Source organism: Centruroides sculpturatus, unplaced genomic scaffold (assembly GCF_000671375.1).
Source record: "Centruroides sculpturatus isolate CEXI.00-Female unplaced genomic scaffold, Cexi_2.0 scaffold524, whole genome shotgun sequence".
NCBI classification, from domain to species: domain Eukaryota; kingdom Metazoa; phylum Arthropoda; class Arachnida; order Scorpiones; family Buthidae; genus Centruroides; species Centruroides sculpturatus.
The window spans coordinates 1-61,095 of NW_019384773.1; the positions used below are offsets into that span (position 1 = coordinate 1).

Consider the following 61,095-nt stretch of genomic DNA (forward strand, 5'->3'; position numbering starts at 1 on the left):
ACAGTAGAAGAATTGTAACAAAATTATAATTAAAGCTGATTGTATCCTGTTTGGTTATGTACATCATTTCCAGCAAATGAAATTATAAATTTAATAATCTAAGAAAAATACTTACATATTCTTCGCTATTTAATTATTCTTCAGAGATGATGATGAAAACAAATGTACCGAAATTGAATTCTTTGTTCGGAGTAATTTACGAACACGCGATTCCTTATTCTGCAACTAGAGGCGTTCAGTTACTTACTCCGAATGCCAAATATGTTCGCAGTTAGTTCATTTATATAAAGATGAAGCACTAGTTAAAATTATTAATTAATTATTTATTATAGGAATTGATAAATTTTGTCTTATATTTATACTAAATGAAAAAAATAAAACATTATTTATAAAATTATGTACATATTTTACGTGGATAGTTTTTAGAACTTATAGTAAAACATTATATTAAGAATAATTAGATATTTTATTCGTTATATCGTACAATAATTAAACAAATAACATTATACTAGTCACTTGTCTGTTCAATGCAGTACGAATTTGGCGTTAGTCTTGTCCCTTGGCATCGGAATTTTGAAGTAAAGGGAGCGATACTATGTAATGGTTTTATTGAAGGGGCGATTATTCGTTAGAGGTTGAGAAACACTGTTCTATAGGAAGGCTAATTCGATGGATTGACATCGGGAAAACTCCGTATAAATGACATTGCTTAAGAAATTCGAACTTCATTCTCATCTTGCATAATTTAATGATCATTTTCCTATAAGCTTTGGCTGGCTCAGCCATTAAAGGAACAAATAAATATATACTTGCTTATTGGAGACTAAAGTTAATAATANAACATGGAATTCATATAAAACGGAATAATCAACAGTGTTATAGGGGGTCGACTTGTACATGATTCACGTGAATTAAAGACAATGTAAATAGACGATCCCCAATGACTGTAAAGAAATCTGCATTAAGACAAATCACTGTTTCTTATTAAAGCTTTCTTTTGGGGATTAAAATATAAATTATGCTCCCGAAAACATCTTCATACGGTTACACTCTGTACAAGTCGACCCCCCTATAACACTGGTTGTTTTTCCATTTTATACGAATTCCATGATGTACGAGTCACTTAGATTTTACAAATACGTGAGCCGTTCACAGCCCGGCACACGTATTTGTAAAATCTAAGTGACTCGTACAACATGGAATTCATATAAAACGGAATAATCAATAGTGTTATAGGGGGTCGACTGTACACACACGAGATCACAAATAGGTTTATATTAGCGACCACTATTTATTAATAGCGCTGTGATCGGCGAAATTTGATTATTATTTATTTATTTATCGTTTTTTTTTCCTACAATATATTGTCCTATAAAAATGACTTCCTAAATGCTAAGTAATCTGTTTCGACAAGGAAATTGTATAAAATTCGTTTTTTGTTATTATTAAATATAAAATAATTTCCATCGATTACTCCGAAAGTAAAAGTAATATCTTAAAACTGGTGATAATATAATATCGTAATTAAATGCTTGTATAAAAAAATTAATGATTGTTATTACATCTGGTTTATTAATTTGAAATTATTTGACACTTTTGTTATTTTAAATAGTAATTTCTTATTATATGAAATGTATTTTTAGAGTTCGTCACACCTCCGCTTGGGCGACGACATTTTCATTACCGAACATATTATTGGATAGACGATTTAATCTTCTCCGAGATCGACCAATCGGGACGAGTGTTACATTAATTACTTGACCTAGATTACAGCATAGTTTGGTGAAGATGTTTGTCGAGTTGTTATACGTGGTAAGCTAGAATTTTGTAAGTTTCGTGTCGACACGTGACCAGTCATGACTCTTTAAAGTTCTATTTCGATGTCTGAGTTATCAAGTTCGAGTTAAGTATTGAATTTCGGGAATACGAAGCGCCAATATGAATGGCAAAGGTAAAGGTCAAGAGTTGACACGTCAAATGTTGGACGAGATCAAGAATGAAGAAAGTTCGTCGGAATCTGACGATTCTCTATCGTCGAACGAATCAGAAACGTGGTTTAATCAAAGCATTAAGCCATTTGTGATTAAATTAGAGATAGATGCCTTTCTGTTAATTACATTTGTCCTCGCTCTTGGAACCAGATTCTGGAGGTTGGATCAGCCCAGAAGTATAGTTTTCGATGAGTTACATTATGGAAAGTTTGCTTCCATGTACATGAAGAGGACATTTTTCTTTGATTCTCATCCGCCGATGGGCAAGCAACTAGTGGCCTTGGCCGGCTTCGTCGCCGGCTATGAGGGAAACAATCAGTTCGACCGTATAGGTGGAAGTTACGGGCCGGACGTGCCCGTCTGGGCCCTCCGAACGGTACCCGCCGCCTTCGGCACTCTTCTCGTTCCGATGGTCTATTACCTGTGCGTCGAACTGGGTCTCAGTAACAAGACGGCCGTACTGGCGGCCCTAATTTTTATATTTGAAAATGCGATACTTACTCAGTCCAGGTTTATACTCATGGAAAGCATACTCATGTTCTTTTCTGCTTTGGGAATATTTTGTCTACTTAAGTTTCGTAAAGAGACGAAACCGTTTACCGTCGGTTGGTGGACTTGGCTGCTGTTAATGGTCGTTTCTTTAACTTGTGCCACTTGTGTTAAATATGTCGGAATCTTCTCCGGAGCACTAGCGATGGCGGTTTTAATGTGGGATTTTTGGAATTTCTTAGGAAATAAAAAACTCTCTAATTGGGACCTTATCAAACAACTGGTAGCACAAAGTGCAGTCTCCATATTAGTGCCATTAATTTTATATTTACTGACATTTTATTGCCATTTAAGCATTTTAATTAAAGCGGGTCCACACGATAATATAATGACTAGTGCATTTCAGGCAAGTTTGGAGGGTGGTCTCGCATCTATTACGAAAGGACAGCCGTTGGAGATCGTCCACGGTTCCCAGATCACGTTACGTCACACTCACGGTCGTGCCTGTTGGTTACATTCTCATCCGCATGTTTATCCTCTGCGATATCCCGACAAACGTGGAAGTTCTCATCAACAGCAGGTGACTTGCTATAGTTTTAAAGATGTTAATAATTGGTGGATCGTGAAAAGACCCAAGAAAAATGATCTCGTAGTGTCGGAACCTGTTGATAAAATTAAGCACGGTGACGTAATTCAGTTAATACACGGAATGACAAGTAGAGCTTTAAACAGTCATGATGTTGCGGCACCGATGTCTCCCCAACATCAGGAAGTGTCTTGTTATATTGATTATAATATCTCATTCCCTATACAAAATTTGTGGATGGTAGACATTATAAATAGGGAAACAGAAGGTGAAGTTTGGCATACGATTCATTCTCATGTTCGTTTGATTCATGTTAATTCTACTCAGGCATTGAAATTTAGTGGTAAACAGCTGCCGGAATGGGGTTTTAATCAGCACGAAGTTGTGACGGATCGTGATATTAACCAAGACGATACAATATGGAATGTAGAAGAACATAGATATACAAAGAAAGCCGATCAGAAAGAAAGGGAACGTGACATGGGCATGGCAGAATTTGTTCCGTTACAGCCCACACAGCTCACATTTTTAGAAAAATTTTACGAATTGCAATATAAAATGTTTGTAGTCAATCAAGAAAACGTGCAAGATCATTTATACAGTTCGGAACCCATTGATTGGCTGTTTCTAACTCGCGGCATCGCTTATTGGGTTAGCCCTCATAGTAATGCACAGATTCATTTAATAGGAAATGTATTAATATGGTATTCGGCAACTATAGGGTTGTTCATCTACCTTTCACTCCTGACATTTTATCTTCTCAGGAGGCAAAGATTGTGTTACGACATTCCAGAAGAAATTTGGAATAAATTTTGTTTGGTGGGACAGATATGCCTCGGCGGTTATGCACTACACTTTCTTCCTTACTTTTTTACGGAACGAACTCTGTTTCTGCATCATTATTTGCCTTCTTTATTATATAAACTGGTTTTGCTTGCTGCATTGATAGAACATGTTGATTACGTAGTGTGCTTCATTTTTAAATCCTCCTTATTGAAATTAATATTTTACTTTGGGATGCTACTCTGGGGATTTGGTATTTTTCATGTCTTTTGGCAGTTTAGTGTGTTTTGTTACGGCACCGTTCCATTATCGGCAGAAGACATAATAAATTTAAGGTGGAAAGATACTTGGGATTTTATAATACATCGTCCGTAAAAATTATAAATTAGAGGCCAAATATTTAGGATTATTCCACTTCAAAATTTAAAATGGAGGGTAATTAATCATTTATTCATGACGATGATAAAAAATTTGTTTGGATGAAGAAATTTTAGTTTTTTAAGTATTTTTCAGCACATCTTACAGATTTTCTTGTGGATCTTTTCATGCATGTAAATTAAGTTCTGCTTTCACTATAATGGAAAATTTAAGTTTATTTTACACATTAGTGTCTTCTAATAGAGAAAATACACTAAAATCTTAATATGAATTTTAAACTTAATTTTTAACAAAATGTTTAAAATATAATGAAAGTAAGGAAGTTTATCAGAGTAACGGCTGTTATTTTATAAGCATAGACATGATTATAATAAGGTCAATATTATAAAACAAAATATGAAACATTAATCAGATTATTTAACTTATTTTTACAGAGAATTCTTTATGATTTGATATGTTTTACAGAAGCAAAGTTTATTGTAGGAAAATGTAGAGCATTATGCTAATTTTTACATATTTAAAGTTACTACACTTCTCTAAACTTATTAATGGATAAGGGTCAAACTATTTGGTTACTAATGATGATTATGATGAGGTTACAAATGCTATTTTGAAGATGCAGTTATTAGCTCTGTTTGAAGGTAGAGTTAAGGTGCGACTATGCAGATGCGAATTTAGAGCGAGCGAGAGAGAAGTTGCGAGCGATTTAGTTTTCGCAAAGGAAAACCATGCACAAACGAGAAGCAAGAAATAACGCTAGCGAGAGTGAATTTCTGGTTCTCGCACATATCTGACAGGTTTTGATATTTATCGCATCTCACCACATGTTCTCGCTCGCTCGCGTCTGCATAGTCGCACCCTTAGAATTAATATCTTGACAGTCATTTCAATATGAGATCATACTTTATCTGCTAGAAATGTCGGCAAACTGCTTTTCTTATTTTAAAGTTTGATCTCATTTTTGCATCACTTTTCATGCAGCTACTTAATGAGGTTTACAGATTTAATTAATATATAAAAATGGAAATTCGAGATTTTGATAAAATAATCCTCAGGGAATAAATTAGAAAAATGATTTCGCACACAGATAGGTCTGGATATCGTTTTCATTTTCTCTTACATAGATTTCATGAAGTATTAAATTAGTAGTACAGTAGATATGATGATGCTAGGATCTATCCACTATTGATGAAAGCGCTTTTATATTTAGAAGACAAGACAACAATATATCTGAAAGAGAGAAGGCCAAAACTACATCTTTTTGTGTAGTCACTGACAGAAAATTTACATCTGAGATAACAGTGGAAGCTTGTAAAGGGGAGTAGTGTTAAAACTAGGTTCTACTATAATTAATTTTTCATCAACTAAGAATCTTATATTGTCATTTAAGTGTGGAATCTCTAAAAAATTAGCATTTATGTGATATTTTGTTCAAAAAATTAGTTTTAAACTTTGCTTATTCTTCAATACTCTGTTGTACTTCTGAAGGATTGTTGATTTTTCTGTTTAATTTTTAATTATCACAAAAAAGTAATTACACTCATTTTAAAGTACTGTTATACTTGTTTTAAAAGTATTCTTTGTTTATTGTTAATGATCCAATATATTTAAACACGTGCTTGATTTATTTATATATTTGTTCTGGGCGACTACACGACGTGGTCGTTCCATCATTTTTGAATAATTATATCCAGAAAGGATCCACCGACTCGTTCTCTGCCCGGTTGTGGATAAAGTTTATGGCTTGCTGTTAAGTTAGAGGTAGATAAACCTGTCACAACTAGTACACTGGTTGTTAAATATGTAGTTTGCCACAAGTGACATAGTTACAAAACCACGTCTAAGTTTATAATATAAATATTTTATACAGAATTTATGAAATTTAAGTCTGTAAATATTAAACTGTGTAGTTTGTTCGTATTTTCATTCTCATGCGATTTGGGCGGCAGTTTTTTTGTTAAGCATTTAGTGTTTTCTTTTATTGAAAGCTTTTTACTCTTTCAGAACTTAAAAAAATTGGAGCTTTCTTTCATTACATATTATTCAAATTTGTTTTAATACTTTGTTGGAAATGGAATTTACAATGTTTTTTTATTTAATAGTAATTAACTTTTGTATTTATTCATAAGGCATCGAAAGGAAGCGTTTGAAGCATGTCTTTATTGTTATATATGTCAAACTTTTTATGAATAGTGTCATATTGTTTCTACTTAAATGTTTTTCATCTGAATTTTGCACAATTTTCTACTTACCTAATAGTTATATTAATTATTTTTGTATGATTTTAAGCAGTGATAGCTTATAAAATGGATGTTAGAGTAGTTTGTAGCAAGTTACATTTTTAATAGTAATAAACAAACTAGAGAATAATAATATCACAATTCTCGCTTGTAAATTTGCTTGTTAACGTGATGTAACCTTTTTACTCGAGGCTTGTAACTTCTGCGGACATTTTATGACATTTAAAATTTGTAATTCGACCACGGAATTTTCTTAATGAAACAATTTTGATGTGATTTTAACAATTTGTTTACTAGTGTGATGCGATTCCAAAGGAATCTTTTATAAGTAGTATTTATTGTAACTAGTTTTTACAATTGGATGGTTTTGATGTAAATTTTAATAACTAATTTATGTATTTACTGTTCAATTTTCCTGTATATCTGGTGAAAGTATATAATAATATATTATATTTTTATAAATTCTGAGGATTTTCTGTACATTCTTAACCATTTCAACACTGATATNATATATAGTATGGAATGGTAGAAAATTTATGTATAGATACAGAGAGCTGAGACTGAAAAGAAGCCAACTAATAAATAAACTGAATAGAGACGATAATGCAAAATGACAGAAACCATAGTAATGTAGTGAGAGAAAGAATAGATCAATCATTATAATAATAATAATAAAAAATGGAGAAAGCATTATTTGATACTTTGAAGCAAAACTTTATCATGAAAATAATTTATTTTATGTTACTTATTCCATTTTATAAACAGTAAGAATGCAATAGTGTGACTGCCAATATTTCTTTTATATTTTCTATCAGACCTATCAAGGAAGGAGTAAATAAAATTTTTAAGCATATAAGTATGGATAAAATCTAGGTGAGATGACAGGAGAAAACTTGATAGTATCTCTAATATCTGTAAAAGAGATATCTTTAATGATGCTGATGAAATAAGAATATAAATCAGCAATTAGTTTTGATTAAAAAACAAATCTCCTTTTTGTTGTTTTTATATTTTTATAAATTCTGAGGATTTTCTGTACATTCTTAACCATTTCAACACTGATATAAGCTTCCTACTTATGACACATAAATATATTGATGAAAGTGTGACCTAAAAAAGTTAAGCGGAAGTTGTAAGTTGTGTTTCTAAACATAAACATTTCAAGGTTGCCTTGTTAAGTGTGATAAAAACAATGGTTTGAACTGATTCTTATCTAAAGTAACAATTGAAAGTATAAACAGTTTTTTATTTTGAGTAATGGGAGAAAGCTGTTAATAATTGAATAAAGACATGAGAGGAGGATTTAATGTGTATTTTACTTGATTGTATATTGTAATTTGAAACAGGATATCTTATTTCAAACTATACCCTAAAAAGTTATTTGGCATTAGAATGACTTACTGCATAAATTAAGTCACTTTAATTGTAAAATCTGTTGAATTAACTGTTACTAAGTCAATTGTGTGAAATATATCCACAGAACTATTCAATGTCATCACATATCTGAAGTGGCATTTTAAGTTCCTGCTGTACAGAATAGTGTAATTTGTCAACATTGTACTTTGTCTTTTTTGAAGACATTTTACTATAAGTTGATCCTTCTTCTGGAGTGTTACTACGTTATAAGTGCCACACAATGAAGCTAGAGTATATGCTTTCACGTACTAGACTATTAGTACGTGTATGTTCAGTAGTGTTTACTGCACATACACGTGCTAATAGGAGTTAATAATTAGCAGATATTGTGTTTTTTCACCTTTTAGTTTCATAAACCCAAGATATTTAGGCCACATTTTGTCATCATTAGATTATATGTGTGATCTGGCATTTTCTAGCCTTTAATAAAACAAACACAAGTTCGATGACGTTACGCCAGACTGTTCTGTCACGTGTTTAAGAGTAATACTTGGAAATAAATAAGGAAAAGTTGCAGTTTCCTGTCGGCGATTTCTAAGAATTGCAAAAACTGAACTTGACCTTCCTCTCTGTTTTATTTTTATCTATTACGGTAATTACCTACGGGATTTCTCTATTTTTATAACAGTTTCAAATGTTTATGTAAGTGAGAACAAGTAAATTAACACCTTTAACTTTTATTCTTTCTGGAGCCTCATTGGTATTCTTCAATGTGAAATGAAGCAAACGAGATTGGGAGGGAAAGGTTAATCACGAGTACAAAACTATTATTTAAGAGATGTTTTTAATATAAATATTGTTTTTTTGTGTGTGTTATTTCATAATTGTGCTTCTGTAATCATTTTGATAAAGCAAAACACTTTATGGTGCAAAATTTAGGCGAGGAAAACCTCACAAAGTGGAGAAAATTTAGTTAAATGTCATCATTTTATTACTATNTGGAATGCTTAAAATTTACCTAACAAATTAGGGAACGTTTATTAATTGCGTGTATAATTTTTCAGCTATTTTTGACTCCCTATCTCTACTGTATAAAATGACGAACAATACTTTTAGTAATCCTCCCTTAAACTGTAAACCATAATTCATGTATTTTTCAATGAATAGTTGTGTGGTCTATTTAGTATAAATGGTGTACTTTTATATGCTTAATAGGACCATTTCTATCGAAATTTTTGAATTATTTATACTTATAAATGAGGGATGGTTGTAGGTCTGTATAATACATGTTCCAATGTATTATATAATGTCATACGAAGACACGCGATCGTGTCTTCGTATTACATTATACGCGATCGCGTGTTCTTGGTGTTTCGTTCTACAACCCGGCAAATTAACGAAAATAAGAAAAGTATTATAGTATTTCGGTTATCGATTCAATTATTATAAATTACTAACGTACTGCAGAATATTGTACTTTCACCAGCGGAATATAATTTTATACAGTCGTTTAGACTTTATTTATTACTTAATCATGTAAGATAAATAAAATTTATTTTATTGAAAGAAAAATTAAAAGATTGGACTCAGAGTACAATAAAGTATACTACGATAAAGACTAATTATACAATTTACAGAAAAAAATATACAGGCGTAATGTCGTAAATTGATAATAGGAAATTAAGTTGGTTCGCGCAGTGCTCAGACAAGCTAGCCACGCGCTTTCCGAGTTATCTCCACATCCGTAACGCCTAAACGGGCCAGTTTTCCGGAAGGCACCCCCCAGGCAGACCAAGTGTTATGTTGCCATAACTAAACAAACAAAAAACAACATTAGCATTAGCATTATCATTTTGCAACGAAACTAATTATTGCCACTTAAAGCGCTTAATTCATTAATAACAAACAAGTTTCACTAACGCAAACGTCCTTAATGCATTAAAAGCATATACGTTTCCAACACAGGCTTGAAATCTGGCATGACGAGAATTTCCAATATTTTCAAGCACGAAACCACTTGAGCTTCTAAATTAATGTAATATAACATTCGTCGCATTTTTCCTTAATTGAAAAGTAGCGTAAATAAACAAGCATCTATTAATTTTCTGGATACACTTAGTCCGCGTCACACATGACTCACGTTCGATAAAAATTTTCAGTACTGCTCAACCAGCTTCTATCAGATTTTTCTACATTAGTATATAGAAAATTGTTAAGGGCTTAATCGAAGTTTCGCCGAACCAAATTATTTCCAAAAGTGTCATTTTCCAAATATTATTAACAACGCGACAATTTTAAACAGTAAATAAAATATTCCACAGTCGAAATTTCTTCAATAAATCCAACATCTTGTATTTCGTGACTAACAGCCGTGAGATCCAATGGATTTAGATAAAAATGCCAGCTGTCCTGTTTGTCTGATCGACTTTCTTCTTTCAGTGTCGAAAGTCTTTGCTATGAATATAACGGCGGACTGCCATTGCCAAAACAATACGAGAAATACTAAATTTCGTGCGTTGATTGAAAGAGCTTACGCGTGTTATGCGATAATAATAGAAATCTTCTTGTGGTCGTTGACACTTCGACAGTTGCTCGAAATCTTCTTCCAAGACGTCCCGTGTGCTGATTGGGTGAACGTTTTCGGAACTGGTAACGTCATTCTCAGATACATATACACCATTCTATATCTATTTTGTTCTTTGATATTCAGCATGTTTAAAAGACGGAAACTGATATTTCAATACAACAAAAGTAGTTACAAAGAAGAAGTTACTTTATCCAAATATTTCGAACAAATTGCATTAATTTCGTTTATGGCATATTTATTTGCATACTTTCCTGTTGTATTATAGGCGATTTATTATTATTTCCAATTGTGGCGTACCGGAAAGGCGTGAAAGAAGCGTTCTTGTGCAGTACTATTGGGAATATCGCTTTCATATATGTCTTTGCTATCCTCTTCTTAACTTTCTTGCAGTCCCTTTTTCTTGGATTTATAATATATAACAGACTAAAGCGGTTGTCGACGGACACGAAGGATTTAGACCCAAAAAACGGTGGTCTGCACATATTCTTAAACACGATTATAGAAAAGCACACGGAAATAATAGACTTTTTTGATCGAGTAAACGAAATGTATAAATATATCTTCCCCTTAATATATGCAACGGCCTTGTACTTAATTAGTTTCTTCATTTACGTAGTGGCATTTATCGACATAAATTTGTTTCTCACAATCGTTATGTCGGTTTTATGCATAGGTTCAATGTCCGCATTTCTTATCAATTGTTTCTCTTTGTCACATTTAACTTCTCAGGTAAATGCTGTTTTCAGTTGTATAATACTATCTTTGAAATGTTAACTTGTTGCTTTAATATTTAATTATTCTTTATATTTTCTGCCCAATTAATATATTACAGTACCCGTGACTTCGTACCGAAAAATTATACAAATTTAAAATTGACACGAGAGAAAAGGCATTTCCTCGTGTCCTAGTTTTCTTAAAATCTCCATTAAACTCCATAAATCTCCATAAAAAGCTATTTCAGTTGTTTTATGTAGTGTATCTTTTATTCTATAGAACTTCTAATTGCGATCGTAAAGTCCTTTCGCAGTAGTCTACTCCCGTTACGTTATTACTTCGCTCCCGGAAACTCCTTCCGTTTCTCCACTCACTGAGAAAGGATTTTTCCATCCCACTGTATATTAGTTAGATTGTTTTGCAGAATAAACTTATAACTAACAGTTTTTCGATAATATATTTTAAACAATAAAAAGACCCGTTAACTGTTTTTCTCTTTTCAGTTGTACGACGATTTCGTCGAAATCAGAAGATTTTCCTCTCTTCGCTTCAAAATTGAAACCAAACTGAAGGTAGACCTTTGCTAATTTCACTTTTGTTATATTGATAATTACTGTCTTTAAAGCATTTATCTAATTAGATTCTAGACTTTATGAAGCGGTTCGGAAAGACCCCGATTGGCATTTCTGTCGGAGGATTCTTCTTCATCAAGAAAAATTTTGTCATTAGAGTGAGTCCCACTTTGTTATCTTTCACTCTACACGTTTGACTCCTGCAGAAATACTAGAAAGTCCCCTCGAGCATTTATGAAGGTATTTACCCGCAATTATTGAATATTCAGAATAACATTTTATCGTGTGGTTTTAAGCGGGCCATCGAAGTAAAACTGTCTTTAAAATGGTCCTAAAATTTAAATTTTCAATTTTATAATTATTAAACGAGCTTTTCGTATTAACATACAGCGATTCCTTGAAATTTCCAGCAGTTACTAAATTAATAAACACGAACATTTTAGCTTAATTAATGAAGCTTTATTTTTCAGGCTATAAGTGCACTTCATTCCATTTTGTCGACGTTAGCGAAGTTAGGAAAGGAGAAAGCGAACGAATGCAACTCCCACCAAAGACTTAACCGGAACGTATCGGACTCCTTCAATATTTTTGCAATTTTTGATAATTAATTAATTAAGACGATGGTTTAGTTGTTGTCGTCAATAATTTTTCAGTATTATATACCCGTATAATGTGTTAAATGTATTATTCGTCGTGTCTACCGTAACTGAAATATTCACACCAATAACTGTACTTTGCAACAATTAAACATTCGTGGTATAAAATCTTGTATATAAAAGTACACTATAAATGTTACGTATCGTGTAAGAAAAGCTACGAAACTTAATTGAAACTAAATGAATGGATTAGATTCAAAAAGTTGTTACCAGGTTTACACAGAAATAATGAGAATGACTACAGACACTTTAAGTAATTTAAGTGCAACTGTTGCTGTCAGTTGCACTTAAAATACGTACGACCGTAGAAATGAATATATTTCACCTGTGGCCAAGCAGTTCCTTTTTCTAAACGTTAAAATTCCGGTCGTGGGTTCACGCCTCGTTCGAACGAGCTGGTCACGTGGAGTCTTCCGGGTTTTCTCCACGACTGTAACGCCTGAATAGGGGCCAGTTACTGTTAAAATTCCTCTCGGAAGGCGTTATTTTCCGCATAACGACCATCACAAACGCATACAATTAGTATTTCATGACAATTACTTTACACTTTACTAGATAACTAGTGGTAGAAAATGAAGTCACTTCGAGGGACGTCCTCATGCAATTCTCCTCACGCAATACTGGCAAAAAGATTAGAAATAACACAGAATATATCACCAAATTTTCACATTTTTTAAATGAATCTTCATCAAACCATTTCCATTGATTTCAGTGTAAATTTTACAAGGAATTTGGCTTTGAATAAAATAACATTAATACAATTTTATTGCGAAAATTAAAATTATACAAACTTGGTAGCGAAATTATCGATCTTACGTACATGCCATAAATTTACATATCACTAAGTAAATAATGGCTTGCTCCGAAATATATAACTTGTTCTTTTTATAAATCTTCATCCACTTCGACAGTTTTTAATGTTTTTCGTAACTTAAAATTACTTATCGCTACCAGTTTTAGTTAATAATTTATGCTGGTGCTGAAATCTTTATCAATTCGAAGTCTGGAAAACAAAAATTACATGTTAAGGTTAGGTGCACGGAACAAGTGTTGACCAGCCATTTTAAAGTGCGTGTATGTTTTTTATCAATTAAATGCTGGAAAATAATGTCCTCAGTACCTTCCTTCAAAGTACTGAAGATCGCACTGAAAGAATTTCAAATTTGTACGAAAAAAAATGTTTACACGAAGCCACACCGAAGTTCTATGGTAACCGTGGTATCCTGAGCGCCTAATGAAGGAAGTTTAATTAGAACGAAAATTGGAAGGGTTGGAACCGAGTCAGATTCCGAAAGAATGCTGATTCTTGATAGGGGGTCAGTCATGATAGAAATGACCAATTGGAACATAAACAGGATTTTCAACACTAGTTAACGGCAAATACTCCCATAGACTTAGCATTGAAAGTATGAAAGGTAGAGTTTCTCGGAAATATTTATTGCTGAACGGTTTTGAAAACATATTTATTCGTCTAAATACTATCAAACAACTTTTCATTAGTAAATTAGAAGTGAAAAAACGATTAAAACAAGCGATTTTATAACGATTGTTTACATAATTCGAAATGGTAATCTGAGGGGACGTGGAATTTCGCGAGAATTTTTCCGGCAATAATTTTTACAGATGAACAATTTGTTGATTTAATAAACAGACAAAGAAATTAACCAACTACCGTGTAGAAGAAGTTTACTATCGATGTTATCTGCTTATAATCTGCCTTTTTTCCTCTAGTTGCTGTAGAATATCAGGGGGTGTGTTTTTTGAAATAGCCTACTAAAATATTTTTGGCCCGGGGTTTATGACAAAGCATTTAATGGTTGGGAAAGTTAAAATACACATATAAGAAAGCGAATAAGAGCTTAGATTGCAACAGACTTGCTTACAGTTTGTAAAAAACGTTTCTAAAGTTAACTATTTTTTCTAGAAAAGTTTCTAAAACGTAAGACTTTTTTTGTTTTCGTTATAAATATATAAAAACGATATATTTTGAGTAGTTTTGTTGATTAGGACTTCAAAAACCTATTCCCACAAACACCTAACATCAAAATAACAACGAATAAAACTATGATTTTTAAGAAATCGATTTTTGAAACTGGATAACTATAGCTCCCCTCGCGCCCTACATCGCGATAGCGCCTCGGGGCGCTTGACTCAAGGTTAATTAAGCTGTGGCATAGAAATAGAAATTTACTTTAGAATAATTTTTTTTAACGAATAATACAGAATAACATATTTGATTTTTGTGCTTTGTAATTCAATTTAACGTTAAATTTGAAAATAAGTAGACTAGTTTTTATCGCTAGTATTATATTTTTATTGCCACTTTAATAAAAATATCACCAAGTAGCGACTTTGGCGCTATGTAGAGAGAAATCTCTGGTAAAGCAATGTAAAATATGTACAGTACACATGTCAAAGAAAATTTTAGATCCGAATTCTATTCCCATTTTCCTACATACGATAAATAGTAATTTTAATACTAGGCCTACGTGAAGTACACAATTTTATTTAATTCAGTAATAATAAACAGTATTTAGGATGTATTTTTGTATTTTACTTTGTATTTTTTACACCTAAAATTGCATTTTTTATGACCTTTACGTTGTGTCTACACATTTACTAGCTTACAAGATATTCCGAGCCATTAAAAGTAAAATAAAATGCAGATTTACTGACAGCCTACTCTGATATCCTTCCTTGTTTAATTAAATATAGATCTTAAAGTTTCCTAGTTTCTAGTGTTATTATTTTTAATCTTTTTGCCAGTATTGCATAAGGCGAATTGCATGAGGCGTCCCTCCAAGTGATTTCATTTTATTTCACTAGCGATCGGTAAGTTTCTTATTCATTTCGTATCGTATCTGCTAGTTGGGCATGAGCTTCTAAATTCTATTGCCCCGTGGTAAAGTGTGACGTAATCAGGGCCGGCCTTCTCTATAAAGGGGCCCGGGTGCAAGAAACTATTTGAGCCCTACATTTTTTGTAAAATAAAAAAAATTACAAACACGAACATATATCAATGCATGTTTATTTAAAGCGTGATTTTGTTCTTGCTAATACATGAATTACTTCAGGAAAATTATAATGTTTGCAATTTCTTTTTCGATGCTTAATATAGCAAATGCATTATGCGTTCTGCACACATGCTGGATCGAAGATAATTCTTCATTAATTTTAATTTGCTGAAAGAGCGCTCAGCACTTGCTATAGTAACTGGCAACGCAAAGAAAAGTTTTAACACAGTTAATACATTTAGAAATAACTCATTATAATTATTATTTAGTATGTATTGCATATGTCTTGTGCGTTATTTACATCCCTTTCATTCAAAATCAAATCCCGTAGCAAACCAATTTCCTGGATTAGGTTTTCATCTACATCTTTGTTATAAAACTTTACAAAGTTTTTGGAACATTTTTCTAATTCATGTTTTTCTAAGGTTTTCATATCAGTGATTAATTTGAAATCAGAAATAATATTTGGTATACTTTTAAATCTATCTTCTATTTGTACAATAACAGTATCAATTAGAGTGTTAAAAAAATAACATCTAAAATTCCTCTACCGGGTTTTCTAAAGCTTCATCTGCTATTTCGGAATATAACCTTTTCCTTTTTCAGGAAAATGTTCTGAAATATTCAAATTACGTGCTAGCACTTTTACTTCGTCTAAAAATGTGTTAAATTTTGGATTTCAGTTTTAATTTTATTGACTAAATTAAAAGCCGACTCAAGAATAATTGTTTTTGCTTGAAATAATATTGATAGCGTTGATTTTACACAACATTGCAAACCATAAAATAAATGGCATTTCTTGTATTGAATCCAATAGACTTTTAGCGTCGGATACCGCTGTATTATCGTTACTTACATAAATAAATTCTTCTAGGGCATTACAAGTTTGTTCAAACTGTGTATATGTTACTGTGAATGACCGATATCTGGCGAATGTCAACATTCACACAGTCGTTTCGTGTATGTACGAAATATTTGCTAAATATAATCATTTCTCACTTACACCGGCAAATGTCGACATTCGGCACGCACTGATGGTGAATGCTCAATAAAAATATTTTTATTACGTTAATATGTCAAAATAGGAGAAAGCTTAAGTAACGGCACATGTAAATAAACTGTTGAACCTAAAACGAACAGTACGTTCTAAATCATTAAAGAATATAATACAATAATAAACTTACACATAAATTATGTGATTGACGTTGTACAATCTTATTTATTGCAATAACTTAAACTCTTATGGCACTTTGAGTCCCTCGCTTTTACAACTGCATTTATTCGTGGAACACTTCTTTTTGCAATGACAGCGTGTACAGTAGACCCCTATAACACTGTAGGGGTCACTTAGATTTTACAAATACGTGTGTCGGGCTGTGAACGGCTCACGTATTTGTAAAATCTAAGTGACTCGTACAACATGGAATTCATATAACACGGAAATATCTACAGTGTTATAGGAGAGTCTACTGTATAGCCTTACCCTCTACTTTCGATTTAGCTGTAGCTGCTTTACTCAACGATATTTCTTGAGAAGAAATCTCATCTATGAAAAGTAACTTTTCTTTACAAATTACAACCTGATTACGTAATTACGTGATTACGAACTGATCTGTTAATGGTGTCTTTTATTCGGATATCGCCGACGCCTTACCGACGAACCCTCTCATCCTCCGCCACTCGACCTGACTAACCGATCCCCACATCACGGGATCAAAAGAACAAAAACTCCATCCAGTGACAAAGTGGGCGATTTCCACCAAACCGTTGCCAGGAAAAGAGGTACGACCTTGTCCTACCTCCGACTATCCACAAAGGATTTGGCCACAGACTGCCGCCTCTCTGTCGACATCGGCTTTTCGAGTGTCGTTTCGACCTCCACCAAAGCTTATCTGTGCTTGTCGACATACACCGGCGATTGTTCGAATGTTTAATAATATAACCAAATATTCGGTCTTTCACCGACGTATTTTGTATGTGTCGACATTTACTGGAGAATATCGACATTCTCTAATTTCGGTCTTTCACAGTAACATGTACACTGATTTAACCGAATCTATTTTGGTTTCCCAACGAGTGTCACATAATGGTTTAAAAGTAATGTTTAAATGATTTTGTAGAATTTCCCATCTCTTTGTAGATGCAGAAAATAAACAATATAAACGTTGCAATATTCCCAAAAAAATTTTACAATATATATTGCTGGAAGCAGCATCACAAATTAATAAATTAATTAAAAGAGTGTGGTAGACAAGGCACATATATTGCGTGAGGGTTTAGAGCAATTATTCTAGATTGTACAGTACACCTTTATATTTCCATTTCATGTTGCTACCGTTGTCGTATCCCTGCCCTCTACAATTCATAATATCTAAATCAAGCACACTTATGTTTTCAATAGTGTTTGCTAGTCCTTCATCAGTAACATCAGTTGCTTCAATAAACTTTATAAATGACTCATTTATAATTAATCTTTTCTCTTCAAAATTTACATACCTAATAATAATTGAAGTTTGTTCCTTATGGGAAAAATCAGGAGTACAATCCATTTGGATTCCTATAGTATGTGGCTGCTTTTATATCGTCTTTAATTTTGTCAAGGACTTCATCTCCTAACGCAGAAATAATTTGTTCTTGTGATCTATGTGCTAAATGATGCACAATTCTATTTTTTGAATTTTTTTTATTCTGTTTATATGATACATTAGAACAGAGTCGTATTAACTTAAAACTACGAATATATGCAAATATACATATAATTTTATATAGCCGACAGCCATAGTATTATTTTCATTTCTTAACGCGGGATATATGGTATTGAGATTTTTTTTTAAAAGTCGAATTTAGGTGGGCATCCTCGGGAGTTTCCCGAATCAAATAACAAAAAGTAAACATTCGCATCACCGAGGATTAGTTTGAAGATTGTCGAAATTCAGAGATTACAATAATAATGTTTACGATAAAATGTACTGTTCGTCATACTGACAACGATAGGAATATTGTCGAGTTTTCTTGTGCATTCTTGACAATGTTAGGGCCCCCTCAATCGCGGGGCCCCGGTGCACAGCATCCGCCGCACCCCCTTGATGGCCGGCCCTGAACGTAATTGTCATGAAATAGTAGCTGTATGCTGCTAAAATGGTTATACAGAGAATTACGCTTTCCGGGAGGACTTTTAGGAGTGACGGCCCCTATTAAGGCATTACAGACGTGGAGAAAATCCGGAAAATTCCACGTGCCCAGCCCATTCGGACGAGGCGTGAACCCACGACCGGACTTCTAGTGTTTAGAAAAAGGAACTGCTTGGCCACAAGTGAAATATATTCATTTCTACGGTCGTACGTATTTTAAGTGCAACTGACAGCAACAGTTGCACTTAAATTACTTAAAGTGTCTGTAGTCATTCTCATTATTTCTGTGTAAACCTGGTAACAACTTTTTGAATCTAATCCATTCATTTAGTTTCAATTAAGNGAAGTATCCAATGTCATAATGTTGTAAATGCCAAAAAAAATTTTTTCAGGAGAGGTAAAAGAGGTTTTTTTCTAATGAATGAATTCATTTCAATTTTACAATAAAATGGTAAAAAAATCACTAGGTTACAAATTCTCTGGAATATCAAAATGATGTAAATATAAGCTGTAACATTTTAAGTGCCAAAAGTCACGTGACTTGCACTCCGACACTTTAAATATTATATCTTCACATAAATTCATCTTCAAAATACAGCCACTTACAGTGCCGATATCGCCACAATATTCTTTTATGGCAGAAAACATTACATTTATAATTCAATTCTTGAATAAAATGTATTTAGAGAAAAATGGCATTTAGAATATCATGGCATTGCACACTTCAATTAATAAACTCTTTGTTAAAATGAAACTAGATATTCAAAAATTGAAGTTTCTGTACACAAGAACACCAATTTAAAATGTTTAAATTTCAACTATTAAAGCAATGCATTTTACTTACCTGTTCAAGATATTTGTCACAGTTGATGTATTCTCTCTCGTGGGCATCTTGCAGTTTATGAGTTTTAATGTACTGCCAAAGAGCATTAATTATCATGGGTCGAGTCTGTGTATGGATTCCCAAAAGACGAGCTAGTCGAGGATCTAATTTGAACTGCAGTGGCTGAAAATAATCAAATTTTGTGAATAAAAATTACAACTTTTTAATAAATATGAAAAATCTCAAATTTTAAAAACTGTCTTTTATTACCTGATAATCTAACAACAATAAGATGGTACATCGAACATTTTTATCTCCAGGTCTTTTCACTTGAAATCCATCTGTTTCTGTTGTTGTTGGTGTGCGATGCCACTAACAAAAAAGAAATTACACAATCATTTTTTTTTATTCTTTTAAAAAAGATTTTGAAATTTCAAAAATGTATTATTCTGACATTTAACTAAATATTTGCTAAGATTAATGAAAAATCCACTACAAATTAATGAAATACTTAAATTATACAATTTATATAGACATATATGACTTGTTATATTAAAATCATAAAAATACAGTATTGTTGCAATATCTCATTGATGCATTGTAATCTTGACCAGGGGAATATCTGGCAACCTGAAACAATAAAAATTTAGTTTGGTATCGTGATATGTGTGTATGTAGTTGTGTCTTCTTTGTCTTCACTATGTGGTATTGCTGAGATCTGGAAAACATAATATATTAAAGTCAACAGGATATAACTAAGAGGAGGAAAAAAAAAAACAAATCATGAAAAACAAACAGTACTGGCTCAATGCAGGGTTCCCACAGCTTTGGCAAAACTGGATTCAAAGATTTTTCAAAGAACCTTTCAAGGACCATGTTTCAAAATTTCAGGATGGTAAATGACATGGTTAAAATATTATTTCACATTTTATTAAATCAAAATTTAGCCATTGTAAACCATGATATGTTTGTGATAAAAACAAAAACATATAAATTCTAGCCTGATTTTGTAATGGTAAAAAATTATCCTAAAAAATTTCTTTGCATTATGTTGTTTTTGATAATACTTTCTGATAAAGCTAAACAATAGGGGTGGTAGATTAGTTCATAATTTATGTTTTGTAGTTTATTTTTAAATAAAATATATCTACTNATGTTATATGTTTTTATCAAAGCGAGAATTGGCATTTAGAGGGCATATGGAATATATTGGATTTAATAAGAGGTAATTATATTAAACTTGTTTATTAAGTACGTCAGATAAATAATCTATTAAAAATACATTTAAAGAAAGAATTAACTGATTGCCCCTGGAAGTCGGCTTCTTATAGAAACACAGCTTCCCTATCATCAAATGTCACGGCACGCCCCTGTTGACAACAGGTTCAATCAATCACACATTCAAATTGTCAAGATCAAGAAGTTATTGATGGCAGCAGTCATAGACATTCAATGTGTACGTTCATAAAGTCAAACGAGTTAGTAACGAATCGTTCGAATAGTAGTAGTCTCGCTCAGTGCGCATGATCTGTGGTGATGACATTTCGAACAAAACTCTAACGAAGTTCACGAAGGAAAGAGTTAGTTCACTTAGAAAATGGTGCCCAACGATATCGATGTTTCTAAATCTACTCGAGTGTTTAAATTGTGAATTAAAAGGCGAAATGATTGATAAATAACTATCACCCGAAGCAATCTAAGTAAAATATTTCGGATTAGGCTGCACTAGAAACATTCATATATTCGATTTTAGAAACATCTATTTAGTTATAGACGAATCGTTCGAAAAGGCTAACGAAATAAGAATAACGATGACGTCAATCTCGTTCGACTTTACGAACATACTGTACTCAATGTTGCCTTAATTTTGCGACCTGTGTGCATCCATCGTAACAAGGTGAAGATACCAGATGTCTGTAACCACGGCCATATTGTGTCAAAATGAATACGGGCAGGATACATCATATAGATATTGCATATGAACCATTATTTTGTGATTCCTTAAACAGTGCCATAAAAATAAATTTTATCATATATATAATCAACAAAATACCATTTTGAGTGGACATCCTTGTGCAGTGAACAACCCACAAACCTACATGGAGCATCTGTAGACACTATTCCAGTAACAGATCCAAGAGCTGTAGAGTGATTATTACACATGCAATTTAATAATTGCATCTGTAATAATGTTGAATACATTTTATGTTGTTAAAATGAATAGAAACTACTTGAACAGTAAGCAATTGAACAATAAACAATTTTTAGATTAAGAGCATTATTAAAAATAATAAAAAGCATTTTAATCCCTCTCTCCATTAACAGAAAAATGTTATTTTTAAAATATTTATGACAACAAATATGATTTATTGGACCATCTGTAATAAAATGTCCTGCACACATTAAAAAATACTTATTAATTATTCAAATACTTTTAATTTCTGAGTTAACCCTCTTTTGGATACTTCTGGATTTATTTCTGTGGTATTCTATATTTTTATCAATTGTATATATTTGAAGATTTTTTCAGGCTTAAACTTCACAATATATTCACAATGTATAAATGTAAGTCTTCAATTTTTCCTTTAACACTTTATCTAAAAAATTTTTCTAATATACCAAATATAATTAAAAAAAGAATACAACAAAAAATATTTTTTATGATGGTTTATTACAAGTTGTTTCTTGTGCAAAAAAACAAATTCTACATTAATTAATGATTTATGTGTAAACACTATAGTAAATGAATGGAAAAAATCGTCAGATCTAGATTTAAGTGTTTCGGATGCCGAGGGCCTGTTCGAGCTCGGCCCGACGCTGCTGGACCTTTCCGTAAAAATAACGACACACTGCCTCCTGTGCCCAGGGTTGGTAGTAGAAGTCCGATTTTCTTTCTTCTTCGGAGTTTCCGACAACGTCCGTCATCGTCTTGGATGGAAATTTTTTATTATATTACATTCTAAATCGGTAAGATTTCAAAATATGTTTTTAAAAAACTTACTTTTAAATCTCTCATTTGGGATATAAGCCATTTATTGATGAATTGTTGGGGATCTTTAGCAAAACTAAGGAAAAATTCTCTATTAGTCTTCAACTGATTAATTGTCTCCACTGTCTCGTGAATCTGAAAAGTACAAATCCTGTCAGAAAGACTTTAAAAGACTTTGTATCTGTAAAGTCACCATCATTTACCTTATTATCTAATCCTTGAATTTCTTGCTGACTGGCTGTAGACAGAAGAAAATTATTCATCTGGGCCTTTAAAGGATCATCCTGTATGACAAAAAATAAACAGTTGCTAAAAGTTGCATCAAATTCACATCTAAACTACAGGTTTATTAAGTCAGTTCTTACCACCTCCACATCAATATCGTAGCATGCAGTCTTTTTAGTATCAGGACCTTCCACGCTAGAAAAGAAATTTCTGTTTAAGTTATTTAAAAGACAGATATAATGTGACTTGACATGAATATTAGAATTACCTGATGACATGATTGATAACAATGGGATCTGCTGGATGCAGTAACTGATGTAAACGTTGTGGAATCTCTGCAAATTTCATACGAGGACACTGAAATATCTAAATTAAAAAATAAGATTACTTTATCACTTTGTTTGTATAATATAAACATGTTGAAATTTTTTTGAACAATTTTAGTACAACTAAACTAAGTATGTTTGAAAAAGTTTTCAATTTAAAGTTTAATGAGTGGTTTTAATCTTTTGCAAAAAAAATTAATAATTTTTAAAAAACTTTAAGAAACTAGAGGGCTTTGCTTGCTTATTCAAAACTTTCATGATGATTCATTGATTCCCAATGCCATCATTACCATTTTTCTAAGTGGAATAAAGTATTGTGATGATTTTAAGCTATTATATAAAGTACTGTAGATAAATACATATATTTGATTATTAATCAATATGTTAGTATTTTTGTGGATAAAGTTAAGTGTTTTTGTGTGGCAAAGAGTATTTTGTTAAAAATAATATCATTAATCTTCTATCAAAATTTATTGTTTTTGAAATAATGATATTTAAAATTGACCCAAATGATCAGTTTTAAATATTATCATAAAAGTTCATACCATGTTTACAAATAAATAAAATCAAACCAATTTTTATATTAAATGAAAAAACATTTAATCAAATAGCTGGCTACAGTCAGCTTATGTTCTATATCATTCTGAATGTTTTCTGTTTCACAAAATGTGTTGGCTATCTAAAATATACAGTAATTTGACATAAATATCATTATCTCAAATTCTTTTAATCACTTTGAAGACATTTTTAAAAATATCCACTTATCCATTTTATTACTACTACTAAATTTATTATTACTATTATTTCTAAACTAAATTACTTCTAGTTCTGTAGCATCTAGGCAAAACAACAAGTGATATGCAGAATCATGAAAATGTTTTGTATGAAAAGCTAAGTAGCAAATCGTAATATCATTTAAAATATAGTTTAAAAAACACAAAATTACTATTAATGATTTGTAACATATTTACTCAAAATTAAATTTCTAATTATTTAATTTAGCAATGATGATTAAGTTCACGGGTTGGATGTCACGCCAACTTATGTCAATCAAAACTTCTTCTTCCAAGAACGTCAGTCTATGAGGCGTTAAATATACTTGAAATTATTTTAATTTACGAGCGCTTTCGACGTAAATAAGCACGTCGTCTTCAGGTAAAATTAAATTCAAATAAAGAAATCGAACCATACATTTCTTATAACATTTCTCATAACATTAAATTCTAAAAATTTAAATTTAAAATCTTTTTTGTATGTTCAAAAACGGCTAGTATCATTAATGTTTTAAATTTAAATGTATGGTTCGAATTCTTTATTCGAATTTAATTTTACCTGAAGACGACGTGCTTATTTACGTCGAAAGCGCTCGTAAATTAAAAATAATTTCAAGTATATTTAACGCCTCATAGACTGACGTTCTTGGAAGTTTTGATTAACATAAGTTGGCGTGACATCCAACCCGTGAACTCAATACACCTAACAAGATGAGTAACAGAATTCGGATGTTCTTCTTTTCTATGTTAAATTTACAAAAGTTATGGCATAAACTACATGCCCAACTAGTCTTTCTGCTCAAGTGTAGAACGCATCATATAGTTCCAAAGTGCATAACCATTAACTTCAAGGCCTTTCCTTTCTGTCTGCGAGGTGCTTTGAAACAAATGGAGAAATCGCTCCTTTTAAAATTAATTAAAGTGAAACGCAAATCATTGGCGGAAGCTGAGCTTAAGTTATATGTTGCCCATCTGCAGTTTGCAAAGTCTTGTGACCCGGTTTCACTCTACGACCAACTTGGAAAGATTCACAGCATGGCATCGAAATTTGCACGAGATGAGAGGGATAAACTAAACAAGAAATTCAAGTGGCTTAGCAATGCGGCACGCAAACAACAAAATCCAGTACAGCCAACCCAGTATCACAATTACACAGGGGAAATTGTTCCATCTCGAATTGAGAAGATTATACAACAGGGACCCAGGTATATCCCTCCGCCACAAAATATGAGCGCCGCAGAAATGGNAAAATAAACTTGTTTACCTAAAAAATATCTTTTTGTAATTTTGTTCAAAATGTATCATGTATATTGTTTAGTTTAAAATCTATAAAAAAAAAAAAAATTTACATTTTTGAATAATTGAAGTATCCAATGTCATAATGTTGTAAATGCCAAAAAAAATTTTTTCAGGAGAGGTAAAAGAGGTTTTTTTCTAATGAATGAATTCATTTCAATTTTACAATAAAATGGTAAAAAAATCACTAGGTTACAAATTCTCTGGAATATCAAAATGATGTAAATATAAGCTGTAACATTTTAAGTGCCAAAAGTCACGTGACTTGCACTCCGACACTTTAAATATTATATCTTCACATAAATTCATCTTCAAAATACAGCCACTTACAGTGCCGATATCGCCACAATATTCTTTTATGGCAGAAAACATTACATTTATAATTCAATTCTTGAATAAAATGTATTTAGAGAAAAATGGCATTTAGAATATCATGGCATTGCACACTTCAATTAATAAACTCTTTGTTAAAATGAAACTAGATATTCAAAAATTGAAGTTTCTGTACACAAGAACACCAATTTAAAATGTTTAAATTTCAACTATTAAAGCAATGCATTTTACTTACCTGTTCAAGATATTTGTCACAGTTGATGTATTCTCTCTCGTGGGCATCTTGCAGTTTATGAGTTTTAATGTACTGCCAAAGAGCATTAATTATCATGGGTCGAGTCTGTGTATGGATTCCCAAAAGACGAGCTAGTCGAGGATCTAATTTGAACTGCAGTGGCTGAAAATAATCAAATTTTGTGAATAAAAATTACAACTTTTTAATAAATATGAAAAATCTCAAATTTTAAAAACTGTCTTTTATTACCTGATAATCTAACAACAATAAGATGGTACATCGAACATTTTTATCTCCAGGTCTTTTCACTTGAAATCCATCTGTTTCTGTTGTTGTTGGTGTGCGATGCCACTAACAAAAAAGAAATTACACAATCATTTTTTTTTATTCTTTTAAAAAAGATTTTGAAATTTCAAAAATGTATTATTCTGACATTTAACTAAATATTTGCTAAGATTAATGAAAAATCCACTACAAATTAATGAAATACTTAAATTATACAATTTATATAGACATATATGACTTGTTATATTAAAATCATAAAAATACAGTATTGTTGCAATATCTCATTGATGCATTGTAATCTTGACCAGGGGAATATCTGGCAACCTGAAACAATAAAAATTTAGTTTGGTATCGTGATATGTGTGTATGTAGTTGTGTCTTCTTTGTCTTCACTATGTGGTATTGCTGAGATCTGGAAAACATAATATATTAAAGTCAACAGGATATAACTAAGAGGAGGAAAAAAAAAAACAAATCATGAAAAACAAACAGTACTGGCTCAATGCAGGGTTCCCACAGCTTTGGCAAAACTGGATTCAAAGATTTTTCAAAGAACCTTTCAAGGACCATGTTTCAAAATTTCAGGATGGTAAATGACATGGTTAAAATATTATTTCACATTTTATTAAATCAAAATTTAGCCATTGTAAACCATGATATGTTTGTGATAAAAACAAAAACATATAAATTCTAGCCTGATTTTGTAATGGTAAAAAATTATCCTAAAAAATTTCTTTGCATTATGTTGTTTTTGATAATACTTTCTGATAAAGCTAAACAATAGGGGTGGTAGATTAGTTCATAATTTATGTTTTGTAGTTTATTTTTAAATAAAATATATCTACTAATTCATTTTTTATAAAAAGTAATAAGTTATAAAAGTAAAAGTAACAAAATAATTATAATTGATAAAACAAAATAATATAAAAATATATACAAAAGAGTATAAAAATATTTACAAAAAATAAAAAGTAACACTAAAAAAAGCTTTAGTGGTTTAGTTTAGTATGGTAGTCTTCAAAGCACTTTGTTGGGCAATTTACATTACACAGCTTATAAAAATATTTCATTAAAAATAGTCTTTTTTTTTTTTTTGAAACACACACCACACAAGTTCTTCATAAATTTCTATTTTCTCTTATCTCTGATTCATCCAAAAAAATGTTGACTGATGAGGCAGCTAAGCAAAGACGATGACAATGTTCTTATTTGGCCAATCTCTATAGCTTTTCCATATTTGTTGAATCTCTTTGATCAATTTCAATTTAAAGTCAACTAATGTCAATCTCCCTCCTAATTCTTTACAGATAATATGTGCATTCAAGCACAGACATATCCAAAAATCTCAAATATGTTTTTATCTGCACTCTCATACTGTTGGATGATGACAGTAGTTAGTCCGTCAAACCCATCCTCCCATGCAGTGCTTGTACCTTAGATTTTTGCCTTTTGATATTTTTTCTTGTTCTAGTCATCTGCATGGTAACATCATGAGTTGTACTCATTATTAATACCTCTTTCATATGCCATTTCATAAATATCAGTTTATTCCTATACATAACTGCCATCTCCCCTTTTTTCAGCTTAGCTGTTACATCCTCTTTTGGCAGTTCTTTCTGGTTTTTTCTTACTGTTCAAATCCCATCAGTCTGATGGGTTACAAGATAATCAAACAGATAGACACTAGAATAATAATTGTTTATCCCCAAGCAGTAACCCTTGCCCAAAAAGTCTTCCATTAGGGATAGTACTATGTTAGTCAAGTGATTTTGTTTTGATGGGTCTACATCAGGTACATTTACAGAGATCTTTGTTCCCTTTCCTGTATGTATAATGAAATTGTGCATGTAGACAGTTTTGGCCTCACAGAGTAAAAAGCACTCAATACTAAATCTGGCTTGTTTTAGCAGTATGTAAATATTCCATTGTAATCTCCCTTTCCATAACAATAAGCTTTCGTCTATTGATATGTTACATGAGGGAGCATATGCAGCTTGAAAACTGCTCCTATATACAATAGAGCATCAATCATCCAAATCAATTGGGGACTGGGGTTGTTTGGAAAATTGATATTTCGGATTACTGATTATGTACGAAAAAATATATTAACCTATCCCATGTTGAAGTTTTTCTCCATTGCGTGTCGCTTCACATTGAATTTTCATCTATGTTAAGCCTAATGAAAACTATTGTATCGTTAAAAATTATTTTTTTATTTTGTACAAACAAAATAAAAATATTGAAAAATATAAAAACAATAAAAAATTATACTTCAGAAGTTGATTTAGTATCAAAAACGTAAAATATTTGAGTAGCCCAAGAAGTAGCCAAAGATTGCAGTGCCACAGCACTGGCGAAAATTTAAATTTGCCGACTGGAATTCTTTCGGATAATCCACGCTCTACTGTAATTATAGTAGTTCTTCTATTTTGTGTAACTTGTTGGTTTTATCTTTGCTACTAGAAAAGTAGAAAAGATAAAACCAAGTAAACTTTAGTAGCAATAAAAATCTCTCTCTCTCTTTATTATTTGATAGAAAATTGGTGTATTTATGATTTCATTAGGTGAAAAGTAAGATTGTAAAGTAGATTTTGAGATAATGCCCATTAGAAGGAAAACTTCTATTAGATGGATTTCTGCCAGTGTTATGTCTTTCCAAGCCATCATCCTACTTTGTTTATTCAGTCTGGAATAACTGCTGCTTACATTAATTATAAATTCCTCTGCATACTTATTTGTTTCTTCATAAATAAGATTTGTTATCCTTTCTATCTGTCAAAATAGATTCAAATATCTCTAAAACATTATTTGGAACCAAGATTGGAAGTTTAATACCATAATTTCCTCTAAAAGGGAATTGTTTTCTTTGATAAGTGCTAGTTGCAGACAAACCTGACAAACTTGTAATATCAGAAGGAAAATCAGTACTTCCCTGATCAATATCTGTATTACTTTTGGAATCTGAAAAGAATTCGAATGAATTGGAAAAAATTCCACTAACATTTTCAATTCCTCTTCTAATTGTCTTCTTGTCATGTCCACTTCTTACAGTTGTCAAATACAACAAAAAATTTCACACAGAACAAAAAATTGAAACAATGCAAAAGAAAACCTCAGAGTTTGAAAAACAAACAAGAAGTGGAGGAATTTGATGTACAAAACATTTGCAACAAACTATAATAAAATAAACATACTAATAAATACATTGGCAAAGCCTGTTGAATACATCTGGAACTTTTTCTGTAAACTTAACCTATTTCACACATAAGAAAACTTTCAAAACTCTAAAGAATTATCTGTTAAAAATTGAATATCAATTTTAAATTGATTGAATTGATATTTGGCCATAATTTTGAACCTTACATACAGAAGAAAATGCACTATTCACTTTAAAACAAATAAGGCATGAAAAAATATGATTTATAAATAATTGCTTATAAAATTGCTTATTATAGTTCATTGTTGTAATAATATGTAAATAGTGTCTTATATCTAGTATACATTACATAAACAAATAGTAACTTGACCTAGAATTGTGGGAATCAGACATCCCATGCGACATATAATGAGTAGGGGAGAGGCATGTAAACAAAGGACCATATACTCATTATCATTCAATGTTGAAAGCTCAGGTTTCTTTTATTTAAGAGAGAACATATATTTCTAAGTAATTTAAGTAGCAAATTGAGCAGAACTTTTTAAATAAATTTTTTATTTTGTGTTTATTCAGAAATTTGAAATAATATTTTAAATTTTTATTACATTAATTAAACATTAAATCATCATAAACTATGATATGTTTATGACAAAAATCAAAAGGCAGATTAATCTTAGCACAATTTTGAAGCGAGGTATCACAATTTAAAAAATTATCTAAAAGCAAATTTTGCAAAAACAGTGAAATTTTATTTTTGTTAATCTGATAGCATTGAGAGGGTTAAGGGAAAGCAAACAATATCATCAATGAATATTTATATTTATTTACACACATTTAACATGAATACTCTGTGTACATGTGGTTATTTTTTACATGTTACTTATGTACAATTCATAAGAGCCTTTCATTTTTCACTATTTGTTTCTCAACTTCTGCTTCTTTATTATTTTGCATTTTTTCTTGATCTGTTTCATTTTACAATGTATTCTATTTTTCTTGATTCTTCTGCCTTCAAAGCAAATTCTTCTGAATCCTTACATAACATTCTAGCATATGATTTCAGCAGCCTCCTCTTTTTTCTTAGCTCTGAAATTTCTACTTCCTATAATTTTCTCTTTTTTGCTTTTTCTTTCACTTTTTGATTTGCTTTCTGTCTATTTAATTTGTGTGTGGTACCCCCTGGCTTGTAAAACAAGCTGAAGTCAATGGTTCCTTTCTTACAATGATGTTTGTGATACTACTAGCATGAACAATATGATTCTTTCTATACTTATATAATAAAGGTTTGAACCAATGCTTTTTCTGATATATTTATATTATGGATGCATCTTTATTAAGCAAAAATCCTTTTTTAACAGTTACTTAACCATAATTTCTTTTATAGATGATATAAATGAATAATTTCTTTTATAGAAAAGGTCTTTACTTTCCTACCACAAAAAATTTGTAATCTATGACATTATATAAAGTTATGCAACACTGTATAAAGAACACTCCCATCTCATAGTCTCGTACTACTAGTATAAACACCCATTACATAATTTATAGATACCTCTCTTTGACTAGATGTAATCAATCATCAATGGCTTGAAGTCATTGCACAACACTAGTAGAGTAACAATTACTTTGCCCATCACTAAAAAGACTACCTACAAACCAACTTTAAAGCACAATTAATTGGAAATAAACAGTTGTCAGCATTGATAAACATGCAAAATAAAATTATTGTAATATTAGATCTAAATTATCATAAAGCTATTCCTGTTACTTATGTATGTATTATACAATTAAATGTATGAATTACATGTACAAATTTTTATATACTGTATATTTATAAGTGGTGTTGATCGGATATGCGCAAGTTGGATATTTAGGATAAAAGGTTTATGGAACATGAACATTTTAATTAAGAAGGCATATTTTAAAAGGTAAAATAAACCATACTGACAGAAATGGATGTGCCACTGTTATTATCATCTGAACAGGAATTATTTTCATCTCAAACAAGTATAAATAAAAAAAGTAATTAAAATGTATTTAATAAATATATAACTACTATTAGCATATAAGCAAATTTCAATGCCTTTTAAATCAAAATTTGCTATGAATTCTTGAAATCCTTTAAGTGAGAAAGAAATAATGGTGGTAATTCCAAGTTTTCTGGTATAATATAAGGTTAACATCATGTCTTATATTAGATTTCATTTATGGCATATGATCTATAGAACATGTGCTATAAATGAACTCTGATTTTGATTGGTTGTGTGACATTTTTCAATTCTTATTCCTTTACAACAACAGTAGATACATCTATTTAGCGACAAAATTAACAGTAGCTACCCAAATGCAGACTATTGTTTTTTTCCATATAATCATACATGCAGTATCCAGGAATGCCAAACTGGTCATCTTTAACTGGCTCTCTATAAATCCCTGGATGCATAATGCATTTAGGTATGAGATTTATAAGGAGACAGCTGGAGCTATTAGTGTCAGAAAGACTTTAAACTTTTGTTATATTGAATGATCTTTGATATCTCTGTACTTGGCAATGTGATATAGCAACATTGTTATCCAGATAGCTTGATTCAAGGACTTATCAACAAGTATTATTACAAAGGAAAAAATGCACATCAGCAGCACAGAAAGGATTGTTTATTATAAGAAAGATTAACAATCTGATTCAATTAATATTGCCAAAGATCTTCTGGATTATTTATCAGGCTACATTAAATTAGCCTTAATGTAACTTAATAAATAATCTAGTGATTGTTTGGCACTAAATATATAATACATATAAAAATGAAATACATAATTTTTTTGTTAAATTAAAATGCTCTAATTTCTATATTTAGCGANAATATTTTTTTATGATGGTTTATTACAAGTTGTTTCTTGTGCAAAAAAACAAATTCTACATTAATTAATGATTTATGTGTAAACACTATAGTAAATGAATGGAAAAAATCGTCAGATCTAGATTTAAGTGTTTCGGATGCCGAGGGCCTGTTCGAGCTCGGCCCGACGCTGCTGGACCTTTCCGTAAAAATAACGGCACACTGCCTCCTGTGCCCAGGGTTGGTAGTAGAAGTCCGATTTTCTTTCTTCTTCGGAGTTTCCGACAACGTCCGTCATCGTCTTGGATGGAAATTTTTTATTATATTACATTCTAAATCGGTAAGATTTCAAAATATGTTTTTAAAAAACTTACTTTTAAATCTCTCATTTGGGATATAAGCCATTTATTGATGAATTGTTGGGGATCTTTAGCAAAACTAAGGAAAAATTCTCTATTAGTCTTCAACTGATTAATTGTCTCCACTGTCTCGTGAATCTGAAAAGTACAAATCCTGTCAGAAAGACTTTAAAAGACTTTGTATCTGTAAAGTCACCATCATTTACCTTATTATCTAATCCTTGAATTTCTTGCTGACTGGCTGTAGACAGAAGAAAATTATTCATCTGGGCCTTTAAAGGATCATCCTGTATGACAAAAAATAAACAGTTGCTAAAAGTTGCATCAAATTCACATCTAAACTACAGGTTTATTAAGTCAGTTCTTACCACCTCCACATCAATATCGTAGCATGCAGTCTTTTTAGTATCAGGACCTTCCACGCTAGAAAAGAAATTTCTGTTTAAGTTATTTAAAAGACAGATATAATGTGACTTGACATGAATATTAGAATTACCTGATGACATGATTGATAACAATGGGATCTGCTGGATGCAGTAACTGATGTAAACGTTGTGGAATCTCTGCAAATTTCATACGAGGACACTGAAATATCTAAATTAAAAAATAAGATTACTTTATCACTTTGTTTGTATAATATAAACATGTTGAAATTTTTTTGAACAATTTTAGTACAACTAAACTAAGTATGTTTGAAAAAGTTTTCAATTTAAAGTTTAATGAGTGGTTTTAATCTTTTGCAAAAAAAATTAATAATTTTTAAAAAACTTTAAGAAACTAGAGGGCTTTGCTTGCTTATTCAAAACTTTCATGATGATTCATTGATTCCCAATGCCATCATTACCATTTTTCTAAGTGGAATAAAGTATTGTGATGATTTTAAGCTATTATATAAAGTACTGTAGATAAATACATATATTTGATTATTAATCAATATGTTAGTATTTTTGTGGATAAAGTTAAGTGTTTTTGTGTGGCAAAGAGTATTTTGTTAAAAATAATATCATTAATCTTCTATCAAAATTTATTGTTTTTGAAATAATGATATTTAAAATTGACCCAAATGATCAGTTTTAAATATTATCATAAAAGTTCATACCATGTTTACAAATAAATAAAATCAAACCAATTTTTATATTAAATGAAAAAACATTTAATCAAATAGCTGGCTACAGTCAGCTTATGTTCTATATCATTCTGAATGTTTTCTGTTTCACAAAATGTGTTGGCTATCTAAAATATACAGTAATTTGACATAAATATCATTATCTCAAATTCTTTTAATCACTTTGAAGACATTTTTAAAAATATCCACTTATCCATTTTATTACTACTACTAAATTTATTATTACTATTATTTCTAAACTAAATTACTTCTAGTTCTGTAGCATCTAGGCAAAACAACAAGTGATATGCAGAATCATGAAAATGTTTTGTATGAAAAGCTAAGTAGCAAATCGTAATATCATTTAAAATATAGTTTAAAAAACACAAAATTACTATTAATGATTTGTAACATATTTACTCAAAATTAAATTTCTAATTATTTAATTTAGCAATGATGATTAAGTTCACGGGTTGGATGTCACGCCAACTTATGTCAATCAAAACTTCTTCTTCCAAGAACGTCAGTCTATGAGGCGTTAAATATACTTGAAATTATTTTAAATTTACGAGCGCTTTCGACGTAAATAAGCACGTCGTCTTCAGGTAAAATTAAATTCAAATAAAGAAATCGAACCATACATTTCTTATAACATTTCTCATAACATTAAATTCTAAAAATTTAAATTTAAAATCTTTTTTGTATGTTCAAAAACGGCTAGTATCGTTAATGTTTTAAATTTAAATGTATGGTTCGATTTCTTTATTCGAATTTAATTTTACCTGAAGACAACGTGCTTATTTACGTCGAAAGCGCTCGTAAATTAAAATAATTTCAAGTATATTTAACGCCTCATAGACTGACGTTCTTGGAAGAAGAAGTTTTGANACCCAAGCTTGTTAAAATATAATAAAAATTATATTGATTTATTTATAATTCAAACAATGCTTAAGTATAATTTTCTATAATTTAATAAATAAAAATTTCATTCGTGGCGATATCATTCCAGGAATAATCAATAAAGAAATGTATATATATAAAATAGTCGGAAATATACATAATTATATTTCTTTTTCCAACAATTTTTATTAATAAAGTAGTATTTTCAATTGATTTTAATAAAAGAAATCTGGCATATATCACGGAAGAAAGAGAGATAGAGGTGTATTTTTGTAAGCATCTTACTTGATTATCCACCATCTTTCTACGCAATTTTACACATTAATGATTATAAAAACATAAAAATTTACATTAATTTACCTCTACCAAATGATTATCTGGTCCATATAGATCCTTGTCTAGTTCAATAACTAGACTCTTAAAAAACGATGAAAATTTTCGTTTAACTTTGTTCTGATCTGACTTTGGAGCATTTGGCTGTGAATTTAAATATAAAATATCTGAGACAAAATCATAATTTAAAAAATAAAAAAAAAAACTAATTTTTCTAATATCTTACATCATCTAACAATCTTCCTTCTACACGCAATTCCCACGAGGGCACTGTTGGTTCCTCTGCAGTATCTCCTTCAGGTTTTCCCGGATAAAAGGTATTAGATATAAAAATTCTAAGTTTTCTTTTTTGCTATTTAGAAATAATAATAAATAAATAATAATTAACACCAGAAAATCAATAAAATTAAATTCAAAACATTTATTCTTACTTTCATTGGCCGCTTTAATGCTTCTTGTATATCCAATCTTTTCCTCATAATAGTGAAATCTAATTTCCGTNTTCAGATCTCGTTTACGTTGGTGCCACTATGAGACTTTTAAAACAGAGGATTAAAAAACATAAGTATTCTATTACTAAAAACGTGAACAGCACCGTCCTTGTATAGATCCTTGTCTAGTTCAATAACTAGACTCTTAAAAAACGATGAAAATTTTCGTTTAACTTTGTTCTGATCTGACTTTGGAGCATTTGGCTGTGAATTTAAATATAAAATATCTGAGACAAAATCATAATTTAAAAAATAAAAAAAAAACTAATTTTTCTAATATCTTACATCATCTAACAATCTTCCTTCTACACGCAATTCCCACGAGGGCACTGTTGGTTCCTCTGCAGTATCTCCTTCAGGTTTTCCCGGATAAAAGGTATTAGATATAAAAATTCTAAGTTTTCTTTTTTGCTATTTAGAAATAATAATAAATAAATAATAATTAACACCAGAAAATCAATAAAATTAAATTCAAAACATTTATTCTTACTTTCATTGGCCGCTTTAATGCTTCTTGTATATCCAATCTTTTCCTCATAATAGTGAAATCTAATTTCCGTTCAAATGCCAATAAATCCATATAAGCTTGGGATTCCGGTACTAGATCTCTTACTTTCTGAGGAAGAATTTTATCAGATAATTTTTTTTTCTTTTTATTACTTCCACCACCTCCTGAAGTGGCTGTTCCAACTTGGGGTCCTCCCGGAGGGGCACTATTTATTAAAAAACTAATAATGTTAACAAAGATATCAAAAATCCATATGATTTAAGTTATATAGCTTAAAAAAGTCAACTATTACTTTTAAAATCAATTATACATTATAAAATTACATTTTTTAAATAATAATTTTACAACAAAAATATAAATAAAAAATTTTTATACGCATCTTAATCCTGTATAATTATAAGTAACAAACTATTAAATTATATTCAAAATTTATTTTGATTAAACAGGAAAATAGATACTTAGAATAATTACTAAAATTCAAAAGCAATTTCAGATCATACAATTATTAATTTAAAAAGATCAATGTTTTATGAAAATATTCATTTATTTTTCAGACATAATGAGAAACAATAAAAATTCTTCTTTGCGATTTATAAATGAAACTAGCAACTACCTATTTCATGGTATTTGTATTGTTTTTCTAACTTCTTGTTACTTAACAAAACTTAATAAAATTGATTATTCAAAATTTTTTCTTTCTTTCTTTAAAAGAAAAATCTTAAAATTTTATTTAAAAGTCACATTGTGCCTTAAAATAGAGAAATAGAATCTTTCAATTAAATAATGGTTTATATTCTGTGAACAAAACATCAGATTTTATTCTGATATTAGATTACCCTTTAGGAGGTGGAGGACCTTGACTACGTCCATCTGAAACACGGTCAGGTACAGGGCGTTTACGTGAAGAATCCAGCCCCATTGATCCCATCGGACCTTGAGGAGGCATGCGACTAGGTGGATAAGCATTTGGTGGTGGAGGCATACCCTGACCTACTCTAGCATGCATACCCTGTGGGGGCGGTGGCGGAGTTCCTTGCATTCCAACTCCTGGACCAGGCTGATAAGCAGGTCTCTGAAATAACACATAATTTCTAAAAACAATACTTAAAGAACCAAAATAATGCTTCCCCATTTAAAAATCAATTTATAATCCAATATAATAGTAAACAGCATAGTTAATCTACTATTTGACCTTAAAAATTTAATAAAACAACTTCATTTTCAAAATTCTAAATTATAAAATTGAAATATTCATAACTACAAAAGCTGATGTCAGGAGTTACTGCTGTGACTCATGACATCAACCTTTGTAAAAAAAAAAATCATATATACAGGAATCAGAGTTGCCTATTTTCGGGAGTTGATTTCTCCACCCCAAACACCTATAGTAATTCCGAATATCTTGCTCAAAAGAAACTTGTTTTTTTGGGTAGTGTGCAAAATTTCAAGATTTTCTATAAAGCAGTTGTCAAAATATAAGCAATTGAAAAGTGCAAAAAATCACCAAAAAAGCTTTATTTTCTCCTCCGCCTCCTTTTCTTCATCTGGCACTGCAGGTGCTCATAGAGAAAAAAACTACTGGGTCTAGAAAGCTCAAATTTTAAACTTATTCCTTTCTCATTATCAGTGAGGTGCTTGTGAAACTTCCAGGTCAATAGGTCAAAGTTATAGAGCTAATTCAGTTTTACAACTTAATTTTATGCTTATATACATAAAATTGCATAGAAACAAATGAATTTTATTCAAAATTACAGAAACTCAAATTTACACCAATTAAAACTTTTTATAATGGTTTTTCTAAATGATGTATCAAAAGCGTTGGTTGGCACTGACTGAAATGAATATTGATAAGCTTGGTGCTTGGAAGCATTACCCACAAGATTTTTACCCTATATTTACCTTAAATTTCAGCTTTAAGCACCAAGCTTATTTTTACTGAAGGAAAACTGCTAAGAAAAATTTTGACCAAATTGTCAAATTTTTACATATCAGATATTTTTGTTTGGATAAAAGACTTACAATTTTTTTATTCTTTATAAAAAGTTCCAAGTTATTGCTTATTATCAAAATGTGAGCTCGCGGATTTTTTCGGGCATTTTAAAAATATAAATTTTCTGTTAATTGTCTTCGGAAAAAACCCAAAGAATTTGAACTAGATCAGATTTCACCGATTGTATAACGACTAGCTGAGGAAGTTTACAGTTAGGTGTGAAGAATGCACCATCATCGTCAACAAAAGTCAATCACGTGACAGTTTTCCCACGCCAATGATATAAAAGCTCGAATCTCCGGAAGCTCAGGGCAATTCGTCATAAGAAGTTGTACTTTGTGATAGTGCCCACCTCGACTCCCGAACCTCCATACAGCAGACTTGATCCAGCTACAGAGAGAGGACATCAGCAAGAAGACATGGAAGACACTACACTCTTCCATACAGACGACATTCGCCAACAACCCTCCCTTCCACCGAGAGGTATTTAGGGGTTAGAATTTGTAAAAGCGCTCTCTCTCGAACTATAAATTAGGTCAGCGACATAGCTACGAAATTCATTGCCAATTTCTGTAAATATTTTAATATAACCGCATTTAACCTTAGTAGTAAGTTCACCTCTTGTAGAGTTAGATTTAGTTATTCAATAAATGCTTTGTTATTTTGTTAACCTGTCTCCTGTCACTTAAGGACGCCTGCCGACTTACCGACGCACTCCCCACTCGATTTGCCCTCCTAGCCATCCAATGACCCCAAGANTGATGACGAAAAATGGCTTGTTTATAACAATGTCGAATGCAAGTGATCATGGAGTAGACGAAATGAGCCGGCTCAGAGCACTTCAAAAGCTAATGTTGATCCAAAAAAACAAAGTTATACTCTCCTCTCTGTTTGATGGGATTTTAAGGAAATTATTTTTTTTTTTTAAAGCTTCTACCAGACAATTTCACAATTGATTTGGAAGTGATCAACTGGACAAATTGAATGATACCATCAAACAAAAACGACCAGAATTGATAAACAGAAAAAGTGTAGTGTTTCACCATGATAATGCCAGACCTCACACAGGTTTGGTAACTCGTCAGAAGCTTTTACAGCTTGGATTGGATGTGCCATATTCGCCAGATCTGGCACTCTTGGATTATTACTTGTTCTGGTCTTTACAAAACTTTTTAAACAGTAAAATATGCACTTCAAACAAGGATGTCAAAAATCACTTGGATCAGTTTTTTGTAAGCAAAAATCAAAACTTTTATGAGTGTGGAATCATGCTACTACCAGAAAGATGACAAAAGGTATTGGACTAAATGGTCAATATATAATTCAATACAATATTTATATATTATAAGAAAATTATTTTTTTCCCATGAAAAAAACAAAATTGCTTTCCGAACAATCCAATATAAAGTTACACCAACTTATAGCCCAATCTTATATGGCAGTTGATGTAGCTTTGTCTTATTACATAAGTATCATTATGGAAAAAATAATTAACAATCTTCTCAGAAACATAAAACTAATTTATTAATCAGGAAAACTAGCTAAATATTTAATCATATTCATTATACATTTGTAAAGCAGAAGTTGGCTGTAATAAAACTGAAAATGTTTATTTAATAAACATATAATCAGTTGCCTTAACTAAGTAGTTCTATTTAGATATAATATAGTCTTTTAATTATTTAATTTTTGTAAAAAGCAAATTGACTTGTTAAGCAATAATATTTGTTCTTATTTTATAAAATAAAAGAAAATTATGTAAAGGGTCTGAGAGACACACACTACATTAATCCAGAATTTAATCAACTGCATAAATAGGCCAAAACATTCATCATATATACTTAATTCACTATCTAATTACTTTAAACATAATAAATTTTTAGTCTGTATCTGGATAAAAGAAAGCTTTAAAAAATATTTTATTTGAATAGATCCTTTTATAAATTTATTCATAAAACTGATATCTTACAACTATAGTAGCAATAGAATAATTTTTGGATAGAACTGATACTATATTTTTGATATGATGCAAAAACATAGTTCTTCATAATTTTAAGTTTTGTAAAACAATATTTATTTATTGATAATTTTAATAATTTTTCCAAACCAAGTACAGTGGTACCTCAGGATATGAACACCCCAGTATACAAAATTTTCAGGATACGACATGAAATTCGAACATATTTTTGCTCCACGATACGAACAAAAACTCACCATACGACGTTACATTAGTTCGCATTTTTCATTTGTTTTTNACACCCCAGTATACAAAATTTTCAGGATACGACATGAAATTCGAACATATTTTTGCTCCACGATACGAACAAAAACTCACCATACGACGTTACATTAGTTCGCAGTGCCATTTTTTTTATTCACTTCGGTCTCAGTCCGCATGTTTGCTTCATGGAAGGATCTCGCTCAATAAAGGAAATATTGAGGTATTATCAGAAAGTGACTGATTTTATTGAAAAGAAACATCCCGACAAGGTTCACACTGGCCGTATTGCTGCTCAGAGTAATGACATTTGTCTAAGTCATTGTACAAACATTTTAAAAAGTAGGCAAAGTGAAACCTCTTTGGATAGATATTTTACCAAGCAACCTCTATCCAGTGAAAGTGCTGGTGGAAGTGAAGGAAAGAAAGCAAAAAGCAGTGAATAAAAATTTTAAAAAAATATATAAAACAACACTAATTTTTTAATCTTTTCTAAGTTATTGTTACATTATGTTATGTAAGTTAAGTTTTAGTATCATTTCCCTTCTCCCACTCTTCCGCCATCAGTTTACACCTCCACCATCGTCTATACTCAAAGGTAAAGTGCAAATATAGCTACATTTTTTTTAATCAATTATTATTCTATTATGGTTATTTATACATTTACAACTACAAAATGCATTTTTCAGTGTTTTCCTTACTATAGTTATTTTTTTTAATGTACAACTTAGCTTTAATTTGAGTGTATTTTTCGTGTTGGAACAAATTATTTGGTTTTACATGTAATCATATGGGGAAAAATGATTCACCTTACAACATTTTCATGATACGATCTCAGTTTCGGAACGGATTAATTTCGTATCCTGAGGTACCACTGTAGAATGAAAATAATTGATAGAAGTCCCATATGTCTTAAATATGTCATTTATCTCTTTAGTGTTTCAAGAAATAAAAAGTAATTTTGACAGCTACAGCTTCATCAGAGTCATACAAAAATGTAATTAGATCAATCTATTAAACAAATTATTACAAACCTGATAAGTTTGAGTTGGTGCACCATATGGTCTTCCTGTTGGAGGGCCATGCTGTACTTGCATTGGAGGTCTATCAGGAGGTCTCATGCCAGGCCCAGGTGGTGCAGGTCCCATTGCAATTGGAGCAGTCGCTGGTGGTACTTGAGGTGTAGGTGGAACTTGATTAGGTGGTGGTGGAACAGGAACTGGTACGGGAACAGGACCTGATGGATTTACCGGGCCCGGTGGTGGAGGAGGGACAGGGTACACTCGATTCATATTATTTGCCATAACTGTATATAAAAAGTTAAAAAAATTAATGTAAATTATAAAAAATAAAATTATATTAATTTATAAAATTTAGCAAAAAACTTTTTTATTTTAATATAAAACATGTATTCATTCTAATTGTAGAAATAAATATAAAAATACAATGTTTTTACAAAGGTAAATACTTTGCTTCCATTTCTCTTCTGTCATTCACACAAGCGACAGTCCATAAAATTCAAAAGTTTTTATATTTATTTCTACAATTAAATGTGATACCGTTGGCCATGTTTTTTACTATTTTTTACTTAAACGTATTATTGTGATAATAGGAAAGAGCACCAGAGGATGCTTTTTTACCATATTTGCATTTTATTGTGGAGACTCAAAAGAAAGGTCACTTCCATACTTGTGAATATTATGAATTGTTGCTGGTGTGAACAATGGAAGAGAAACAAAAGCAAAAGTATTTACCTTTGTAAAAATGTTGTATGTTTATATTTATTTCTACAATTAAATGTAATACCATCAGCCATGTTTTTTACTTTTTTTTTTTTTTTTTAACTCTTCTGCCCTGTAGGCACTAAGAGGGCCTCACCACCTGGCCAGCCCCACAATGGGGCTGCCAGGTGGTGAGGGTCTGGGTTCAACATATCCGAACAGACCACCCGTGAAAAATTCCTGGGGACTTTTCGACCCGCTCAGATTCAAACCCGGATCCCCAGAGCAGTAGGCTGACATCTTGACTGATCGGCCATCCGGCCGCCATGTTTTTTTACTTAAATAATGTTTTCTGTTGTTTTTTCTTTCTTAAAATTTATTTGTTTTTTGATTTTGCTATTGCTTTAACCCATGCCAGGGTAAAATGATAGCCAGCTAAGTACCATAGTGTGCAATTACAGGCCATGGGTATTGAGTCTTATATCTAAATTAAATACAGTAGAGCATCGTTTATCCGAATCAATTGGGGACTGGGGTCATTCAGATAACTTATTTTTCGGATAACCAATTATGTATGAAAAAATATATTAACCTATCCCATGTTGAAATTTTTCTCCGTTACATATTGCTTCACATTGAATTTTCATCGATGTTAATCCTAATGTAAACTTTTTAAAATAATAATTGTGGCTATTGTATCATTAAAAATTATTTCTTTATTTTGTACAAACAAAATAAATATATTGGAAAATATAAAAACCAAAAAAATATATACTTTAGAAGTTGATCTAGTATCAAAAACGTTCGATTCAGCACCACACACAGTCCTCAGAAAAACACCACACAAAAGTGCCAGTGCTGCTAGCTAAAACACACACACCAACAAAACAAAATATTGGAGTAGCCCAAGATATAGCCAAAGATTGCAGTGCCACAGCACTTGCAAATATTTAAATTTGCCGACTGGAATCCTTTCTGATAACCGACTTTCGGTTATCCGAAATGCTCTATTGTATGTATGGAAGAGAAGGATCAGATGGAGGTCTGGGTAGCATAACTGGCAATGCATCTGCATGGTAAGTGGTAGTTGTGGGTTCAAGTCCCATTCCAGGCCAATCCTTTTCTTCCAGAATTTTCTAAATTATTTAATAAATATTAATTTAATTATTATTTGCTTGAATTGAGCAGTGTGCCCAATGCTTACGTAGCACTATCTCATGTTTACCAATTCTTCATCATAGTAGTGGTAATCTAGCCCTATTTAATCCCCAATAATTTGGCTTTACTATAACTATCAGACTTAGAGATTTTATATATATGTATATCGTCTGTAATAATAATTATTCCTAGAAATTAATTTTATTAGTCTTCGTATCTGTAATACAGTATTGAATTTCAGCTAGTTCAAATAATTTTGTCAGGTGACACTAGTTGCTTTTGTCTGATTAATTATTATGGAGAGAGTGAAGACATTTCATCCTAAAATTTTACATCATAATCATTTGATTACTTTACAAAAAATGAAAATACAAATTAATTCAACTTTAGCCCATGCAATATTTTTTCCAAAAAATAAATTAAACATTGTTACTACTGTGGAATAAGTTAATTCTTCCAGAGAGTTGGAAAGATGGCTGGATGGCTAAGGGGGTAAAGGTGATATCACTCAGAGTGATTTAGATTCAAGTCTGTGGATTGGGAACCCCAGAAATTTTTCAAGATTGATATGTNTTAATAAGATATGGCACTTAATGCTTATCTCTAGGCCAAATTACTCAGTATTTAATTATTAATAGTAGCAATAATATAGTCCAATTTAATCCAGAAAATCGTTTGGCTTTAATATAACTATTGGGCTATTAGAGACATTTATACACTAAATGTAAACTATTGATTACTGTTTAGCAGGTTGGAAATTCACATTACTGTAAAGAGCATATAAAATTAAATTTCTTTGTCGGATAAATATACCTTTCCTACAATCGATGATTAAAAAAGTATCTCACAAGAATAATTTAAGAGTTATTTATCGACGTAATCTGACGATATATAGAATTTTACGAAATGATAAGAAGAAAGGAAACCGTAACAATAGTACAGGAGTTTATTCTATTCCTTTAAGTGACCGTTGTTTTAATTCAGATCTCGTTTACGTTGGTGCCACTATGAGACTTTTAAAACAGAGGATTAAAAAACATAAGTATTCTATTACTAAAAACGTGAACAGCACCGTCCTTGCAGCCTTTGCTAAACATCAAGATATTAATGTACATTAATATCTTGATATCTTTGAAATTTCCAATATGATACATGGACAAAAATGGACACTTTAACAAAAAAATGTGCAAATTTTTCTGAATGGTTTTCAGCATATGCAATTTTTCTAAATATCAATAAGAAACAATATTGTGACATCTACTAAACCATATAATGTTTAATTACACTGCGTTATCTAGAAAGAATGGTCTATTCCTTTATATGTTTCAGATGAACAAGAACTTTTTTTTATCAACTATATAAATTAATCTGTATTGCCTACTGAAGTCCATGTTAACTATCAGTTAAGTAATTATACAAATACAGTAGAGCATCGATTATCCGACTCAATTGGGGACTCAGGTTGGTCGGATAACTGAAAAGAAGGAAAAAATACATTATTAGTATAGTATATTAGGATATTAGTATATCCTATGTAATTAGTTTATCAGTATATCGCTATTAACCAACTTTGTGTTGAATTTTCATTGATGTTTAGACTAACAAATTTTTTTCTAAAATAATAATCGTCGCTATTGTATCGTTAAAAATTATTTTTAAATTATTTTATTGCTCACAAAACAAACAACCACTCATAATTAGAAAATTAAGTCTCGTTTAAATATTGGCCTCCCTTCAATGGTCGAGCCGTTGATGCCAACTAAAACACGAAAAAATTTAACAAAAATAATATTAAGATAGCCAAGACATAACTAAATATTGTAATGCCACATCACTAGCGGACATTTGAAATTTGCCGACTAGAACGGTTGGTTAACCGATGTGATGGTTAATCGATGCTCTACTATAATTGCAAATGGAGTAGTGTATAGTTTCCAAGTGCCATTCACTGTGTAACACTGCCAGCATTTGCTATATAATGCCACTTCTATCTGCCTATTATAAACAATTATTAGGAAGAGAGTTTTAACTTTTTCCATCAAAAATTTGTATAGTATTATCATTTTAACATCATTAATAAAATTTACCTACATTTTATATTTTACGGTTTTATTTTAGACAAATATTAACCCATATGATGGAACTTCTTAATTGCTTTGTAAGTAGAGAGTAGGAAATGTTAATTATTTTCAACCAAAATTTCTATTTGCTAACATTACTTCAACTTGAATTTTATCATAATTGGTGCCACATTTTTCTTGCTTTCTTAATATATGCCTACATTCTTATTTAATGTTTACTCTGTTTAATACAAACCTAAATAGACTACGCTTTATTTGATTCTATTTAAATAAACTTTATTTTCATAGTCATATTATGCATGACAAAATTTCTAATAAACAAAAATAGATGGCCAGATATTCATGTAGCTAAGCTGTCAAACTACTACTCTTGAAAACCTGGAAATAAATAAATAAAAAAAATCCAGAAATTTTTGGAGATCTGTCCCAGATATGTCGAGCCCATCCCTCACCACCAGGTTGTCCAATTGTGAGCCTTGCAAATGGGCTTGATAAAAAGGTCTTCTTAGTGCTTACAGAATAAAAAGAGCAAAAAATCTGACAGAAATAAAAAAGACTTTGTAATTATACTGAAATAAATAATTGAACTTTTTAGAAGTATGACTTTGCAACAGTATTTTACATATTCTGTCATTTTTGATTGCCCATCACAAATGACAGAATATGTACAGAATAGTTTAAAATAATTTTCGAATGTTAAAAGGTATTTCTAAATTATTATTATAAAGGAAAAAATGTAAATGTAAACAAAATATAAAATGACTCAATATAACTTATTACAACTGGATACTAAACTATTCTTAGAACTGCATTATTCCAAATTAATAAATCTTATTAAATAAACATATATGGGGGGGCGCTCCATTCGTCATGGAGATTGGTGCGTTTTCGATTACACTTTGTTTCATTGAGGAATATTATGACTATTATGTTTCTCTTGATTTTATTTCTACAATGGTTAATTTAAAACTAACTCAATTACTACTACTAATGTCTGGAATTGAGCCAAATCCAGGCCCACTTCAAAAAATGCCAACCAAAAGAGGAAGACCTCCAACAAACCAAACTACGCAATCTTCATTCAACACTAAACCAGCAGAAGGTGAAACCAACTTAATTATCGAATATACTCAACCAAGAAGAGCAGAATCAACTACTTCAATAAGTGAAAATTCTACTTTGAATCCTTCAATTGCAACTTCAAATATGGAAATATCAGACACTACAACCTCACTTTTCTGGACAAAGATAGTTGACTTGATTATGTCCAGTAATGAAAAAATAGAAAAGTCAATTTGCTTTAATTCAACAAAGAAATTACTACCATTCATAATGAAATTAGTGACTTTACTGGACAACTTCATATTATTAGAGACAGTAATGAAAAAATCAAATCTGAACTTAAAAAATTAAAAAATGAAAATGAACATCAATTTAAGATGGATGCAATGTATAACAAATTAAATAATAATAATTTAATAATATATGATCACTCAAAAATTTTTAACGATGGGAATGAAGAGGAAATATTGAGGTTTTTAAATCATTCACTAAATATTCCATGCAAAATGAATGAAAAATTAGTATATATCAACATCTCTCAAAACCCAATTCATTAGTATTGGGTTGTTTGAAAAGTAATTTCGATTTTACCATCAGAGGGATTATTTGTATTATTGCCCACCAATTTCATTCTAAATTGTATTGCCATTATATATTTTGACAGCTGACATTTCAAGGCTTATTTGTAAAAAAATTTTGTTTGATTCTTTGTAATTGTTTTTTTGGTGTCCCATCAAATATGAAAAATCAAAAGCAGTATTTTCAGCATATTTTGCTTTTTTATTACCAAAAAGGTAAGAATGCTGTTCAAGCAAGAAAAAAATTGTGTGACGTGTATGGAGATGATGTATTGACAGAATGACTGCCAAAACTGGTTCACAAAATTTTGTTCCAGCAATTTCGATATTGAAGATGCACCACATTCTGGAAGGCTAGTTGAAGCTGATGAAGACAAAATAAAGGTATTGATTGAAGCAAACTGCTGAATAACAACACGAAAAATTGCTGAGATTAAATTTGTCGAATTCAACTGTTTATGATCACTTGAAACAACTTGATTTCATTTCAAAGCTTGATATATGGGTTTTACATGTTCTTGAAGAAAGAGATTTACTTTGTCAAATAGACATCTGTGATTTGCTTCTCAAACATCAAGAAAATGATCCATTTTTGAAGCGAATCATAACTGATGACGAAAAATGGCTTGTTTATAACAATGTCGAATGCAAGTGATCATGGAGTAGACGAAATGAGCCGGCTCAGAGCACTTCAAAAGCTAATGTTGATCCAAAAAAACAAAGTTATACTCTCCTCTCTGTTTGATGGGATTTTAAGGAAATTATTTTTTTTTTTTAAAGCTTCTACCAGACAATTTCACAATTGATTTGGAAGTGTACTATCATCAACTGGACAAATTGAATGATACCATCAAACAAAAACGACCAGAATTGATAAACAGAAAAAGTGTAGTGTTTCACCATGATAATGCCAGACCTCACACAGGTTTGGTAACTCGTCAGAAGCTTTTACAGCTTGGATTGGATGTGCCATATTCGCCAGATCTGGCACTCTTGGATTATTACTTGTTCTGGTCTTTACAAAACTTTTTAAACAGTAAAATATGCACTTCAAACAAGGATGTCAAAAATCACTTGGATCAGTTTTTTGTAAGCAAAAATCAAAACTTTTATGAGTGTGGAATCATGCTACTACCAGAAAGATGACAAAAGGTATTGGACTAAATGGTCAATATATAATTCAATACAATATTTATATATTATAAGAAAATTATTTTTTTCCCATGAAAAAAACAAAATTGCTTTCCGAACAATCCAATATAAAGTTACACCAACTTATAGCCCAATCTTATATGGCAGTTGATGTAGCTTTGTCTTATTACATAAGTATCATTATGGAAAAAATAATTAACAATCTTCTCAGAAACATAAAACTAATTTATTAATCAGGAAAACTAGCTAAATATTTAATCATATTCAAAAGATAAAAACTAAACTGAAGGAAAACGAAATTGAAGTTTGCTCTCTCATAAATTTTAAACTATTGAATAGAATTGTTCCACGAATGTTTAGTCCATTCAAACAGTTTTTGAAAAGTTGATATGATTTTCTTTCATCAAACAAATAGTCCAGCCAACAAAGCCCACTTGGTGACAATACTTTCCCAATATCATGTTAATACATCAATTTTGATATCAAAAAATGTTTTCAGTCATCTATATTTACAGAGCTCTTTTCTGGCCATAACTTACAATACAACATCATCATCAAGAATAAAATAAAAATAAAAGCAGAAAAATAATCAGAAATAAAATATTTGTGTATATTCTAGACCAAGGTCATCAATATATGGCATGCAGAATAGCTTCTGACAGTAAGTAGAAAGTTCCAGATCCAAGCACAGAAAAATGAATAAACAGCATTTAAGTGCAGGACGATTATAATTAAATAAGGTGTTTAGACCTCTGTGTAGAAAGAACTATTTGACCAAATTCAACCAAATTTGATGTGCATACTTTCTTTGATCATGGGCTTTTAATTTGAGAAATTAAAATTTCTCAAATAAAAAGTTTACATCAAAAATTTTCAGTCATAGTGCAAGTCTGATATCTGATATGTGATTGGACATTCCCTATCCTAGTATGGAAAATTTTGTGGTGAATATTGCAGTTTTATTCATACATAATCTCATGAATTGCTTCTTGCTAATTATGCTCAGTATAAATCACTTGCCATGTCATTCATAATATGAAAATCTCAACACCATTCTTGCATTTCCAGCAAACATACTTATGAAGAACACTAACATTGATATTTTTCATCTTAATCATAATTCCAGCTTTGTTTATCGGATTCATAGTTAAATGATCAATGATTCATGGCCCTGGGTAAATTCTATGAATTGATGAATCCTATTTTTACTAAATTTGGCAAACACAACTGCTGTGTTTAATTTAGGGAGAAGCCATATTTGTCAACAAGCTCACTTGCATCAACCAAAAATCACAGTATTGTGCAGGTTCATAACATCCTTCATCATTGGACCTTTTTTTTTTGAAGAAAACACTGCATCTGAGCCAGTGACATGTTCTGTCAATGCCACTAGATATGGAGACACTTCAAAGTTCTGTCATCCTTGCACTTCAGCAATGAAATTGTTTGGATACCTCAATCTTTATGCAAGATGGAGCATCAACGTGCAACAGTTATTCCATCAGCACTTCATAATTGAAAGAGTGAACCAATGATTTCCAATAGTACAGGCACTATATCACCAGATTTAACTCCTTGTGTATTTTGTTATGGAGATATTTGAAGAGACTTGTTTATCAATGTATCTAATATGCAAATTGCAGTAACATTAGCACCAAATTTCCCATCAGGAAATTCTGAAACTACACTTTTTATTAATGAAATTGAAATTTCATGATCTGATCAAGAAAGTATGCACACCAAATTTGGTTGCATTTGGTCCATTAGTTTTTACTATACAGATCTATAAATACCTACTCTTCAATTATAACTGCTCTGCATTACATTCATACTTAATTCATTGCTAGTAAAATAAACCTACATCTATTTTTATTATTACAGTAAAACCTCGTTATGTCAAATTTCATTAACTCAACAAGTTGTCCACAGGTCTGAGCACAGTGTATAGGGTTTTCCATATAGATCATAATAGTCTCATTAAATCAAAATTGCCAATACTTTTAATCCAAACCTATTTTTCCATATGCCATCCACTCTTTGATAGGTCCATGATTTTCATCTTCTCTTATATTCTGTGTGAATAAGGCTTCATGTTGAAAACATTATCATGCCATCATAATCTTGCATAGACTTCCTTTTACTGAAACAACATATTAGCAGCATTCTGATTGGGACATGAAAAGGTAGCAAAATTGCTATAAACTTTATACAGTTTTGTATCGTGCTATGAACAGATTCTTGAGAAATGACTTGATAATGGGAAATTTATAGCCACAAAAAATTTGGGAAAATTAATATTAAATTCATTAACCTGAAGTTAGGATTTTTTTACCCCTTAAACTTCAACTTACTGTATTATTTTTATCATATATCAGCCATGACTGCTTTTAGGTCTCCCAGTCTACCTGAGAGTTAAAAAAAAAACAGTTAACAAAGAGTTATATATATATTAAAAAAAAAAAATAGAAGACTTTATGTATAGTATGTGCTTTCACAAGCTTTATTTTCAATTTCAATCAAATTTTTCAGTACCATTTCAATTATATTTGTTTTATTTTATTTTCAAGAAAAGAAAGCAAAAAATAAAATCTTGTACAGGGCATATGAAAAGCAAGTTACAGCAGTGGATAAAATTATAAATTTCTTTTCACATTAAGCATTTTTTATTCAATATGTTTTGCTTCACACAACTATGTTATGCTATTACATGCATAAAAATTTTAAACCTTTAATTTTGAATCAATTTTAATACATAATTCTCAAATATGAATATTATATGAATATTTGACAATTATGTATTGATAATCTATAAAGATCAAAAGATTAGTTTTGTTTTCTTTATTTCTAGCAGAATATTTGAAATTTCAAATATGTCTGAATGATACATGTTTCACAAGTTGCCAAATAGTAATTTCCTGAAAATACTTTTAGAATTTTCTCTCAAATTATAATATCTTATTACAATATACCTAATGCTTGTTTCATTTATTCCAATAAATGTTCAGGAAGAAAAACTGTAATAGAAGGAACGAGAATTGTAAAATTAGCAAAAAAGTAACTTTTGACTAAAAACCAGACAAAGTGACTTTTATTAAAATACCAACTAAAGGAGACAAAAGTGACTGAGTAGGAGACCTTATTTTGAAAATTACTTATTATATTTACATTTATCAGCAATTTATTCAATACATCACCTACAAATGAAACTTCAAACTTTATAAAATTTCCTATATTTATGATATCTATTGCATTCTACAATCCATGTTATAAGAGTAATTTATAAAAGTATCTTCCAAGAACAATTCATTATTTTCATACTTATTATCCGTAACTATTAACTAAAGAACTGTATAGACAGGGTGAGACCAGCCATTTGGCAATTTTGGCAAATGCTACAGAAACCATTGCAGATTGAAGCCAGTTAATAGAGTTCTGGAGTTATACAACAAATGCTTAATTTTAACAATTCATTAGAAATGATTTTTCTAATGAGTCTCAACAATTGTTTCTTTTGATTTCAATAATTGGCATGCATTTGTAATTGGTTAAGCCTAATATTGATACTCGCTTGTTAGTATAATCTTAATTTTGCCACTTATATGCACCACCGTAACTGGAAGGAATAAGCAGAACTCTTAAGTCTTATGCAAATAAGTTGATATGGTTGCTTCAACATGGAGACAAAACTAGTTATTTTTTGTCACATAGCTTCTACTATTGATGATAATTGCCACAGATTGATCATCAATTGCACATGGCATTGTTAATCACTGAATGAAAATATCCCACAAGTTGAATATGCTCTTTATTGAACAGACCACCTACATACTGTCAAAAAGACCTTGAGTCCACCAGTAGGTGATCTACAATTGCTTGTTCAGTTGCAAGCAAATTTTCTTTGGTGTTGAAGGAAACTAATCTGCTTCAATATCAACTCATTTGCACTGTACTGTAGAAGAATATGTTGCTGTTAAAGAAACGCTTATAGATTTATAATTACTTTAAGATTTGCTTATAATGACCAGAGGCAGGTGAAATACAACAAAAAACTGCAGACTAGTCATCCAATAACTGTGGAAATTCTGTAAAAAACATTACTCTCTTCATTTCTAGTAAAACAGACTTATTTTAAATGGGTTTGAGACAGACAATGATCTTTTATTGTCCATTCTCTAATATAATCAATGCTTTTGCAATAGTACTTGCAAAAAAGTAGGTTTCCACTTTCATACATTCCTTCATCTTGGAAGTTGCTGACCTTTAGCTGTTATGTTAATAGCCAAATGACTTTCTTGACCATCCTCTTTGCATATGGAGTAGCCGTTTACTACAGCATTTTGTGACAGCTGCACAAAACCAAGTGTAAATGTATAGTAGTAGTGAAACTTAAGTTTATAGTTTTAAAAATCCAATATCCTCTTGCTTTAGGTCTTAGCAAAGTCTGAAATTTTACCCATCTGCGGAACAACTGAGAATAGAAAATTCCACAGGTCTACAGATCTACAAATATTAATTAAAACATATTATTTTTAGTTAATATATTTACTACTATCATAAATAACAAACACCACCTAAAGAAAAAGTGCTCTGCATAATTTGTCTGACTGTGACCTATACAGAATGCTAATAGAAGTTGACAAAAATAAAATATTGACAGACATATATTCATTTTTATATTGTCATAATACAATAATCAAATTTACCTTTCAAACATTAAAATTTCATTAAAAAAATTTATCATCAAAATGAAAATAAAGAAATATATCATCATTAAACAGTGTGACAGAATAATTTGACAACTTCTCTTATCAATTTATTACAGTTACTCTTTTAACATTAAGTATCTCACTTTTCTCAATAATTCCATAATTAATATTAACCTGTTGGATGTTGAATATTTTATCCGTCACGTGTCGCTCCACGTCGAATATTTTTCGATGTTAAGCCTAACGCGATCACACGTTTTAGAAAAATAATAATTGTGGCTATAGTATTATTCTGAATTACTTAATATTTTTTACACACAAAATAGACATATTAGGGAATGTAAAAAACAAAAAATTTTATTTTAAAAGTTAAGTTTTGTGTGATATATCTCAAAACAAGGTACAACACACAGTGGAGCATTACATTTTACACATTGATAACGTGATTCTGCACGTTTTTTGATAGCCGAACATACTTTACATACTCTGGATGGANCGACATAATCACCATTAAGATTGGGGCATTTGTCATATCTGATATGGAAAGAAATATTTTAGTACTTACAATATATACAAGAGCTGTTTCTTTTTCAACTTCCGACAGTTCATAAAACAAAGACAAGAGTAAATAACAAAATAAATTTATTACCAAAAGTTAGGTACAAACATGGTTACTTTTCAACACAATCACCGTGAAGATCGAGGTATTTGTCTATCCATGGACGAGCTTCGAAATCCCCTCTTTGTAGAATGTCGCAGCCAATGACACGAGATGGGTCCTAACATCATTTTGAAGATCATCATTAGTCTCAAACCTGTGTCCTCCTAGTCACATTTTTTCAATTCAGGAAAGAGGTGAAAATCACTCTGTGCTAAATTGGGACTATACACTGGGTATTTAAAGATGGTGAAAACTTCCACCCAGCTTGGAACTTTTTAATGTGTGAAGACTTCTGCCTCTTTCCTGAACTGAAAACATGGCTAAAAGGGCAGAGGTTCGAGACAAATGATCTTCAAAATGACGTTAGGGCCTATCTCGAGTCACTGGTGGCAACATTCTACGAACAGGGGATTTCAAAATTCATCCACAGATAGACAAATGCCTCGATCTTTACGGTGATTATGTCGAAAAGTAACCACATTTGTACCTAACTTTTGGTAATAAATTCATTTTGTTATTTACACTTGTCTTTGTTTTATGGACCGTCGGAGGTTGAAAAAGAAATAGTCTACGTACATCTCCAAACATCACTAAATAAACTAAGATTTATTAACAAATTAGTGTAATTAATAAGTTAATTTATTATGAAATTTAAAATTTAAATGTTTATTTCACTACAACATATTTAATCTTCAAAGCAAACAAAATATGTTAAACATACCTGAAAACCTTTAATTAATGAACTGAAGAAGGATTACAGATGATAGTTTTTAATTGGAAGGTGTTCTTGATCAAGCTATTCTTCTAATAAAAATGAAAAGGCATAAATGAATGCATTAAGGACTTAAAGTGGTTTCTGTAGGTACAAAGATGGACTCTTGACGTCAGTACATGATGTTTCCAATTAAAACTCGTAAACAAAAGATACAGATCCCAAACTCTAATTGTTGACGGATAAAGTATGTCTTCGTCCGGCGTATGTATTCAGTTTACGTCGTTAACTTGAAAATAATATAAAAAAATTTAAAATATAAATATGGAGCCAAACCTTTTATGACGCCGGACCATTTTTTTGTTTGTTAAGTCTTCAGCGCCCTCTTTCCCTCTTTCGACTGACGATGATACTGATAAAAATTGAATTTAAATATCCCACAAGTTGAATATGCTCTTTATTGATTTTCTGAGTAGATAATATATATATATATATTGTATATAATTTTTATTTATTTAAAATAATAAAATATCAAAAGTAATAATTCTGTAATTACTTATTTTTGCTTTTTTTTGTAAACGAAGCCTTTTGTCTCATTTATACAGTATTTAAGTATGTTTTTATCCGTCTTACAAGTTAGTGGGCACTAAGAGTGCCTCTTTAAGCAGCCCATTATGAGTTCGGCCAGGCCCACAATGGGGCAGCCGGATGCCAACATATCCGGACAGATCATCCCCCGAAAAATTCCTTGGATTTTTTTGAGCCGTCCGGATTCAATTCTGGCTCCCCCAGAGAGGTGGACTGACACCTTGACCTCTCGGCCATCCTGCCATCCGTTGATATATTTAAGTGTTATCAATGAATGCTTTGTAACATTAAACAGTAAATGTTAAATGTAATTGTAATCTTATTTCTTGGCAATAATCTATAAGAAATTCTATATTTCGGTAAAGCGATATTACCTTAATTAAATGGACGGCCGGATGGCCGAACGGTCAAGGTGGCAGCCTACCGCTCTGGGGACCCGGGACCGAATCCGGACGGGTCAAGGAATCCCCAGGAATTTTTCAGGGGGTGGTCCGTTCGGATATGTCGGGCCCAGTCCCTCGCCACCCGGTCGCCCCATTGTGGGCCTGGCCGAACCCATAATGGGCGTGCTATAAGAGGCCCTCTTAGTGCCCACAAGGCGAAAAGAGTATAAAAAAATCTTAATTAAATATTACGCACGGTGTCCGAAAATTTTAAAACTAATAGAATTTACACTACATATGCTTTATTGTTTATTCTATTAAATAAATAATAAAACAATGGGATCGGTTATTCTAAATATTAAAATAATAAATTCTAAAAAATTTATTATTTTAATATTTATTCTATGTTTACCGTCATGTACAATATAAAATATAAATCAGTGTTTTTCAACCGCCAGTTCACAGACCAGTGCCGGTCCGCAAAAAGTTTCACTGGTCCGCAAAAAAATATTTGACTGTACGAAAGCTGGTGCAGTTGATTAATTAAGGAAGATATTTAAATAATTACTGTGCGTGCTTTATTACCTACGGTAACTCTAGACAAGCATATATAAGCTTAATAAATAAACATAATTCACAGTCGCATATAATTATTTGCATACCCAACTTAAACCCAAGTCTACACATCTAAGTCGTAGCACCGAGAATCACCCGAGAAAAGAAAATTTTATAGGAACCTCGTCTCATATCTAAACATTGGCAACTTAGTGTCTTCATCTCGGAAAAAGATACTTTAGATTGAAAGAAAAGATAAGTAGCTTTCTTGGCTTTCAGAATTGTTCGCGATGTAGCACCACGACATGCACGTTACCGATTACGATTACGCGAGTAATCAGTAACGTGCCTAATGTCCGTGCCTAATTAATTATATTATTATAGAAACAGTTTTATTTTATTTTTGACATGAAAACACTAGCATAGTAGTAATCAATTTTGCCATTGCCAGTGTCATACGTCGCGATTTGTCCAATTTGGAACATGCATACCCGATAGAAAATTTTCCCGGAATATCCCGATTTTTCCATTTATACATGAAAATATTCCAATTTGTGTTAAAAACAGTCAACTAAGAATAATAGGCGAATGTGTCTGCGAGTACATATGCGTACAGCGTTTATTAATCTGTAGTGTGTGTGTCGTGTTTAGTGTTGTGCGATGGTTTCTTATAATCATCGACAATGGATCAATGGTTACGTCTAGCTATAGTCTAACTTTTATTTATATACTGTGTTTATTTTTTTTTACTGTTTCCGTCATGTGAGCACTATCAGGAACTTTATTTTTTAATCATATCCATCATGGATTTGGCCTTGCACGCAGCGGCAACCGCTAGACTTTCTAACTAAAACTTAGTTGAAATATGTAAGTAAAACAAATACGATTGGTTCAAGAAATGTTTGTTTATTAAGTTAGGCAACGCAACACTTGGGCGATCTGCCTAGAGAAGATGCATTTCGGGAAGTCTTTTTAAGTGTAACTGGACTCTACTCAGGCGTTACAGACATGGAGAAAACCCAGAAAACTCCATGTGGCCAGCCCGTCCTAGCGAAGCGCGAACTCCCAGTGTTCAGGGAACGGAACCACTTAACCTCTGATGGGCTCGGTTCAAGAAATAATAAAAAATGTTTAATATTTGATAATTCAATAAAATTAAGTTAGTTTAATTAGAATTAATCACTTATTTTATACAGTAGCTATTTTCTAACTAATGCTGGGTATAAATTTTACCACAATGTTACCGAAAAATCTATGAAAAATTGACATTGATCCAAAAGAGATTCGAATCTCGATACATTTGTTCTATTGCTATAGCGTAGAAAAAAATTATCCTATTAATTTATCTTATAAAGAGGATCTTCTATCGCTGTAGCAATAGAAAAATATTACTTACCACTTAGCAATCCAGCCAGTATAAAACAAAAAAAAAAAAAAAAAAAAAAAGAGATATCCCTTTGAGTCTAAAAAGTCTTTTGTGCCGGGATCGATAAGTTATATCCAATTATCTGCGGAGCGGGAGACAATATATTTACTTCCCCGCAGATTGAGTTTCGGATATGTTCATGTAATATGTCTGTAGCGTACAGCTCTTTTAATTAAGTTAATTAACAGGGTTCAGTAACGCCACGCAACATAAATTCAACAATAGGAACATTGTTCTACCCTCAGTTAAAATCCGAGAAATTCAGGAAATCACAACTCAGTTTTGATTCCAAGTTCACAGACAAGAAAAGCCGAAACTAAGCCGTTACAATACAACCTTATACAACCATAAGTAATAAATTTTCGTAAAATAAATCATTCTTGAAGCAAGAAGCTTCGGTTTTTTTTAGATCATTGCTCGGAAGACGTCATTGATATTTATTAACTCGAAAGTTTCCACTCTGAATCCGAAATAAAATTTAAAAGAAAGAATAATCATCGTAAAAAGAATATTAATATTGATATTGTTAATATTTATTTTTAAATATCAATGGGTCATCTCCCTCTATTGGCAGCATTCAGAAGCTAAGAATTGATGGCGATGGAAGNGCAAGAAGCTTCGGTTTTTTTTAGATCATTGCTCGGAAGACGTCATTGATATTTATTAACTCGAAAGTTTCCACTCTGAATCCGAAATAAAATTTTTGCATTTGCCCTACAATTCGCAATATTAATACTCTATCCGATTTTTAATATTTATTTTTAAATATCAATGGGTCATCTCCCTCTATTGGCAGCATTCAGAAGCTAAGAATTGATGGCGATGGAAGCGTAGAGAGGACAGAAAAGCTCAATTAGTATTGATGTATTAATTACGGCATATATGATGCAGAAATATGAAAAGTTAGAAAAAATTGGAGAAGGTAAACGTTTAGATTGAAATAGAAAGTTTTTTGGTAAATAACTATCAAAGACATATGATCTTTGGAAAACATCATTTGACCCTTAAGATTGTATATCATAATATAAACATCTGAATTGGAGATGCTGAGAATATGTAAAGTTATGTTTATGTATAAAGCAATTAGGTGTTTTGATTAAGTAAATTTTGAATTATATCAAAATTTCTTTTTAAACTTGAACATTATAATAAATGAATGAATTTATTGGAATAAGTAATAGAAATTTTTGATTGACATTTAGCATCATTTTTTGGATTATTAAATGATTACATTTAAATGATTTTATTAATTTAATAACTATATATATAGTTATTATTATATCAGGTTCATAACATCCTTCATCATTGGACCTTTTTTTTTTGAAGAAAACACTGCATCTGAGCCAGTGACATGTTCTGTCAATGCCACTAGATATGGAGACACTTCAAAGTTCTGTCATCCTTGCACTTCAGCAATGAAATTGTTTGGATACCTCAATCTTTATGCAAGATGGAGCATCAACGTGCAACAGTTATTCCATCAGCACTTCATAATTGAAAGAGTGAACCAATGATTTCCAATAGTACAGGCACTATATCACCAGATTTAACTCCTTGTGTATTTTGTTATGGAGATATTTGAAGAGACTTGTTTATCAATGTATCTAATATGCAAATTGCAGTAACATTAGCACCAAATTTCCCATCAGGAAATTCTGAAACTACACTTTTTATTAATGAAATTGAAATTTCATGATCTGATCAAGAAAGTATGCACACCAAATTTGGTTGCATTTGGTCCATTAGTTTTTACTATACAGATCTATAAATACCTACTCTTCAATTATAACTGCTCTGCATTACATTCATACTTAATTCATTGCTAGTAAAATAAACCTACATCTATTTTTATTATTACAGTAAAACCTCGTTATGTCAAATTTCATTAACTCAACAAGTTGTCCACAGGTCTGAGCACAGTGTATAGGGTTTTCCATATAGATCATAATAGTCTCATTAAATCAAAATTGCCAATACTTTTAATCCAAACCTATTTTTCCATATGCCATCCACTCTTTGATAGGTCCATGATTTTCATCTTCTCTTATATTCTGTGTGAATAAGGCTTCATGTTGAAAACATTATCATGCCATCATAATCTTGCATAGACTTCCTTTTACTGAAACAACATATTAGCAGCATTCTGATTGGGACATGAAAAGGTAGCAAAATTGCTATAAACTTTATACAGTTTTGTATCGTGCTATGAACAGATTCTTGAGAAATGACTTGATAATGGGAAATTTATAGCCACAAAAAATTTGGGAAAATTAATATTAAATTCATTAACCTGAAGTTAGGATTTTTTTACCCCTTAAACTTCAACTTACTGTATTATTTTTATCATATATCAGCCATGACTGCTTTTAGGTCTCCCAGTCTACCTGAGAGTTAAAAAAAAAACAGTTAACAAAGAGTTATATATATATTTAAAAAAAAAAATAGAAGACTTTATGTATAGTATGTGCTTTCACAAGCTTTATTTTCAATTTCAATCAAATTTTTCAGTACCATTTCAATTATATTTGTTTTATTTTATTTTCAAGAAAAGAAAGCAAAAAATAAAATCTTGTACAGGGCATATGAAAAGCAAGTTACAGCAGTGGATAAAATTATAAATTTCTTTTCACATTAAGCATTTTTTATTCAATATGTTTTGCTTCACACAACTATGTTATGCTATTACATGCATAAAAATTTTAAACCTTTAATTTTGAATCAATTTTAATACATAATTCTCAAATATGAATATTATATGAATATTTGACAATTATGTATTGATAATCTATAAAGATCAAAAGATTAGTTTTGTTTTCTTTATTTCTAGCAGAATATTTGAAATTTCAAATATGTCTGAATGATACATGTTTCACAAGTTGCCAAATAGTAATTTCCTGAAAATACTTTTAGAATTTTCTCTCAAATTATAATATCTTATTACAATATACCTAATGCTTGTTTCATTTATTCCAATAAATGTTCAGGAAGAAAAACTGTAATAGAAGGAACGAGAATTGTAAAATTAGCAAAAAAGTAACTTTTGACTAAAAACCAGACAAAGTGACTTTTATTAAAATACCAACTAAAGGAGACAAAAGTGACTGAGTAGGAGACCTTATTTTGAAAATTACTTATTATATTTACATTTATCAGCAATTTATTCAATACATCACCTACAAATGAAACTTCAAACTTTATAAAATTTCCTATATTTATGATATCTATTGCATTCTACAATCTATGTTATAAGAGTAATTTATAAAAGTATNTAATATGGTTTTTTATTGATATTATAAAAATTAATGTTTGACTAACATAATTGTTATGGCTAAAGCTTATGAATTGCATAAAGCTAATTTTATCCAAATCTTGAATACATTGTTACTTGCTTCAACAAGTAACAATGTATTCATTTCAAACTTTATCTATATAAGCACATTTTTATCCATGTCACAGGTGTACAAAGCTGACATTATCCAAAAATAAATAGATGGATGAAGCAAGAACAGAATTTAAAATTCAGGCTTTATCCAGATAATGTCAAATATATAGAGTCAAATATAGATGCTATCTTTTAATAAACACAGACATTTTGTTTTCTAGTCACTATGTGGATATTGGGAACAAGGCAATGTTATCAGGTCTAACAATTTATCACCAGATTTCAAGCCAGTTGGCAATTTGTGACAACTTTTGAATCTGGTGATTATTATATTAATAAATATATTATTAATTGTTTTGCATTATATCTAATATATAATCAAGACGGGTTGATAATGATAATAATAATAAGCTCAGAGTCCAAACGGTTAGGAGTTGAAAGTTGAAATTTGGTACACACTTAGGGTATGTCACGAAAACACATACTAAGAAGGATTTTTCGAAATTTCCCCCGGGGGGGGAGAGACAGGACTATGGCTTCTATATACATTATGGATACAAGCCCAAACGGTTAGGAGTTGAAAATTGAAGTTTGGTACACAGTTAGGGTACATTACGAGAATGCACACTAAGAAGGGCTTTTTCGAAATTCCTTCCCATGGGACAGGATTAAGGCTTAGCACTTCCATCAACAATGGAAGTGTTAAGTAACAATGGAATTGTTAAGAGAAAGCGACGTGCAAGATGCAGATGCAGTTTTTTTCGTTTTTGCGGGAAATTGAACATATTTTTAGACCCATCTAAAAATTCTCTAATTAGTCTGGAAACAAGGGGACCCAATTCTTGCATTCTGTGAAATCGAACATATTTTTAGACCCATCTAAAAATTCTCTAATTAGTCTGGAAACAAGGGGACCCAATTCTTGCATTCTGTGAAAATGGATAAGGTTGACTGTAACGTAATAATCTTAATCTTAGTTATCGTTACTTTTCCGAGCAATGCCAGGCCTACCTGCTAGTTAATACAGTAGAGCGTCGATTATCCGAAAGTCAATCATCCGAAAGAATTCCAGTTGGCAAATTTAAATTTTTGCCAGTGCTGTGGCGCTGCAATCTTTGGCTATGTCTTGGGCTACTCAAATATTTTACGTTTTTGATACTAAATTAACTTCTGAAGTATAATTTTTTATTGTTTTTATATTTTTCAATATATTTATTTTGTTTGTACAAAATAAAAAAATAATTTTTAAC

At 31.0% G+C, this 61,095-nt stretch overlaps 3 protein-coding genes across 8 annotated transcripts; 2 read left to right on the forward strand and 1 right to left on the reverse strand.

The window, feature by feature from the left end:
- The first annotated feature begins 1,680 nt into the window (after positions 1-1,680).
- On the forward strand, positions 1,681-6,929 carry LOC111629037 (protein O-mannosyltransferase 1-like). Its single transcript, XM_023372903.1, has one exon. It carries the CDS (start codon positions 1,939-1,941, stop codon positions 4,222-4,224), a length of 2,286 nt encoding a protein of 761 aa, XP_023228671.1. The 5' UTR covers positions 1,681-1,938; the 3' UTR covers positions 4,225-6,929.
- A 4,140-nt stretch (positions 6,930-11,069) lies between these two features.
- On the forward strand, positions 11,070-12,592 carry LOC111629024. Of its 2 annotated transcripts, XM_023372889.1 has the most exons (4): positions 11,070-11,139; positions 11,628-11,696; positions 11,765-11,854; positions 12,167-12,592. In XM_023372889.1, the coding sequence occupies exons 1-4, from the start codon at positions 11,089-11,091 to the stop codon at positions 12,302-12,304; spliced, it is 348 nt and encodes a 115-aa protein (XP_023228657.1). In that variant the 5' UTR covers positions 11,070-11,088; the 3' UTR covers positions 12,305-12,592. The 2 variants fall into 2 exon arrangements, 1 of the variants encoding a protein (XP_023228657.1); XR_002757262.1 differs by lacking the exon at positions 11,070-11,139 and having other exon boundaries at positions 11,567-11,696; positions 11,765-11,936.
- A 9,370-nt stretch (positions 12,593-21,962) lies between these two features.
- Positions 21,963-53,901, reverse strand: LOC111629025 (SWI/SNF-related matrix-associated actin-dependent regulator of chromatin subfamily D member 1-like). 5 transcript variants are annotated; one of them, XM_023372892.1, is made up of 14 exons: positions 53,521-53,901; positions 40,715-40,986; positions 36,309-36,544; positions 35,514-35,677; positions 34,905-34,963; positions 34,700-34,825; positions 34,507-34,617; positions 25,747-25,848; positions 25,498-25,659; positions 22,803-22,900; positions 22,675-22,744; positions 22,513-22,593; positions 22,322-22,444; positions 21,963-22,248 (listed from the first exon to the last, which is right to left on the reverse strand). In XM_023372892.1, exons 2-14 carry the CDS (start codon positions 40,982-40,984, stop codon positions 22,093-22,095), a joined length of 1,758 nt encoding a protein of 585 aa, XP_023228660.1. In that variant the 5' UTR covers positions 40,985-40,986; positions 53,521-53,901; the 3' UTR covers positions 21,963-22,092. The 5 variants fall into 5 exon arrangements, with proteins under 5 accessions (XP_023228660.1, XP_023228662.1, XP_023228659.1 ...); XM_023372894.1 differs by having other exon boundaries at positions 22,678-22,729; positions 34,501-34,617; XM_023372891.1 differs by having other exon boundaries at positions 22,678-22,744; positions 34,501-34,617.
- Between the last annotated feature and the right edge of the window lie 7,194 nt (positions 53,902-61,095).

Excerpts from the sequence above, each read along its gene's own strand:
- LOC111629025 (XM_023372890.1), bottom strand. The coding sequence starts at position 40,984 with ATGGCAAATAATATGAATCGAGTGTACCCTGTCCCTCCTCCACCACCG. Across the intron at positions 34,826-34,904 it reads CATTAAAGCGGCCAATGAAA|CAAAAAAGAAAACTTAGAAT; the intron begins GTAAGAATAAAT and ends ATTTCTAAATAG. Across the intron at positions 22,445-22,512 it reads TTCAAGGATTAGATAATAAG|ATTCACGAGACAGTGGAGAC; the intron begins GTAAATGATGGT and ends TGTACTTTTCAG.
- LOC111629024 (XM_023372889.1), top strand. The coding sequence starts at position 11,089 with ATGTCCGCATTTCTTATCAATTGTTTCTCTTTGTCACATTTAACTTCT. Across the intron at positions 11,697-11,764 it reads AAATTGAAACCAAACTGAAG|ATTCTAGACTTTATGAAGCG; the intron begins GTAGACCTTTGC and ends TTATCTAATTAG. Across the intron at positions 11,855-12,166 it reads AGAAAAATTTTGTCATTAGA|GCTATAAGTGCACTTCATTC; the intron begins GTGAGTCCCACT and ends TTTATTTTTCAG.
- LOC111629037 (XM_023372903.1), top strand. The coding sequence starts at position 1,939 with ATGAATGGCAAAGGTAAAGGTCAAGAGTTGACACGTCAAATGTTGGAC.